Below are 70127 nucleotides of genomic sequence, written 5' to 3'. Positions count from 1 at the left end.
TTACTATTATTACTCTATGTGGCAGAAGGAATAAGCAGTCTCAATTTCCGCGAGAAACGGACGATTCTGAATCGAATTTCACCCTGCGGAGACACAGACGATTCTGAATCGAATTTCACCCTTGCAAAGTAAACCTAACTCACACGCTTGAAACATCTAACGATAGCTCCGAAGAAACTGTTTCCCTCATATTCCAAGTTAAGGATCAGGGCCACCACAAGCGACTGCAGGACCGTACGCACACCAATTATGCAGGACATACTTCTGTAGCGCGACTACATGATCGTACTCCTGTCTGCTACGCAGAATATACTCCCACACGTCGGTGCATGTGTACAATAGAAACCAATTAATCGAGTGGTGGAGACATATCCATTTGCCAGGCCAATCAGGTACTATGCTTACCGCTTTACCATATTTCGCGGCGTGTGGCTAGTACTTTCAAACGCTTAGCCACCACTACCACACATTGCGATCTTAACAACTTTTATCAACACAGACGGGGTAACCTTCCGAGTCAAGATATTGCACATGACCCCGTCCATCATCCTTATAGTGATTGCAGAATAGTAAGCATTCAATTCCTATATCGCGCGAGTGACAGGAAATCACCCGACTTCTACCGGTCCTATTAGCAGAGCACCTATGCGATAAGGATTCAGGTACAATACATAGGTTTCTAGGATTCATGCATTTAAGGTTTCATTTCAACTCCTAGACCTAATGCAACATATAATATATAAGTGTAAGATTGCATAATGTAGTAATTTGAAATACTGGGTTATGTACCGGGGCTTGCCTTCTTGAGCGGGGGTCAGTGGTGTCAGAGACTTCCGGACTTTGGTTCGGGGCTTCAGTTATAGTCTCGACGACGTTTGCCGGGTCTTCAGAAAGCCCTGGCTCAGCTTCCGGGACTAGCTCGTAGTCTCTGTCGTCGAGTGTCGTTGACTCTACATGATATGCAACAATTTGATTAGATGGTTCTCGAGTTAAGAGTTTTATTTCACAATAAAGTTGCAATCCAACAGGTTAATACACTCAAACTCATAAAGCAAGAGGGTTAAACATAAACCTATTATTGGCTCTCTAATCCAATTACCTTAATTAGTTGAATCAATTGAATTAGACTAACAAGTTTGATTTTTGGTTTGAAATTCATAAAGTCTACGGCCATGAATTTTTGTGGATAAGCTTGTTCCTAGTGGATAAGCTTCTTATGAATTTTTCATAATTTTCTGAAAATAGACATTAGGGTATTGGAATTTAGTTCAAATGTTAGGTTTAAATTCAAATCTTAGGTAAATCTTCTTATAATTCTTGAAAAATTAATTAGGAACTAACTATCAACATATCAACATATGGTAAAAAGATCTAAGAATGAAAAGCTTAGGAACATGTTTGAATAAAATTTAAATCCTCTCAAGTTTGATTTGTATAAAATTAAATTAGCTGAACTAGGGTGCAGTACTGGTGCTGAAATTTTTACACAAGCTTGTATTCACTTTAAATAGACTACACAACAAAATTCACAGGTAACAAAGTTAGCATGCAAAAGTTACACACAAAATACTCTTTTGCTTGACTTTAAAATAACTCAAAAAGTATTTAGTTTTAAACTAAACTCTAGTAACAAAGTAGTCGAGTTCAACTTCTAGAGTACAACAAAATTGGTTTGATAATTTTTGGATTTTTCTACGAATTCCTATAGATTATACAAGTTAGCTCACTTGGATTTAGAGAGGGGTGCTGCTTTCTCACAGATAGGCCCCTAGAAACATTTGAATTTTCGCAATTGAGTCCCTGGCCGGACTACACAGGAGCTCCGACCGATGCCGATCAAATTCCAATGAGAGAGTTCACCGGCGGCGAGGGGCAAGTGAGGCGAAATGCTCAGGGACTCACGGCGGTCTCGGGCGTGGCCGGGGTTGGGGCAGAGAGGGACCGAGGCAGCGTAACGATGGCGAAGCTGAGCGGGCGGCGAAGCTCCGAGGGGGGTCGACGGCGTTCCGGTGGCTAGGGTGCCGGAGGGCGGTGGGAGCTGCCACGTGATGACGTGGTGCTGACAGCGTGCTTGGCCCGGGCTAAGAGACGGTGGATCGACGCGACGACGGCGAGGCCGAGCGGCGATGGAAGCTCGAGCCCACCGGCGTAGTGGTCCGGTCGTTTCGGTGCACGAGAGCGAGATTGGGCAGGCTACGGAGCACCAGTGGGTGATGGGGATGCTATTTGTGCATTGGATCAGGGATGGGAGGCGGCGTGGGCGGCTGTCGACGGCGGCCAGAGGGTGCGGCGGTGGTCTGGTGAGGCGCGGTGGTCGGGAAAGAGAAATGCACGGGAAACGAAGTGTTTGAGTGAGTAAAGAAGGGCGTGGAGCAGCTACTGAACAAGCTTTAAGGCCGGGAGAGACACAGCGCACGCGAGCAGGAGCTGGCGATGCCAGCGGCACGCGTGGTGGCTCGAGCGGCGGCGGCGCGACGTGGAGAGGCGAGGGAAGAGCCAGCGGGGGCCGGGGAAGCGGCGGCGCAGACACTGGGTCGACACGTGGTGCGAGGAAAGGCGGCGCGGAGGCGCGGGTGCGCGGCACATGCCCGGCGAGGGCGGCGGGGGCGGCGCAAAGAAGAAACAGAGGAGCTGAGGGCTGGAGGTAGACGAAGAGGGTCTATTTGCAATTTTTCAAAAGTGCAGGGACTTCACTGTAAAGCCTAGATAACTTTCAAACCATAGCTCAAATGAAAATGTACCCAAAAGCAAAAGTATAGGGTTTAGCAAGATCTACAACTTTTCTTTAAGGTTTAGTTGCAAAAGAGCTAAGTATTGGTAATTAACATAAAACTTGGCAAAGTTTTAAACTTTAATTAAATCCTATTTAAAAACTACACTACACTTACATCCTATGGGTAGTTTCACCTATATTTACGGTTTAAAAGCAAGTGGACAGGCTGTGATGATGGCGGTCCTCTCCGTCTTGAAACAGGCCTGGCAAAGGTCTCGGTACGTAGCAGCAAGCACTGCCGATCCCCAGCTCCACCCAGGTACCTGGCCCGGCTTCGCATCAGCAATCGCGTGCGCGTACTGGATGAGAACCTTATCCATATAATTGCCGCTAGAGTTGCAGAAAAGAGTCCAGCCGAAAAACCACAACAGATATGCCTCCAGGCAGCGCGACACCTCGTACTGCCCAGCCAGAGGGTGGAGATTCTGAGCCTGAAATATATTTCTTCAATGCTTAGAGGTAGTCACATATAATTCAATTAAATTAATTAAAAATAATTGTACGTACCCTATATTGTATTACCCAACCCTTGGCGGGGCCGGGCGTGTCAGGTACGTCCACAAAATGTGGCGGGTTCACTGGAGCAAACCGCTTCTTGGCGCCACCGTCTTTATCGTCGCCGGCCTGAAGTATACGTGCGAGTGGCAGCAAACCAGCCTCACGTAACCTGTATATTTTGCATTCTGGTTACAATTGTCGTACAAGCTATACATTCATTCCATACAAAAATACAAAGTATCACCTGTCAAGCCAGCGGTCGTCCAGGTGCAACAACTCCTTTGCTAACGAGAGCGCAACTCGTGAAGTTGCTGCCCCTCCACCGCTGCCAGGTACGACCTGTGCCGTTCGTCGGTGTTCGCGTCAAGGAGCTCCGGTGTCTGCGCCATATCTGCATCAAAAATATAAGTACCCTAAGACATATTCCTACAAACAATTAAAAATACTAAAAACTATTTAAAATATAACTACCCTAAGAAATATTTCTAACAACTATTAAAAATACTAAAAACTCCTCAAAATATAACTACCCTAAGAAATATTTCTAACAACTATTGAAAATACTAAAAACTTCTCAAAATATAACTACCCTAAGAAATATTCCTAAAAACTATTGAAAATACTAAAAACTACTCAAAATATAACTACCCTAAGAAATATTTCTAAAAACTATTGAAAATACTAAAAACTCCTCAAAATATAACTACCCTAAGAAATATTCCTAAAAACTATTAAAAATACTAAAAACTATTCAAAATATAACTACCCTAAGAAATATTTCTAAAAACTATTAAAAATACTAAAAACTCCTCAAAATATAACTACCCTAAGAAATATTCCTAAAAACTATTGAAAATACTAAAAACTATTCAAAATATAACTACCCTAAGAAATATATCTAAAAACTATTCTAAATATAACTACGCTAAGAAATATATCTAAAAACTATTAAATATACTAAAAACTATTTAAAATAGAACTACCCTAACAAATATTTCTAAAAGCTATTGAAAATACTGAAAACTATTCAAAATATAACTACCCTAACAAATATTCCTAAAAACAATTGATAACTATACGACTAGAATGAGAATATACCTCCAAACGACGTGTGAATAGGGCTTCGCCGCTTCCTCTCCTCCCTTTCTTTTTTTCTTAATTTTTGCTGAATAATATGAGAATGTGGGGGTGGTTGGGGGCTTAAATAGTGGGGGGGGGACGTCCCGCCCGTTGGGAGGACGGGATGCCCCTCCGGGTAACCTTCCGGACGTCCTGCCCGTTGGGAGGACGGGATGCCCCTCCGGGTAACCTTCCGCCCGTTGGATGGGCGGGATGCCGCGACAGGGGGTTCTTCGCGAATAAGAAAAGTTTCTTATTCGCGAAGAGGCCCTCGGGAGGGGCCTGGGAAATATTTTTGGACCTCCCGCCAGTTGAATGGGCGGGAGGTCTCCGGCCCCACGCCTCCCGCCCGTTGATCGGGCGGGAGGCACCCATTTTTCAATTTTTTTCAAAACGGCACCCATTTTCCGAATTTAATTTTTTTAAAACCCCTTTTTTAAAAAAAGTCCATCAGTGTCCACATGGTGGTCCTTGGGCACAGTTGCTGATGCTTCACACTACCCGTACGCAAGATTGAGCACCCTAAGCTGGCCTAGCTCATCGCCAATTGGGCAGGACAGCATGACAGCAAGAGAATAGAGAAAAGCAAGTGCAACGCCAGATCACTGGACGTACGAGTGCCACGCGACAATCTGGTCAGAAAATCGGCCAGAATCCAGGGAGAAAACCAGCATACGATTATACTAACATTTGGCGCCATGATTAGAGTACTTGTGAGGACAAAGTCTGGTCCCCTCGCCGGGCTGATCCGTCCGGTCCTCCGACCAATCTGAACCTGTTCTTGGGAGATAAAATTTTGTTCGGCCGGGATGCGCTTGAGTCACCCGATCTTCCCGCTGACCGGAGCTGCTCCGCTTCACGTGCGAACAAAGCCGTGAGCGCACGCAGACGAAATGGCTCGACAACTATGCGAGCAAGTGAGTAGGAACACGCGCGCAGCTGCGGCGAGGAGATGGACGCTGGAGCTGGTGGTTGTGATGCATGGCGAGTGGCCACCGGCCAGGGAGGCAGGGAGAAGGTCGTCGGCCTCTGAAGAAATCGTCGCCACTTTGGTGAAGAACGGATCATTGTTCCATCGAATCTGCTCGATCATCTTATTTTAGAGCTAGCTAGCTGCCCTCGGAGCTAACAAGGACGGATTTAAAAACTAATCACGAGTAGTCCTTTTGGTTTGGAATTCTAGATTCTAGATCAGTACGAATTGTATTGTAAGTGTGGTAGGATGGTCCAATGGCTGCCCTACTCTACGCCCAAGAAAGTCCCTGCTCTTGACCTGTTTTGGCCGGCAGGGGTGTAGGACTCATGTGGTGTGATATAATGTTCTTTATATATAGGCTTGATAATATAACAAGACCTGGGTGATGCTAGACCAGGTTGTGGGCTGACCTCCAATCAGAATTCAGAAGAAGATGTTCCCTTTTCACATCAACGTCGTAATTTTTCACTGATGGCGACGCGAGATGCGAAACCGTCTAGAAGAACATCGCAAGCCAGAAAGCCCAGTGGGCCAGAAACGCTAACAGAGAAGAAGAGGAGGAGGAGGAGCACCTGCCACCTGGTACAAAAAAAGGCCCAATAAAAGCCCACTAGCCCGTATCAATGACGTGGGAGAGGACTTTTCTCACCAGCACAACTGCACATTGCCCGTCGCGATCCGCGAAGCCTACAACCGCCGCGCCGGCGCCGCGGAACGGCAGAGCCCTAAACCCCACGGGCCCCACCCGCCCTTCCTCGCCGACATGGCCGACGCCACCGGCCAGCCCCCGTACGGCGAAGAGCACCGGTCTGAAGGCGGCTCCCGGCGCGTCTACACGCCGTGCCAGGCGGAGGGCCTCAACCTCTCCTCGCTCGGCGAGCTCTACGACCTGCCGACCTCGCCGGAGCTCCTCTTCGACAAGGAGCGCCGCGAGGGCCACACCTGGGGCGAGAACCTCACCTTCTACGCCGGCTGCGGCTACCTCGCCGGCCGCGCGTCGGGCGCGGCCGTGGGGCTCCGCCGCGGCGCGGCGCAGTCCGAGGGCGGCGAGACCGCCAAGCTCCGCGCCAGCCGCGCGCTCACCCAGTGCGGCGCCGTGGGCCGCACGTACGGGAACCGGCTCGGCATCATCGGGCTGCTCTTCGCGGGGGTCGAGAGCGGAGCGGCCGGGCTGCGCGGCGCGGACGACTGGAAGAACACCATCGCCGGGGGGCTGGGGGCTGGCCTGCTCTACCGCGCGGGGGCCGGGCCGCGGTCCGCGGTCTTCGGTTGCGTCATCGGGGGACTGATGGCCGGCGCAGCCGTCGTGTGGATTCAAGCTCTCGAGAGATACGTGCCTGATCTGAAGTTATAAACCGGCCGAAAGCCTGACGTGCTAGTAACTTTCGACCTACCGGCAGTACCGGGTTGAGTTCGGCAGTAGAAATTAGGCTAGTTAAGGTATTATTATGCACATGGAATTAGTACAATTTTCCAAGCTTTGCTGATGACTACATTCCTAGGGTGCCATCTCTGTCCTGAATTCGATAATGGTGGGTATGTTGATCCATGGATATCAAGATCGTACTAGGAATGGTCTTGAAGATTCAAGTTGAATGCTTTATGCTCTTTATATATCTATAATCGAGTTATGGCTTCCCTTGAAATGCTTTGTGGATGATGAATACTTGAATTGTTGTTGGTATGGTTCGGTATTTAATAAATAATAATACTGTGAGATTTGGATCAGTGCCTGTTAATGCTGCATAACTGTAAACTGTGTTTATGCACCTTTCCTGAAACTGCAAGAAAATATGCATTATTGGCCTTATATTATTCTTTTGTAAATCAATTGCCACGACATTTTTCTTGAAGCGGTATTGCTGTAGCAAATCTAGTTTTATTCTTGTTAAGTTGTTATGGAGATAGTTGCATCGTGCTATTCTTGTTTGCGGCAACGCCTACTGCAAAATTTGCAGACCTTTAGTGGGCAATTTTAGATTTTTAGTCAAATGTGAGATAGGTGTATGTGTTACTGTACTTTGTTTTATCAGGTGATTTGCCAATACTAGTAATTAGGCTACTTAAGTTATTGCATATGGAATTTTTACATATTTCCAAGCTTCATCGCTGATGATTATATTATTAAGTGCAAAGGTGCTGAATTTGCTGCTGGTGAGAATGTTGGTTTACGGATATCAATTTGGTATTGAAATTAATAGTTCTTGCTTTGAGATTAAAACTGAATACTGTGATGCTCTACATATTGCAAATTATGGACTAACAGTTCTTGCATTTGTATTGTATAGTATATTAAAGTACGGTGCGGTGGTTATTGTGAAATGTTCAGATTATTGTGGCTTTTAATATAGCTTTAGCCTGTGTTTGAATATCCTGGAACTGCAAGAACATATGCATTATAGGAATTGGACCCCCCCTGTTATTCCTTGTTAAGTAAATCAATTGCCAGGATACTTTTTCTTCCTCGGCAACTCTAGTTTTATTTGTGATTCAGAGATATCAATACGTGTTCAAGGTAACGCATGGCTGGAATTTCGAAGAACTTTAGGCATATTTAGTGTAACTGTTACAGGTCTTTGTCATTCCTAGCATCTTCCAAATGCTTGGTTCTTTTTTTTCCCTCAGATTTTTGAACCATATGACAGCTTCTGTTCCTCATGTTAGTCGTGCGTATGTATGTGCAGTTAAAATGACATATGCCTGAATCTCAGAAAGAAGTTTAACTGTTGAATTGGATGATACGTGTTCTGTGAAGCTTTGATTTGTTCCCTTGCCGCTTGCTGACGTAGGGAACATTTGATACTTCTAGATGTTAATGTAGTTGCTTGATTTGATTATTCTTCAAGAAGAGGGGTATATTGCACCCTCTTTCACCCATTATGCAAAACCCGTTTCCATTGGAAGGTATTTGATTATTTCTGTGATTTGGTGTTCTGGTATGATGTTTTCTGGCTAGGTACTACCTGGATTCTGATGCTTTTGTCCATGCTGAGATAGTATGAAACAACGCCGAATGTAACTGTTGCCCACCCCCCCCCCCCCCTGGATTTTCCTGTAGCAAGTTAAAAATCTTTCAATCATTCTCAATCTCAAAACAAATTCTAACTTTCAAATCTGGATGGACGGAAAGCATTTCTGTAGTGATGAACGCCATGAAGTGTAATGCTAAATTGTGAAAAGATACTGGTAAGCATACTGTGCCCTTTTGTTTATCTGGTGCTAATGTTTACTACTGTAGCTACTTTTCCTACTTTCTGTCAATGCTTAAATCGTTGGCATTTCGCCTAATTAACGGAATATTTATTTAGATTTTATTCAGCTGCTACTGCATGCTAGCTTTTGCTTTGTGATACTGCTGCTGAAAACGTGCAGCTGTGCACACCATCTGATGTTGCTTTCGATTGTGCAAAATTGATCTGATCTGAAGCAAAGATGTAGTGGAACTGTGGAAGACGTGAATGGGCACGCTGCACGGCTCTTTGTGCGCTGCGCTTGTGCTAGGCTCAAGTTCAATGCAGGAGACAGACGGAGTGCAGGGGCCAAGCTGCAGTAGTTTTGTTTCTGCAACAGTTTTGCTCATCAAGCTGCAGCTAGCAGTTCTGGGCCTCTTGCTTCAGAGCGGGCAGCACAAAGTCGTTGCCCTCGCGGGTCTTGCTGACTTGCTGTGCCTGTGCAGACGGCTGATGGCGTGGGAGTGGGATGGACGGGTCCGCCAACCCATCTCAGAACGCCTTTGCTGCCTGCCGCTGAGGATGGTCTCTCGCCTTCGCCTACAGCGACCATGCAAGTGCTGTCAGCTCGCACCAGGCTTCAGAGTTAGATGCAGCCGGTTACAGCTGAGCAAAACCACTGCTCTTTGGTCAAGAAACTGGAGAACCTAAACTGCAGGCTCGAGAAAGCTCCATGGGACAAAAGACAAACAGCAAATGCGTGCCACAGTGTTGAACTAAACTGACTGCAGGGCTCTGAATTTCCAGTCTGCTATGCTGAGATCGAGCTGCTGGAAGTTTGGTCAGTGGAGTTGGCATCTGCTGTTTGCACAACGCTTAGACTGGCCTGAGGTTCCACGGTGCTGAAGCAACGGGCTTACTGCAACTGTGCAAGGGCAATGCAGTTTTTCCACTCTGAGCTTTTTTAGCAGAGGACGTACACGTACCTAATCAAGATAGGATTAATGTAATGGAGCGAGGTCCGATTGCCCATCCACTATGACCACGGGCCAGGTCAGAGCTGAAAGCCCAGAACCGCTCCAGTTCTTGGAGCTTAGCTACCACTCGTCACCTTTTCAGTGCCCTTCAATGTCAAAGCTCAGAAAGCTTGTGGGGTTTGATCATGGCCTCGCCGGTCACTGTGCCCCCGCAACTTTCTCCCGCCACTGTGTAATGGCCAGTTCACGAAGCATGGCAATGATGTTGAACCGCTGATGCTGGAGGGGCCACAGCAGCAGCCTGTGCTCGATGGCCTCTGCTCCTCCCCCGCCGTGAACCGTCTGCGTGCCATGCGACCTGCCGAGCTCATCATGGTAATATTTGTACTACTTGGGCAGCAAAATTGACAATTTTCGCACATTCTTGTTGGAGGTTTTCTTGCTTTCACAAAATTCTGTCCTTGTATTGCAAAGCTTTATGAGATTCCTATGCAGTACTTCTTTTTGATTTCATGTTTTTTTTTGTTGGCAATAGGTCAATTTTGTCTACCCTTTTGACCAGGAAACCAGTGGTCCACATGACAGAGGCTTGGCCCCTTTTGGAGCACCTTTCCCTCCACTCATACTGCACACGCGCGGCTGCTCAGACTCACGCAGTGGGCGCGCGCTGAGGTACATTGCCTTGACCGCTTCGCCCGCAATCATGCTGCTGGAGCTAGGTGCTCTGGTTGTTGGCTGTTCTCCTGGCTCTGAACTTGCAAAAAACTTTCAGAGGCCCCCCCAAAAAAAACAGATGTTCTCCCGATTCCTGAAGCATCCTATGTGTTCACCATTGGTCTCGTCCCTATTGCCTCAGCATGTGCTTATCCTAGGAGTGATAATGGCATTTCAGATGGAGACCTGCTTGCACGGGAGCATGCTGCATGCTCTGTCTGTACCTCACCGAGGAGGCTTGCTCTTGCATCCAAATGGCATCGCCTAGGCCATATATTCTTTGGATGCAGTAGCGATTTTTGGGAAAAGAGAATCTCCTCAGTTCAGGATATTCTTTGCCGCTGCAGGAGCTGTCGATGTCAGCAGTAGCAAGCATATAGGAGCAACATTATGAACAGCAGTACTCTACCAGTACTCCTACATTGCTTTTCTGACTTCTACTACATGGAATGGAATAAAAAGGGTACACTCTTTCTAGTTTGTAAACATTGTTGGCTCGAACATGATCTCACAAAAAGCTTGATGTTGCCAATTTCTTGATCCCTACCCCTAGAAAGCCATCTTTGACATGATCAAACAAAAGGAGGTAAAGGAAAAGATGGCTGGGGCAAGAATCTCGCTTTTTCCTGTTCTCTGGTGCTCAAGCCTGAAGCTGAAAGCAACAGTATGACAATTGTACTCTGAATCTGAAAGGAGCCCGGTGACTTTGCCACTTACACATACTAGCTAGAAGTAACATGCTATGATTCTAAGGTCATCGTCCTACTACCAACTTGGCCTTAGCTACAACTTTCTAACACGGCCATGCTGCCAGGAACATCTTAAAGAAACGCCGGCGAGCACAAACGGGGCACCCGGCCGATCGATGTACAAAATCCGGAGCTGGAGCAGTTTTCTATCCACGCATTGACAGGGAAAGCTCCAAGCTTAAACCCGGGAAGACAAAGTAGTCTGAATGGCCGGAGCAGTCACCGGAGCTCCTCCTCGCCGGCGAGGCCGTGAGGATGCAGCTGCTCTCGCTCGGCGAGGAGGCGGCCATGGCGCGGGCGGAGTTTGGGTCCAGACCGAGGGACAGTGACAGAGAGCATTGCTCAGGTGGCTCGCCCTTTGCTGCAATGCTGAAGCTGCTGAAGAGGGAGCATCCGTTTCCATCCTCTATGGAGCCCTGCTGCTGATTCAGCGCAAGACCAAGATGGTTTGCTTCTGGTCTGCTTATCTGCTAAAGCCCAACGAATTTATATATAGTTAGAAAGAGTGATTTGCTACACTGATGGAAAGTATGGGACAAAAGAAACAAGTACTTCTGCAGTAACTGTATAACTTTTACACTATTTGGAGTTTTCGTATTCGCTCTGCACTTAACAGCACTAGCAACGGGGTACAACAGCTACGCTATTCATGTCTATAGAAGCAAAAGGACGTGCAGTTTTCAGAAATTTTCAGTCAGAGCATGCCTTCAGAGAAGCTATAATGAGTAAATTCTGTCTGCACTAGCATCATCATGAGAACTACAGGGTGCAATGCAAGGCTTGGATCTGAACGCTGCAGAAGCCACTGCAACATGCCGCTACCGCAACGTGAGGAGTAAATGCCTGAACCAATGCTAGCTATCATTTCTAGTTAACAGATAGATTTCAAGAGCTGATTTTGGCAGTGTTCTTGCCATGCCGGTGCTTGTATGTCCTGAAGATACGGGTATTCACGGGCCTATTGGCTTATGTACTCTGTACACGTAGCCAGATACCGCAGTTGATACATGTACCGACAATCCTATAAATGTTGTGTATCTTCTACGAAAACATGCGCCAGAGATACAGCAATCCTGTTCCTGCAGGAGGATCTGGGATGTGGTTGCATCTGCACTGGTCGATCAAGGATAAGGTCTGAACTCTGAACCCCAGCCCCCTCACACGACTAATATGAATACGTACGTGTTAGACATGTGGGCAGATTACTTAGTACTATCTGATTGGCAGGTTGACCAATACTCAAGGATAAGAAGTGGGGCTCACAGGAAAGCAACTTTTGTGCAAAAATTCTGCCACAAAATAAATAAACAAAAATGCAAAATGGGATGTAATGTGCAGATAAGGATGGTAGTGTGAAAGCGAGCAGTTAAGACAAGGAAAGATTCATCTTCTTTTGATAAACCTTTTGACGATATCTTTTCTACCATCTTTTACTTTTTTAGCTGATGTACCTTAAAGCGGTCAGATTCTTGCACCAAACATCCCACGGCTTGGAGGTTGGAAGCCGCAGCAGCAGGAGCAGCAGCATCCCTCCTCTGCCATCTCAGGCCCTCCTCCTTTATTCTCCTGCGCATCGCCATGGCTTGCATGTAATCATCGACGCAGTGCAGGCTCCCAGCAGCTGCAGTCCTCGCCTCACTGATTCCATGGCTTCCCTGCAAGCTCTCGTATACGGCTGCCGTCCCCATCCTGGACCTGTTCATCCATCCAAAGACGACCCCCATGTAAAAAGAGCAAACGGACAGACGCCATGGGAAAAGGCGCTTTAGTTCCTTGCGTCAAGATTAGGCCTTGGAAAAGCTTGTCTTTAACTTGAAAACACGTTGCAAAGATGGAGGGGGAAAGGCGTTGCAGGGCAAACCTTTTCAGAGGTGGGCACAGGAACTCCTTGGGGCCTTGCTCATCACCGGCACATGAGTGCCTCCTTTGCAGCTGGGATGCTTGCATCCCTGATGGAGTGATGGTGCCATGAAAGAAAGGTGTTTGGCTTTCCATTAGCAAAATCTATAGAAAGTGCGCGATTATTATTACTATTATTAATTTTATATTTAGCTTTCCAAATAGAGGGTTTACTTTGCATGATGAAGGTACTCATGAGAAAGGAATCTGGGGTTGCTAGGAGTAGTTGGCAAGTGCAGTGAGCATGTGGGACAGTGAGCTTAGAGAAGAGTCACACAAACCACAAGGCAATGTGATAGGAGTACTTGTTAAAAACTATATATTTAAATAATTTGGAATGTTCAGTTTACTGTTGTAGACGTGTGCTTTGCTCCTGAATATTGAATAAACAATGCAGGTAAGCTACACCCACAGCGTTGACATGTAAACCAATTAAAAATACGACCAAGAGAAAAAAACAAAGGAAAAAGAAATGACTTGGGAGCTGGGAGGGATGGAGAAGCAGTGGGTTTGTTTCATCTCTCACCTCTTCTTGCTGCGCCAAGCCTCGCAGCTCTGTACATCTGTTCATCAGAAGGGCGAATGGAGGAATCAAAAGCTTTGCATTTGCATACGGCATGGCCTGCAGGCGTGAAAGGATGGAGAAGAGAAGTTAGCTCACCTGGAGATGGCTCTTGACATGAGATATGGTAAGCCCCTTGGCGCCCATGAACTGGAGAATGAGCTTCGGCGTAGCCTCTGCAATTCACAGTTTCACACCACTGAGAATTAGCTAGGCAGTTCAAACTTCAAAGCACTACTGAGAATAGCAGAAAGGCAGAAGAACACAACCAACATTAGAACATAAAAGACAAGAAGCACTTCATGGCACCGAGAAAATTCATCTGAATCTCTCGGGGACACTATTACTACATAAGCATGCATCAAACAACTGAGGGCTAAAGAGGAGCGAGGAGGAAGAAGCACAGCAAGTAGTCCTAGAATCAAATAAGACGGCGTAAGATAATCTACAGCTAGCATCATCAATGGAGAAGAAAAGAATGATACTAGCGAGAAAAAAACATGTAGCAAACTAGCTCGAGAAGAAGAAAGAGAGAGGCTATCGAACACGAGAATGTAAAGCGAGTTGACACCATGAACACAACATGGGAGGGAAGCAAGGAGGGGAAGCGGAAGGGAAGAGGGGATGGAACTCACTGTCTTCGCCGCCGAGGCACTCTATGGCTCGCACGAAGCTGCGGTGGAGGTCGGCGGTCCACCTCATCCTGGGCTCCTTGGACCGGATGTACTGCCTCACGGCGCCATTCTTGACGCCGCCGCCGCCGCCCATCTCTTCGATCGCCAGCAAGATGGTGGAGCGCACTAGGGCCGAGAAAGGGAGCAGCGCGCGCGGCAGGCAGGTGCTAGAGAAAGAACCAAACTTCCGCTTTTGCTCCCTCCTCCTCCCGCCCGGCACCTCTCTGACCAACGTCGTAAGCCCGGCCAGAGCTGCCGCACCGGCAAGCAGCAGGCGGTCGCTCCCTCTCAGCAGAAGACGCGTTGCGAGCGAGCGAGCACGAGGTGTGTGGCGCTCCTCGCGGCGGGCTGAACCGTGTCTCTTCTTCCTCTCTCGCTCTCTCCTCCGCCCTCAAAAGACGAGAGGGGCGTAGGTTTATAAGCTGGACGGGCGGTTGCCGTCTTGGGTGCAGTTTGCCGGTTCGTTCGCTCCCCTCCTGTATGGGCATGGGCGCATGGCTTCCTGTCTGCTACGCTGATGGGTAGGTACATGGAGAGAGAGGCTGTCTAAATCATCATCTCGTTGGGCCTGTCGCGGGTTAACGCAGCACGGACGCCGGTCGAACGACGATGGTGTGAATGTGTGACCCTACTACGCTCGCGAGATACGGCCATCAGGATTTTAATGGGTCTGCACAAGAGATTGTGTGTGTGTGTAGAGAGAGAGAGAGAGAGGTGGGGGAGTCTCGTTCATGTATACCATGGCCATGGTCACATGGAGGTGGATGCTGTTTTAATTTGGGAAGAATCCTGGGAAAGCAAAGGCTTCTTTACGATTGAGAAGACGGCAGATTCCTTCCTCCCAGTAATGGCCTGCCTGCGACGCGTATCGTATCTCGCAGCGCGTCAGCAGTTATGGTGCCTCGGGGTCAATCCTAGCTAGCAGTAGCAGCCATGCATCCCCTCCCTCTGTCTTGTCGCTCTTTGGAGAGTAGAGACAAGTCAAACACCAATCTCCCTCTGCTCTCTCCAACGTAATCTACCAGTCCAGTAGAGATGTCTCAGTATCCGATTTCTCTGCATTATCCATCCACACCACAATGCTGAAACTCTAACAGCTATAATCGGAGTCCGCTATCCACATTCCAAACAGGAAGGCCAAAGCAGCAGCAGCACTGGAAGTGGGAGTGGAAGTGGATTTCAAAAGGAAAGCAACAGTGCGGTGGCAAGTGAACAAATGGAAGGGGACAAAAAGGATGCACTGGTCCAGCCATCTCAGAGGTCCAACCTAGCCGAGCCACAGCACAACGCCCACAGTGAACTGAACAAACCCATCCAGGCCAGGCCACCATTTGAACACCTGAGAACAAAGCCCCGTCCCTCCGGGCTCCGGCCAAACATGCCACCCACGTCCTTTTGCGCTGCCCTGCCCAGCCCACGTCGCTGCGCCCAGCAGCGAAATACCCCTACCCTACCCCCAGCCCCAGCCACGGCCAGGTCCCCGGCTCTCCCTCTCCAGCCAGGCCATGCCATTGCCATGCCATGCCAACCCAGCCTTTGACTCCATCACCGGCGACAGCGACATGGACAGACGCTCAGTCGGCTCAGATGATGGACGGGGAGGGGATGCTTGCTAAAACTACTGTCTACTCGCAACAGCGCAGGCGCGTACGCGCAAGAAGACGGCCACGGAATCTCTGGGCGCCGGATCTCTCTTGCCGAATCGTGTCACTCACGCTGCTAATCTAGAACTAGCCATAGCCCTACTAGGCTGCTGCTGATGCTGAGGCTAGTGCTAGGCTCCCTCTGCGCGACCGCTCGACTAGTCCATCCGCATCCACTGCTGCGGCTGCTGGCTTCTGCTAGGCGAGGCAAGGTACGCCGGTCGCCTTGGTGGCAGCTCCCCTCCCATCACTCGCCTCCTTTTTCCTGGTTTGGCCACGCACAGGCGCGCAGCCTACCAGCCCCGTCGCCGCAGTACACCCGCCACGGCAGCCTACGCGGCGTCCATGCATGCATGCACATGCCATCGCCGGTCGCCAGGCCACGCGATTGATGCGGATGCGCTTAGCGCTCTGCGCGCACCACGCAGGGTCAGAGCGTACTCTCCGATCACATGGATTCGATCGAGCAGCAGAGTCCAGTTGCCAGTTTTCAAAAAAAAAACAGTCCAGTTGCAAAAAGGAAAAGAAAAAAATACCACTGTTCTTTTGGACGTCTGGTCTGGTGGCTACCGATACGCGGGGTGGTACGCGTACGCTCGTAGAATATACGACAACAACTACTCCTTCAACAGCTTGCGCGTGGACTGTGGTATACATTGTACGTACGGAATACCTGCTTTACCCGTCAGTACGTACGTGTTTTCGTTCCGTATCTGTATTTATATGCACGCGGCCAGCGGCTATATAGGCGGATCCTCTTCAAACAGTAAATGAAGTATACGGTTGCAGCGCAGAGCGGCTGGATTCGGAGTTCTGCGAGAATCCCCTTCGAAAGTAAGGGCATGCATGGGACTGCTCTTTGGGACTGCTCTGCTCCCTCTGCTCCACCAACTCCACTATGGAGTACCTCCACTGCAAAGTTTTCAGAGCAGCTCCAAGTGTTTGGCTCGCAAACCAACTCTAGCTCCAGAAAATTAAGATTTTGATGTAAAATGACTCTAGTACCCTTTACTTTACTTGATTACAGTGTTGTGATTAACCAAGTAGTATTACAATAGTCCGATGCACATGAATAATAATTAAAATTCAAATATCATTACAATAGTCCGACGTACATTAATAATAATTAAAATTCAAATACCATTACAATAGTTCGATGTTCATGAATAATAATTAAAATCCAAGTACCATTACATAAATATTTCAAATGATAAAATCACTTCTATTACATGACTAGGTCCAATTCATACAAATAGCCGTCGCTAACTCATCATGAAAATTATCCATAGTAGGTGCATTAGGCATTGAAGTTGATCCATCGGATGGCGCCACATACTTGTTGTATCTTCCCGGAATTGTAGGCTCATAATCATCATCACGCTCCACACGGTCAAAATCCAAATCACCACTATTGTGCTCACGAATAAAATTATTAACCACCATAGTTCCTACAGTTATCTTTTTTTGCTTCCTTATAGGATAAATCGCCATTTTGTAAAGAATGTGACACTTCATTTTCCATACTCCAAATGACCCCTCAATAGAATTACGTACACGTGCGTGAATGCGATTAAACTTTTCCTTAAGAGTATTTGGCTCTATACCTCTATGCCATTCCGGCAAATAACATCTCTCACCCTTGTATGGTGCCAAGTATCCAATGCGATTAGGATAACCCGCATCAACAACATAATATTTAACTAGAAACAATGATATAATTAGATAGATACTATAGTAACCACTTTTATAGTAACCACTTCATACCTTTGGGAGGGTGCGGGAAGAAGTCGTGGTCACATGCATTACATCATACAAAACACTTGTATCATGCTTCGATCCCACTTGACCAACAGATACATAAGTGAATCTCAAGTCAAAGTCACAAATAGCAAGAACATTTGCTGTTGGAATCCCTGATTTTCCAATATATCTCACTTGCTCATTTGGATGGAGAGCTACTCTAATATGTGTGCCATCAAGAGCACCAATGCAATCCTTAAAGTGAGGGTATGCTCGTTTATCATCCCGGATTCTCTTATGAACCGTTGGAAAGTTGGCATCTTTTGGAACAATGAAATTTTCAGCCATAAGCATCAAGGCTTCAAGAACCTCATCAAACTTTCTATGAATTGTTTCACCCGAATCATTGAAACAGTTTTGAGTTTTTCTATTAGACTCATTTCCCGCACAAATGAATAGAAATATTGCAAGAGCCTCATAAGTGTTCATGTGCATGAATGGTTGGAGCCCGTACCTTGAAACTAACAAATTATGAAGGTCCATAAATATTTCTGTGCTCATACGAAGTTCATTTTGATATTCACCCGGTGTCCTCAATGTTTCTAGCAACCATCTCATACCACCGGTATTTGCTATCCTTGGAGGATTCTTGTCAAGGTATAATGAAAAGTATTGTTCAGCAATTTTAACACCACCCAATACAATTTCCCAAAACTCCTGACTATCATCATCAGAACTATCACTATCACTCTCACAAATCTGCAAGTAGACAACATGAATTCAAACTAAAATACATCAAACTAACATAAATAATGTCATGAAAACAAACAAGAAAAGAGTACAATCATCAATGTTCAAGGATACATCAAACACTTAGACACTCCCATACTTATCATTGTACCGCCTGGTAAGCCAATCGAACCTAATTTTAGTAGTTGGAAGGGTCAAAAATATTTCTCTTTGATCCTTTTTGACAAACAATCGTGTAGCAATGTCATGCTCATTGCTACCATAATCAGCCCCACACTCCAACACATGTTGCATCACTTCCTTAATTGAAACTTCAGCCTCCTTCCTTGATGTGAAAGACGCGGCTCACTCAGCTATTGTTGAAATTTTTTCTTAAATAATAAGAGCTGTACTGGACTTTGACTTCCTCCTCTTCCTCTTGATATGCCCAATCATGAATGATATCTTCATGATCTTCCTCGTTAGGCACATCATTAATCCCATCAACAGTGAAAGGCTCCACATTCTTTTCTGGCACAATAGGGTTGCTGCTCATAGGATTCCAATGATCTGTTTCATCACTAGAGATATCGCCAAACATCTCTCTTAGTTGTTCCTCACACTGAAGTAGCTTCTTCTTGAATTTTCCACACCCAGGAATGTCCTGTACAACACCATTACTTTCGATTACGACATAGATAAGATGTGAAGAACACAAAGATGCCTCTCAAAATCATAAGAACTAACATTTTTGGTCTTTCTCCACCATTCATTGTCCATGACAATGACCCCTTTACCACTATCCCAACCTGTCCCTGTTTGCAATCTCATCAACTTCTGCTAAATAGTCCAGTCTATCTTTAACTTATCCCACTTGTTCTTTATTTGTGTCTTCGTCAACTCAATACCGATCACTTGAAAGAACCTATCCGATACCTCATTGTAACCTAGAGTGTTTAGATGGGTATTTGGTCTATTTCCCTTTCTTACTTGTTCAGCCATCAAATCACACACTATGCGGAGATACCCATCTGTCCACTCCATGGAATCTCCCTAACCATACCAAAAAATTCAAGCATACCATACTTTAACAATCAACATGAATCAACAATCATTTCATGTAGTTCACATCCGAGCAACAGCAACACAAAGCATCACATACCATCGTATAACACATTTGAGCAACATAAAACATCGCATAACGCATACCTTAGGAGCTGGTGCACGTCGAGCTCCCTGGACAGCAGCCAACGGAGCAGAACTCCCGCCGTCACCATTGCCATGGCTCTGGCCGCGCCCTGCAGTGGACTGCCACGGGCTGCCGCGGCCTGCTGCGCTAGCTGGAAGGCCATGGCCACGCCCCTGCGCGCCGCCTGGGAAGCCACGGCCGAGCCCTGCCGCGCTGGCCGGCTGGCCGCGGCCGACCGTCGCCGCGCTAGCTGGGAAGCTCTGGCCAAGCCCCACCGCGCCGGTCGTCTGCCCGCGGCCACGCCCCACCCCGCCGGCCGTGTGCCCGAGCCCCGCCGCGCAGGCTTCGAAGCTCAGGCCAAGCCCCGTCGCGCATGTCGGCTTGCCGCGTTTGGGATCCGCCCATGCCCCGCCGCCCACAGCAGTCCTCCCCTGCGACGAGTTGGCACCGCGGCTGGCAGATCCGCCCCCGCGCCCGACGCAGGAGAGCCCCACGCGCGGGACGGCCGGCCTCGCCGCCACATCCACTGCTTCTCCCAAATCCGCTTCTTCCTGCTCGATTTCCTCCGCAATAACAGGCGTATCGGCTAGAGGGTCGACGGATCTCTCCATTTCTTGGGTTTCGAGGTCGTCGGAGAGCTCCAGATGGTCATCCATGGCCGGCGGCTAGGGTTCCACACCGTGGATGGAGAAGAGAGGCAGGACGCACGGTGGGAGAAGAGAGGGCTCGTTCGCTCGTGAGGGTCATGGAAGAGAAGGACACAACAAAACAAATCGAACCGTTTTTGTGTAACCAGTGGTATTGGTGGGTAATTTTCACCCAACTCCATGAGGATTTTGGTCTGAGAAATCTGTGGAGTACCTGTTTTGTTGCTCCACCAAATTGGTGGAGTTTTGCCCCAACTCCATATTTTTTTAGGAGTAGAGGTGCTGGAGTTGGGAGTGTTTGGCAAGTATGAAATGGAGCGGAGTTGAAAAATAGGGAGTGAAACAGTCCCAAACACGCCCTAAATGAAGTTGCAACTTGCGACTATAATATGCCATCCAATTCTATTATTCTTTATTCAATACCTATTATTAAGTGATTAAAGTCACCATGTTTGCCTAGATAATCTAAAAAATTAGAGGGATATTTTTTGTTTTCCACAATTGTATAGTTAGGTAATTTGGATGAAGATTAGAAGGCTATTTTAGATTATCTTTCATAATGAGAACGGTGAGCTCAGATAATTTAGATATGAGGTCTTAGGGGATTATCCTGATTATTTTCATAACAACAGAAGTGGTTTACTTGGATATAGATTTAAGTGGCTACCTACTTTAAACTATTCTCTTAATGGTAGGGATTGATACTTCATAGGAACAGAGAGTAAATCAAATGACGATCTCTGAATCTACCGAATTGATCACTAGCTAGATATTTCTGATTTTTAAGTATAATTCTAAAAAAGAGTTTTTTTATAAGTTAACCTGGAAGCACTCTAAAGAAGCCTCCAGTTAGTGTTAATGAGATCCGGTGCGACACGATGAGAGTGCGTGTGGCCACTGCTGCAGTGCTGTATGGTCCATGTTCTGCAGACACATATACGTACTGGAACTGTAGAAGTATCATCGCGTGCCGGTACACGTACGGCCCCGTGGTGACCAATCAATGATGTACGCGTATGCCGGCTCCACCACTTTAACTGCCTACACCTCTATTTTCTCTCTTTCTCTATATCGTTCGCACTGGCTAATCTAGCAATAATCTGGATGTGCCATGTGTGTTTATGCATGCATGATGGATATGCCAGTGATGGACTGTCGAGTGATCTAGCTCAGATCACGTAAGCCGGCCGGCATCCATATCCGCAGCGCCGCGGGCTAGCTAGCTACTACTTGCCACCTGCCAGTGCCAGTGCTAAACAAGGCTAGGAGCCTAGGTCGGACCAAGCTCCATTCTTGGGAGCAGTAAGCTGCCAACAACTCAAATCGGCTCGCGTAGACGATTAGACCTGGCTTCAGTGATGCATGGGGACGTCGGTCACTCACACGTCAAATCAATCCGTCCACCGGAGTAAAACCTCATTCAGGCCTCAGGGTAAGTAAAAAAAATGGAAGGAGAATAATCGGTGTCCCCGTTTCACCCTGCAGGAGAGGCAGGACTCGCAACGGAACAAACGGGGTTTAAATGTTTTCCAGACCTGGACCGTTGCTTTGCCGTGTGTTTGTGTTCAGGGACACGGGAGCTTTCGTCTCCTCTCGACGCAAAAGTCTACTTGGATGCAAACAAAAGGCGCTGAAGTTTTGCGCGCTGTCCCTTGCGCTATCAGAATGTGGAGGGGATTGAACTTCGCAGGTAAAGTCACGGGAAAATGTACAGGGGCGCATATGTTGTTTTTGTCGTAACTGGTGGCGATGGAAAGGGCACAAACAGAGGGGAACAAGCTAGTGGTACTAAGGAGTACTGTAGCTGTCGGCAGCTTGCCAGTTTTTCTTCTTCTTTTGAACACAAGAGTCCTCTTGAAAGAATTGCAGAGAGATTCACAAGCTCTGAGCAGAAAGATCTTGTGCCTCTGGAAAATTCCTAGCATTAGCTTCCATGCATGCATGAATATTGATACGGACTACGGTGGTGGCTAGCACTAGCAGACAGGCCTAGAATTTCAATGAGACGGGTGTGCAGCAGTATGAAGTAGTATGAACAACTGGAAGAGGCGAGTCGAGCAGCTGAGGTACTGACCGAAGCCTACGGAGCCTAGGCACTTTTACTCTTGCCTGCCTGCGCTCCCTGTGCTTCCATCCTTCTTCCCTTTGCTTTGCTTTGCCTACTTGTAGAAGCAAAGTTGCCATAAAAGTTGCGTAGAAACCAATGTTTTGGGCGCGGCTCTGCGGCAGGCGGCAGCTCATGGTCATGGATATGTGCGAAAGGACGACCAAGGAGAACCATGGCGCTACCGCGCAAGGCTGCTGGGACTGCCACCGCCTGACCACCCGCCGGGTAATGAGAAATTCCCCCCTTCTCCTTCTTCTTATTTTTGTTTTTTGTCAGCGAGATAGTACATCAGCATGATGGCTGATGTGGGTATATATTAGCGAGTTTGCTAAATTAGTAAATTTTATTTCTTTGCTGAATAAGAATCTTACCATGCCTAATGTTTTTCTTTTTAATCTCACATTCATAATGTTGGTTGGATATGGTGTTAATATCTTGGTATAATATTTTCTTTTATTTTGAGTTCAGCCTCAGAGCTTGACCACATAATTGAACATAAAATTATTTTCAGGTAAAAAAACATATGAAGCAATACAAGATAGCAACACATCGAGCTGCCTTGTAGTAAATGGATAGGTAGTTTAGAAGCAATTATTAAGGATATTTTTACATAATGCCAAAGATAGGTAATGTAAAGCATGTACTGTGGGTACTTGGGTTATCATTCCGTAATGTGAGATATGGGTAACCTAGATGCATAGCTTAGAGGTGTCGGGTGTTATCTTTTCCTAGTGGCAAGGTAATGTAATAAAATCACTGTTGCTAACTAAGATTATACCTCCTCTTGTCTTCAAATAATAATTAGCAGTGACACATGGTTAACAAAATACTGTTTTTTATTACCATGAATGAATAGTATTAAACACATTAAAATATATCAAATGCGTAAAGCTTTGAAAAATATCGTTGAAGACAAATCTATCCATATGATTTTCAAAAGTTAATTTGAAATACTGAAAGAAATATTGATGGTTGAAACCAAAATGTGGTGACCAAATGTATATCAAAATGTCAGTATTTGAGAATTGGAAGTAGTGGAGTCCACCAAATCTCAACTTGGGAGCAAACCGGGTCGACCCATTGGGTAGTTGGCTCGATCCACGAGAGCAAGGCCAATGGGCCACATGGGCCGGCCTCAAATCAGAGAAGGGTCCATAGAAGCCGGAGACTACTAACCCAATGGGTAAGATGGGTCGACCCAAAATAGCCAGCCAGTTCCATGTGCACATGACGCAAGAGACAGGCGTGGAGGCGAGCGAGCGAGCTAGCTGCGGCGACAACTCCGCGCGCCGCGGTCCCCTGCAGCGGCTCTCCCGTCAGGTTAGCTTCTTCCGTCTCTGTTTTTTCCCCTCCGATGGTTGTCCTAGGTTTTGTCCTACGATTTCTATATGTGATTTAGCTAGCTACAAATACTACAACGACACTGGTGGAAGAAGAGAAGGTGCGGCAGAATCTGCTCCCTGCTTCCTTCCTTGGTCAAGCCAAACAAATGGACTAGTATATGAGCTGTTCTTTTACTGATTTCGTGGATATGTGAAGGCTAAGGTCCAACAGAGCCTATACTGGATATAGGAGTTCTAATTGTTGCAGTCCTTTGTGATCCGATTGCTCGTTATACAGTGTCAGTGAGCCTGTGCTACTTCCTATGATCATTATAGCCATTCTGTGATCGTAGTGAATTAGCTAGTATGCACTACTGAAAGATGTTGTTTACAAGTAGTATGCAGAGTTGCAGACCTGCATAATTTAACACAATGTTTATTGGCTGGTGAGGTGATGTTAATTGACTTTTGTCTTGGCTTTCAGTAGCTTTTTTTTTAGCAAACCTGCAGGTGGACCTGCATTCGGGTTCTATTACCTGTCTTAATCCTATTATTTGTCTAAGATATTGTGATGCTGATTAATGCATATTTCTATACTCACTAAGCTAATAAATTGTATCCTAACTATTAATATTTTTAACAGTTTGGAAATATGGAAGAGGAAGAAGGGGCTCATGAAGTGTACCAAGGGGGTAGCTTATTGTTCATGCTTGACGAACCAAGGATGAGGGTTCCACCAACAGTGTTGTCTCCTTCAATTGTAAATATTTGCAGAGCTTTTAGCAGCGGTGAGCATTTTTTACTTTAATTGCCTACTATTGGTCCTTGATTCACCTATGTCAAGATTTTAGTTGTGCATTGTTTGCTGATTTATCTGCCAGTAGTATTGTCTGACAATACAGTATCTTATATTGTATTGTATATCTGCAAAAATTGTTGCTTCCCTAGTAGCATTGCTCTGAAAAAATTATTATGAGTACTCAATTATCATTATTGCTTCAGATCACTGCATGTTGTAGCTGCTATTATGATCATTGTTGCTATCACCTTAACTCTTTATGCCCTTTTCTCATTAGGACCTTCCCATGACACTGAAATGTTTGATGATGACAATGACGATGAAGAAGACGCCAACTATGAACTAGAAGAAGAGGAAGAGGAAGACAACGAAGAGGAAGAGGAAGACGACGATGATGAGGTAGAAGAAGTAGAAGAACTTCAGATGGTTGATGTTGACATAGACTCATTTTCTGAACCAGGACGAAAGTTTCTGTCCAAGGTATGGAAGAAATATGAGCCTATCTGTGTTGATGGAGTAGTGGTCGCAGCTGAGTGTAAACATTGTGCAAGGAATATATATGCTGAGCTAAGCATGGAACAAGTTCATTGCGCAAGCACTTCAAGAGATGCAATGAAAGGAAGAAGGCTCTTACAGTTACTGGCCAGTTAAATGCCTCTATCATGACCCCTGATAGAATTGCATTAGGGCTTTGGACATTTAATCAGGCAGTGTCACGCAAAAAGCTCATGAGGATGATTGTGTTGCACGAGTTGCCTTTCTCACTTGTGGAATATGATGGCTTCAGAAGGTTTGTCTCCAATCTAAACCCAAGATTTAAGATGATTTGCAGAAAAACAGTGCATGACTGTTTGAAAGCATTTATGGAAGAGAAGCAATGTCTGCAAGGATTGTTTAAAAACTCGACATCCAAGATTTCTTTGACTATGGACCTGTGGACTTCTAACCGAATGGTGGGGTACATCTGCATTACAGCTCATTTTGTTGATGAGGAGTGGCAGCCACAAAAGAGAATAGTGAAATTCACAGCTATAGAGTCCCTCCACACGGGCATTGTAATGTTGAATACCATGGTGAAGTTCATAAGAGAGTGGAAGATAGAAGACAAATTATTTGCTCTGACTCTTAACAATGCATCCAACAATGGTGCAATGATGAAGTTACTAAAGACCCATTTGCTAAATAAGAAGATGCTATTTTGTGGTGGTAGGCTGTTCCAGCAACGCTGCACTACTCATGTCATCAACTTGATATGCCAACCAGGACTGGATTATCTTAGCCCAATGATAAGCAAGATTCATGAGACTATGAAGTACATTCGGAGCTCTCCAGCAAGAAAGGAAAATTTTGAAGAAATCGTTTCACAGCTAGGCATATCTTGTGGGAAGAATTCCTATCTTGATGTTTGCACGCGTTGGAACTCCACATGCATCATGCTTGCTACAGCAAAAGAGTTTCGCCTAGTGTTCAATTCATTGGCCATTCAAGATCCGAACTACACCTTCCAGCCGTCATTTGAGGAATGGAAAAATGCCGATATCATTTGCGGGTTGCTGAAGGTATTCTATGAAACCACTAATGTGATATCAGGCACAAAGTACCCTACTGCTAACTTGTACCTTCATGAGTTGCTGAAAGTGAAGTTAACATTGGAGAATCAGCATTTTGAGGAAGAATTTGAGATGCACTCTATGGTCAAATACATGAAGAAAAAGTTTGACAAGTATTGCAAGGCATCATGGTTGGATCTCCGTATTCCTGACATTTTAGACCCCCAATTCAAGTTGAAATACCTTGAGTTTTGATTTGACCTAAAATTTAGGTACGATGCTATAGGAATGATTAATAAAGTAAAAAAATCTTCTACATGCTCTATTCAAAGAGTACCTCAAATTGAATGATAACAGTTCAGATCCCATGTCACAAGGAGGTGATGTTGAAATGGGTGTGAACGACCATGATCCTTTGGCAAGTTGGGACCAACATGTTACCCTTAGTGCTCAATCTACAACTGAGGCTTCCATAGTGCTTGAAACATATTTATCAAAGGTACCAATTCGTCGAAATGAACATTTCAATATCCTTGCATGGTGGCAGATGAGCTCAGCTGAATACCCTACATTGAGTCGTATGGCAAGAGATATATTGGCTATTCCAGCTTCTACTATTGCATCAGAATCTGTATTCAATATTGGGCCAAGAGTACTATTAGATTTTCGAAGTCGAATGACCCCAGAAACCGTTGAAGCTCTAGTGTGCCTGCAAGACTGGATCAAGGCAAACGGTAAAATCATGACTCATGTTAATTGCATTTCTCACTAATGCTTCACTTTCACAAAGTCATAAAATCTGCTCTTGTTTTGTACAGCTCATACTCAACGCCGCATGGATTCGGTTCATGATATTATCTTAGTTTTGGAAGGTACATTTTTCCCACTACTTTTTGCATCTTATTTCTGTTAAGAATGTATGTCTAACCTCAAGTAGACATGTAGTAGTACGGAAATTCTTGTAGCATATGTTATTCCTGTTAACAGTGCCAATAGATGCCTTGCCAATATAATAAAAAGCTGCAAAAGTGTTCCGTTGAATGCTATGGACCATATCACATCTACTGGATGGTAGTGGAGTATTTTGTTGACATCAAAATACCAGCTAGGAGTAGAACTTAGAGATATACTTCTTTTTGAGGGAAAGAGATATACTACTACTTGATAGAGATATTCTACTTATTATGATCGGACTATTTTTCTTCTTTTGTGGTGTATACCTATTGTCCCTTGTTCTTTTTTTACCGTTGCATCTGAATATATACATATGCATTGAAATTCACCGATTCAATTTCCCTGAACACAGGTGATGAGGCTGCGGAGGGAAAGTAAGGTTCATGATGGCGAAAAGATGAGTTATGTGTAATGGCAGAGATGAGTTATGTGTAATAGCAGAGATGAATCGACAACTGATGGTGAAAACTGTCCAATTGTTGATGAAAAATTGTAATGGCGGAGATAAATTTCTGTTTATTAATTGCTGATGAACATGGAAGTTAAACTCTTTATGTTCATTATGTGTAATCATGCTTGTCTGAGTGCTTACATCTTGCATCTCGTGTATCAAGTGATTGCATAAGCATAATATAAATGTTGGCCAGGGCCGACCCATGCTGCCCATTGGGCCATCAAGGCCGCAGCTAAGGTCTACATTGGGTCGATTTGTAGCCCCTGAAATTGGGCCTAAGGATATAGGGCCAGGTTCAAGGTCAGATCCGGACCGGCACATTCCTATCTTGAACCAAATCTATGTGTTGGCTGATCGATCTTTTTGGGGGAAAAAATTCTTGGATTAATATGGAAGCTTAAAGTCAACGTCCCACAACAAGACCAGAAAAAAATGTGTCATAAGAGAAATTCCATTTTCAAGTGATTGGGAAAAGGATCTTTTCACATATATCCCACTTTCCCACATAAGCAAAAGGAAAAGGGTCGGGCTGCAAATTTATTGGGATATCTCACTCAGATTTCGTCCTAATTCGATTAAAAAAGCTACTCAATTTTATTATTTCTTCAACTCGACTACTCGAGACGCCAACAACGAATCTCCCAATTCAATCTGTAGGTCCAGGTCGTGCAGACACGATAAAATCATCCCAGGACACCTCCCCCGCATCCACATGCACGCGCATCGAGTACCACTCCAGGCGTCCCGCCAACGATCGACCGAGCAAGTACAGCGCACCACACGCTGTGGAAAGTGGATGGCAGTGGGTACTGTTCATTGGCTACAAAGCAGACGTCTCCTCCGTCCCTGGCCTGGCCAGCCGCTGCCGGCCGGAGCCGGACAGCCCGGAGCGCTGCCGCCGCGGCCCGCGGCGAGGCTAGTGCCCCTGACAGGCGTATCTCCGAGCCTTCCGTGTACGCGAGAGGCCGGATCCGCCACGCGCTCTCGGGGGCAGTCCGGGCGTGTATCACGACGTGCCGAGCCGAAGCCCGAGCAGCAGCCTAGCTGCCGCCGCCGCGCGCGCTGCCTACGCTACGTACCTAGCTAGCTGCTGCGCTCACAGCACAGGAGCGGTCTTGGACCTCCATCTCCTCATCTCACCTCCTGCTCCCTCGCAGCTGCAGACGCAGCGTAAGTGGACGCAGCCTCGTAATATCACGTCTTTTCGGGGAGAGATACGGGAGCATATAGTACACTACACGCCTAGGCCTAGCGAGGCAGAGCTGCTGCGATCTCTTCCTATTAAACTCTGTCTTTAACGAAAGAGTCTAAATCGTTCTCTTGAGAAAATTCCGTTCTCTACATGCTCCAGCAGCGTGAAATAGAGAACGCTACAGGTTTCCTCTATATATAGAGATTCTCTCTCCTCTTCTCTATTTTTTCTTTACGTTTTAAATACTGGATTAAATAAAAATAAAATATGTCCATAGCATTTGAGGTATGATAAATACGTACGTACAAAAATTTGGAACAAAATACGTTTGTAATATAGGGTTTAATGTATAGAGAACGAGATTTAGAGAATGTTATTGGAGAGAAATGAGATATAGAGAAGAGAATCTTGTAGAGAAGTCTATAAATAATAGATATAAAGAACATATAGAGAATGATGGTTGGATATAGAGAACGATGGTTGGAGACAGCACCTGTGCAACAGGGGCGTCGTGACACGCCGCGGACGCAGGGCTTGCTTGCCTTGCTAGCTAGCGTTACAGTGGATAGGCACTACGTCGTAGCGTTGTAGCCTGGCCTGCGCGGCGCGGCGGGCAGCGGGCGGCGACGCTGTACCACGACACTGCGAGCATGGATATCCTTGTTGCCGTGGCCTGCGGGCCGTCCTGGCCTTCCGCGGCGGCATCGGTGGCGCATGCAACACACACGGGGCGGGGGTACGAGCCTGGTGCCGGCGTGTCTGGACTCTGGAGGAGGGAATTTTGCAGCGTCTGGAGCTTTCCTTCGTTCCATGCGTGGCAGAGGGAGGAGCTCGTGCACAGGCAGCACAGCTGCGCGCGAGGACACGCCGAACCCCCCCTCTTGGCAGCATGATAAGTACATATTCGCAAGCTGGCATGCACGTATCACCGCTGGATAATGTATGTGTCGTCCTGGCCGGTACTACTTTCTCCCATGACTGATGACAGTATGTACTGTTAAGTTATCGCCACTTATTTGAAATGATAGATATTTTGATTAGCGATACATATATTATATATTGTTACATTAACTCTAATAGAATATACTTTAATACTCCCTCCGTTCCAGAATATACCTACGTTAGATTTTTTAAGTCAAACTTTTTAACTTTAACCAAAAATATTCCTAAAAATAAATTATTTCAAACAGAGAAAGCTACATATTATAATAGTTGGTTTCACAATAAATCTACTAACATAATTTTTATATTATTAGCATCTATGATTACTTTGCTATTTGTAGTCAAAATTAATTAAAGATGTTTGACTTTGAAAAAATCTAAACGTAGCTATATTCTAGGACGGAGGGAGTAGAAATAAAATTACGATGAATCTAGTAACATCAATATCGTTAATTTTTCCAAATTATATATTTTTTAAATTATTGTATTAAATCAAAAAAACTTGGACGAACCATTTTCCATGATGGGATATCGCGAGTTTTGTTACGGTACCAATACTTCATTGTATGGAAAAGAACAATATATAATCTCTATCGCAGAGAACCAAGCACTAGCTTTGGATGGTTAGTGGAGTTGGTTATTACACTCCCCCACTCACTGAGGATTAAACAACGTTCTAAGTAGTTCGTTAATCAATGTGGCTATTTCTTTTAGCATCGATGATTTGTTTGAAGATAACAATATTCTTATAGTGGCTTTTATTAATCTTAAGATATATATGGGGCTGTTCGGAAGAAACTGCTATAGTGGCTAAGAGTGCTAAGAAGCGGTAGCTGCAGCACAGTAATAACGAGCACTACCTATGTCCGTGCGTTCAGTTTTCCGTAGACATGCATCCATTAGTGTTCCACTTCCACCTTTGTAACACCAGCATCATTGATCTCGGCGAGTAGATCGGGCCTCTCTTATGATGATGAAAATGCAGTCAATTCTTTTGCAAGGGCATCCACGCGCGATCTATCCATCCGCCGCAACGGCCTCACCTCGATCGCTAGGACGACGAGAACTCGGATTTGCGCCAGGATCACGGGCAGCGCTGCTGCCACTGCCACTGTTACGTTGCCTCCGGGCCTTAGTGTAGTCCCACAACGTTTCGGGTGAGATACATGCATACAGGCCGGCGGGCGCGTACGTACACACGTATAGCTAGACAGGCTCACCGGCAGCAGGTGCTGCGGCTACTGTAGCTCGCTCTCTTTACTCCTTACGCCGCAGCACAGGCGCTGGGATACCAGCTGGCGCAGAGCTTACTTGTCTCGTTACGGAGCAGTACGTACGCCGCTGGCGCGGTGGCATAGGGCCGGGCCACAGTGGATAGGCATGTCGTCGCCCAGCGCAGCGGTGCGCGCAGGCGGCTGCTCCAGGCTCGAGCGCGGAGCCCGGCGACGCGGTACTACGGGCAGGGGCCAGGGGCAGCTAGCGACACCCTTTCCTCTCGCCAACACCGTCCCGGGCTGGTGCGCCGGCGTCGCCTAGCCTGACGACAATGCCGTGCCCGTCAGCAGGGAGGGAGAATTTGGCAGCTAGCGTCTAGCGATGGCTTCCGTTTGTAGCAAGAGGAAGGAGCCTGTAGTTGTGGTGGATGCACTATGCACGTACTGCTCCGCAAACGGGCCGTATCGCATCGCGCTCTGCCTTCATGCTGCGCCGCATTCAACGCAAGAGAGTGCACTAGCTTCTTCGAGCTCGATCACGCTCATAGTCTCCTATATATAATTGGCTACGTGCAGCCTGCAGTGCTTATGTTAGCACGCATTCCTAGGGGAAACACACACACACACACACTGATACATACAGCCCGATTGATCAATCCTGCATCATCCGTAGATCGACCGGCCGGCCTGATCCACGCCAGCCACTGCGCCTTAGTAATTACTGCCAGCACGTGCTCCTTTCCTGGCCTAATTCGGGAAAGAAATGCCCTGCATGCCGTTCGTGTCGCGTACGAGATTTCAGCACAGGCGCACAGCAACCTCATCAGGCAGTGTATCCACCAGTGCACTGTACTGCCCACGTCACCCGGGCGGCCGGGCCGTGTACGCGCACTTCTGTATTGCAAACGTGGACGCATCATTGCTGACAGTGCATTGGACACGACCCGGCCTGTTCATGGATATCAATTCGATCACGATGCCCACCGCTGTGCGTGTCATACGACCGTGCCCCTGGATTAAGCGAAGGGTGTGTCGTCCATGGCCAGGCGGCCAGGGGCGTACGTGCCGTCGAGTAGCGACCCGGTAATAACACACTTGGACGCCAACTTTGAGGCCTCAGGCGTGCCATCCCGGTGCAGGAAATTAAAGGGTACGTACGCAGTAGTAGGTGGATTAAAATGAGATGCAACGGCATTCAGGAGAGATGGTCCGTGCGAGCAACAACAGTAAAGCAATACGAGATGCGGATTCCTGCGAGGGATGATGTGTTTCTCCAGCAATTGCTAGCTCTTACTTGCCTCGTCATCGTCACCTCGTCAATAGATCGAGTATAAAAGTCGGCTTCTGCAACAGTATAAGTTTAACACACTGTTCAAAACTAATGCGTCTAAAACAAAAGGAGATCATGATTATAGAAGATAAAAGAATTAGACCACAAAAATCATCGAGCATGACTTGAGAATTATAATATAAGCAACAGAGGTCCACCAACAGTGTGTCATTTAGGTTCACGAACTCTAAAAGTGTATTTTTATATCCATTAATTTGTAATTTGTGTCATGTAGATCCATAAACTTTGAAAACATAGGTCCATAAAATCCGAAAGTGCATTTTTAATCCATAAACTTGTAATTTGTATCACTTAGATCCATAAATTCTGAAATTGCATTTTTAAGTTTATGAACTTTATCCATGAGCAGTCGTGTGGCCACAGACGTGCCCACAAAGTTCGCCCCGATATCGTTGTCTATGAATATCTTTCAACCCCTCACCGAAAACCACTCTGGGCTGATCCAAATCTAACGTCATTGTGAGATTTTTCGTCACAACACCTGGCGCCACCGTGTTCGGCCATCCACGCCACGGAGGACATAATATCCCCTACCATAATGCACATATTGTTGAGTCCCTCTATGACCTCCAGCACCTTTTTCAAGCCATCACCCTCGCCTCACCACCCAATATTATGGGGTCATATCTAGATCTAAACTGCAGAACTCACCAATGGTAGTCCGAAGCCCTTTTAAATCCTAATACATGTCAATAACTTTCAAAATAAGTCTTTCATCCCTCCTCTCTTCTCTCTCCTCTCTCTATGCTCTTGATTCAAAATCAAGGCTCAAATTTCACTCTTCTTGAGAAACTCCAGCAACATGTGGGCACCGAGTAGATTCATGTTGGTGCGATATCATTGCATGAAGGCTATATGGAGCGGTATGGACCTAGATGACACAAATTACAAGTTTATGGATTTAGGAATGGACTTTCAGAGTCTGTGGACCTAAGTGACACAAATTACAAGTTCATGAACCCAGAAATGCAATTTCAAAGTTGATGGACTTAAGCAGCACCCTCTTACAAGCTGATGGACATCCAGTGCATTTTACTCTATAATATATTTACGAAGAGTTACCCTTTCTCTCTCCTTTTATCCATATATACATATAACGCGTATATTAATGCCATGTACTACTGCCGTAGATATGCTAGCCCATTTGACATCACATATATAGTACTTCATCAATCATCATAACAAGTGGAGTATCTATATAAGTGCTAGCTGACATGGGTTTATTAAAGACGCTATCTAAAAGTATCTCTTTTGACCACACAAGTCCACTTGTTATGATAAAATACTGTGATCCAAACATGCTAGTATATCTTGTCACGCTAATACATTTTTCGTGATAAAGTGCTCTTCTATCATACCAAGTGAGCCGGTGGTTGGCTGGAAGGATTAATATAGTCTTGATTCTTGAACAATTTACTAATAAATTATAGGAAAAGTTTAGTTTACACCTTCGAACTATCACAAAAGACTGATTTTCAATCTTTAACTACGAAACCAGATAACGAAGACCATCCAACCATTTGGGTGGTTTCAAATGTGGTATTTCATTTTTATCAAAATTAAAAATATTTAAGTATAAACTAAAAAATTCATAAGTACTACATCTTAAAAATAGAAAAATACGAAATGTGTGCCAATATTTTTCTAAAAATATAATCTATGTATTGGAACTCTACTTGTCAGTTATTCGGATCCAATTTGTTCATGTTCCTAATATTTATTTGCTTATAGTTATGCCTATTAGTTTTAAATAAAAAAGATACAAATAGAGCAATTACATTTTTATAAAAAAATTATTACTAGTTTCATATTATTCTGATTTAAAATAAATTAGTTTTGATTTTTATATCTAACTAGAGTTTTTATTTTTTAAAAAAATATAAAACCACCTTTCAAACCACCAAAAGAGCCAATTGGATGTTTTTTGTCGTCCGGTTTTGTAGTTGGATGTTGAAAATTAAATTTTTATGATAGTTCGAATTTCCTTAAATTATATGGTTAAATAAACTGATAAACATCAAACTGACAAATTGATTCCACTAAGCTCGCCATGATGGAGACGTGGCAGTGGCAATGATCGCCTTGTCCCTTTGTGCGTGCGTGCATGCATGTGCAGCACCGTCGTTCGCGCTAGAAGGATAGATGCGCCAAGGGCATGCATGAGGCATTTAATGAAAACTAGGCAAGCTCGGGTCGACCACGGCACAGTGCCATTGGTGACCTTTTGCGGCCAGGCAGAATGAATAGTTGCCACACTATTTTGCCTGAAAATACGCCATCACTGTGTCCCCTACCGTTTCCCGCCAACTTCCACGCGCACACGTCCCCTCTCCCTAGAGCGATTTCTACTGAGCACGTGTTCTTACTCTTTCTGATCTCTGAGAGCAACTCCAGCTAACCCACTAAATAATCATCTATCTCAAGTAAATTTAGAAGGTTAAGAAAAAAGATATATTTCAGCCCCTCTATTAGACCCTTTATTTTAAAAAGACTTTCAAATTCCCTTCTCCACCCTCCATTTCTAGGGATCTCTAGAAAACCTCTATTATAAGTTGGAATTGAGAATTATTGCTGGAGTTAGAGTAAATTGGAAGAACCTTAAAAAATAGAGCCAACTCTTATTTAGTATTTGGAGGGTCTAATTTAGGGGTTACTGCTCGAGTTGCTCCGACGAGGCTAAGGCTATCTTATGCACAAGTCCTACCATTGCTTCCGTCGCGATACTAGCTAGCTCATCATTTTTATTCACGGTTACACGTACTGGTAGTAAATGAGGTGGTGTTTTTGGGAGAAAAAGGAAGTGGTGAAAAAACAAAAAAAAAGGCCAAGTTACTTCTAGTTCTAGTAACAGTAGCAAAAGGAAAATGTTTCGTACTTTCTTTTTAGGACGAGCAGTGGACACTGTCAAATGTGTTTGCATGGGAACAGTTTGGGCAATCATTACTTGCTGTGGCCAACATGGCACGCCGCCGAGCACGCATTTGAACTGATGCATCTGGTGATCTGGACGATGCTACATTGCTCGCCAACATTATATTGGCAGGACTCTGCCCTGCACCTCTTACAAATAGCAAGTGGTGGCTAGTAGTACTACTACCCCATATCCAACTATCTTATCAGCTAGTAGGTCCTCATCATTTTCTGCAGGCCAACCATTTTGCCTTGCAGGCGGAACACATTTCTTGTGCACGTTGAATAGGTTTGCTTTCTGGACCTTCTGGTCATTGCTGCGAAGGGAGGGAGATCAGGAGAAGCATATCCACACATCAAAAGAGCACGCCGCGTGTTGGAGAGCAAGGCGCTGGGTATATATGATATGATAGATCGAGGTCAAGTAGCCATTATTGTAAACTTGGGTATACTCATTTTATACTGTGGGTTAGCCAACGGCTACAAGGATGTAATTAATGAACGGCTAAATACATTCTCCGTTAATGCATCGGCTAACATAATGTGGTCCTTCCAATTAAAGAAAATGTGAAATAACGTTTGCATGATCAGAGAACATGCATCTCAAAGAAAGAAAGAAAGAAAGAAAGAAAGAAAGAAAGAGCATCGAGAGAGACGGTAGCATTACATCTTTCGTGGACAAGACAAGCGTGTATAAAAAAATAATTTCCAATGGATGGACCATTTGAATCTATTGGTGTGGTGACCCTCTTTCCGAATCCTAGCAAAGTTATTTTTGGAACTGTTCACGTAAAGGTACAGTGGAATCCTTTCAGCAGGTGTATAAATGCGCTCTGGTCTCACATACGGCGGCAGACCGGACAAACAGGACAAGGGCAGGGAAGTAATATAATACTCTGGCCATGTCAAGCGTTTTTTTTTTTTGATAAGAAGAGGCCATGTCAACCGTTAGAAACTTAGAATTAGGGTTAACATCAGACTTCACACCAGTTAAGAACAACTCAAATAAAGAAAGAGCGTTTGGGCAGTAGAAGACGCCAGCATTGCAAATAAAGAAAAAGCGTTAGCCAAATGTCTGGATATCTTGTCTCGTGCATCCTAGTTTATCATCCCTGCATCGATCCCAGGTGCTAATAACCGAACAAGGAAAGAAGGTACTCCTGGATTGGGTAGATAAAAGCCCACAGGAATTGGGTGGTACAAGGGGATCCAAAGGGAATAGATCTTCTTCTGGACATCATCCCTGGCCTCTAAACGAACAAAGCATACACGTGTCGACCCTCTTTCCATACCCTAGCCAAGGTACTCCTGGACTGTTCATGCCAGAGCCAGACGTGTAAGTGCGGTCTGGTCTCGCACACGGCGGCAGCCTGCAGGAACAGGACGAGGCGCAAGCAATTGTTCGGGCCATGCGTGCACGACGGAGCACGGACGGCGACGGAGCAGGGCACAGCTAGCGCACCAATGGCATCTCGACCGGTCCACCCCACCAGAGACCAGACGACGCGCCACCATCATTGCGTACGCCGTGGCCCAGCAGCAGCGTGCGGGCGGCCGCGTCCACCATTCCGTTCGCGGTGGGCCAGCGCCGAAGGCTGGCCCGCCCACCACGCCGTGTGGGCCGCTCGAGTGCCCGTACGTGCGGGTGCCGCGGCCCGCCGGTGTGGTGGGCCAGGTGGGGGGTATCACACACAGGGGGACGGCCGCGGCGCGCGCGAAAGCTCCTTCCCTTTTGTTCTGCCGGCGCACGGAGCATGGAATGGATGGGCGCATCATTTGCCAAGCACGACCACCACCACCCGGGAGAGAGAGAGAGAGAGTGGCCGTCACATCTCCCAGCAAATGCGAGGTGCGCTCGCACGGGCCACTGATCGGTGATCGCTTCACCATCATGGTGTCCCGTGTCTTTCTTCCACCCCCCCGCCCCCAACCTCGGCATTGCCCTCGATCTCACTCCAACACCCGTTCGCCTGCGTTCAGGCCGCCCATGCATGCGATCGGCCGCCGTGGAGGCCGGGCGTCGAAATTCCAGCACCACCTGCAGCCTCGGCACCGTGCCATCATTCCTCGGCTGAACCTTGCCCTGCCTGCTGCGCTATCCTATCCATGTAGGTCTCTCGTCTCTGCAATCTGCACACGCTGCCACCCCGCGCGTCAAATGAAAGCATCGAACTCTCCGTCGCTGGAATTACGGGGATAGCGACCTGATTGCTCATCTGGAAAAAAAAATCTGGAATCAATAATAAAAATTTTCGTGCGTGCAGTGATCGATGAGCACTGGCACGCTTTAAAGAGCTAGAGCTGATCAGAGGGACAGGAAGAATCGTGTCACGTCGGAAAAACCTCGGCAAAACTACTGGCTGGCGACTTTTTGGTGACTGTCAAATGATTTGTACGGCGGCAAGCGGTGGTCACCGACACCGATGTGAACCAAAGTTTCATTAAAAGACTAGACAGTCAAATTATTTGCTCCAGACAGCGTAGGTACGTGCTGGCTGTCTGGCTGGCTTCCTGACCCGGCGGCACACGAGTTGCAAGTAGCCTGGATCGGTCCACAGGATGAAAGCGATCGACCGTCCTATTCTCGTGTCAACCATCTGATGGCTGATGCTGACGTGCAACGTGCCCCGGCCGTTCAGAGGATCCGTAGGCTGCTCGATGTATATCACGAACTGCTGGGAGTACGGATCAGTAGAACCGGGTATGGAAAACATGTTAAGCTTTAAGACCGGGCCGAATAGGTCTTCTCCAGCCCAACTATGGTCCTGCATCCTTGGAAGAAAAAGCCGACCTGCACCAGCCCACGAGTAATGTAGCCCATGTCTTCGGTCCCGAAAAGGGAAACACTACGGCCCACCAATCTGAAGCCGGAACCAAACCGAAGCTCTCCCCACTTCACCAGTCACCACGCACCCCCAAAGCCCTGGCGCACGCGGCGTGCGAGAGAGACCCATGGCGGCGGCGGTGGCGACGCAGCAGCCGCACAAGTTCCAGTGGGCCGAGCTCGAGGACGACCTCGGCCTCCTCCTCCCGCCGCGGGTCGTCCTCGGGCCCGACGCGGGCGGCCTCCGGACGGTGATCGAGTACCGCCTCGACGACGACGGCAACAAGGTCAAGGTCACCACCACTTCCCGCACCCGCAGCCTCGCCCGCGCCCGCCTCTCCAGGAGCGCCGTCGAGCGCCGCTCGTGGACCAAGTTCGGCGACGCCGTCAAGGGGGACGACGGCGGCTCGCGCTTCACCATGGTCTCCACCGAAGAGGTCCTCCTCGAGCGCCCACGAGCCCCAGGTAGCGGGCGAGGCTCTTCTGTTCTACCCCATGCGTTTCCTTCACCCTAGATCTGCTCCGCGTTGATCGAGTTATCTCTGAAGCCATGATTAACTGTAATGTGCGTCGACCATGTATGATTTCCCATCACGGTGCTAATCGTTTTGCTGTTAGTTATGGACGTGTGGTGTGTACACGAATTAATACTTTCGTATCAGCTACCATGGAAGGGGCATGCTTTCATTCTCATTCCAATTGCTTCTGATGATAGTGTTACCACACACACACCCAAAATTAGCATTCTGCATTTTCCTGTGACTCTTCATTCTCCCTGACTGATGTTTTATGTCTAGATAATGATTCTAGCTGCTGATGAATGCTAGTTTTAATATATTAAAGGAACATTACCAGCTCTAAGCCCTTTCTTAAATTTGCAGACAGGTTGTTCGGTTTCATCTCAAATACCGAATTCCATGCTGTTGTTGCTATGTTGCAGCTGTAGCACCAACTGCAGGTGATCTCATTCCACAATAGGATTATATCCTCTTGAAACCTGAATGCAAACACACTACAACAATCTAGCATGAGTTTTTGCTTAATACCCATTTTTCTTGGTCTGGTTACTATTCTGTTTCCATACATTCACAAATTCTGGCATCGCTACTTTTGATCAAATCAAACCGTACCCGCCAAATGATCTGTCAGCTCTGTAGTGTACATCTTGTAGATATAGAAACCTATCATTTCGCCATTATTAACGTTCTTCTGAAACTATGACATTAATCTTTTTAAAGCGGCTGACACTTTGTCTTTCTTGTTTATAATGCACATTCTTTTTCTGGTTCTGAAGCTTCAAAACTTGCTGGTTCTACTGTAATCTTGTTATCCTTTTTGCCTTTGTTTGCTAACCATTCATTCAATTGTAGGGAAACAAACTGAGGAACCAACTACTTCTGGTGATCCACTGTCTATGGCAAGTACTGGAGGTGGTGCCCTTCTCATGCTTTGCAGAATCTGTGGGAAAAAGGGTGACCACTGGACCTCAAGGTGCCCCTACAAGGACCTTTCTCCACAGGCAGAAGTTTTGTTGACAGGCCTTCTACTCTTGACGGCCGTGCAGCACCACCTGGTGAGCGAGCATATATTCCTCCAAACAAGAAAGAAGGTGCTGATACAAGTATAGCAAGTATGAGGAGAAGGAATGATGAGAACTCCATCCGTGTGAACAATCTGTCGGAGGACACCCATGAGGCTGACCTCCTCGAGCTGTTCCGTACGTTTGGCCCTGTTACCCGTGCCTTTGTCACGAGGGATAAGTGGACTCGATCAAGCAGGGGGTTTGGTTTTGTCAACTTTGTTCACAGAGAGGATGGTGAGAAGGCTATCAGCAAGCTCAATGGGTATGGTTATGATAACCTTATCCTCCGAGTCGAGTGGTCAGACCGGCCGAAGTAATTCTTGCTACTACCTCTCCTAGCATGGCATATATTCACCCTAGTGCATATCATATGGTCGTTTGAGCTAGTACTCAGTGTTATGCGCATATCCTGTGTCCTAAACCTGTTCTAGTTATTTTGTTTGGACGAGGTAATTGTACTCGCGATCTGCCAGTCTTTCAAATGCGAATATTGGAGGATGGGATGTTTTCTGTATGTTGCAATATATTTGGAGCTTTTTCCTCATTTGGTCACCAGTTTCTTATATACACTGATTGCCAGTTCAGTACGTAACTCAGTGGCAGCTTTTATGCATCCAGAATGGCAATTTGGACCTACATGTTTGATCTGTTTGTGTATGGATCAGCAAGCATATTCTGAACCAGACATGGCTCTCCCTGTTTAACTTGCTGTTGTAGTGTTGTACTGGTGCATATCCATGCTCTGATTGAATCATTATAATCTGGCATTACGTATAGCTCCGAGACGAGTTTGACTTTGTATGAAACTAAAGTGACCTAGTATAATTTAGTTAATTTAGAACAAAGGCAGTACGTTAAACTGCGATCATGCAACTTGCATATGGATATTACAATTGGCTACATTTGAGAGATGATATCCATCATGTAAACAGACATTTTGTGTACCCATGCATTATAGAAACGGGAAAAATATTGCAATGATATGTGCGGAAGCATGCTTTGCTCTGATCTTCACTAAAAATATTTTAGAGCTTGATGTAAAAGAGCGTTGTTTCAGAAAAAAAGGCGGATGGTTGAATTTCAGATAAGTCGGGCCGGTCCCTTCCAATCAGAATACAGAACTGTATCTCTACTGGACCGTCAACCGTGGGTCGAAAACTGGTTCAGATTTATTTTTTTTTAAAAAAAATGGTTCAGACTTCAGAGTTCCTCATACAGTAGCGGATAAGGCAAATTTTCACGGGTTTTCTGTTTCGTCTTTCTCGTTCTTAGGACAAGGCTAAGACGTCCTGTTGTTCCATCTTGTCTCAAATTTTGTTACGGGGATTCCTCTACAAAAACTTTATCATGGGGACAATGAAAGACAAACAACCCGGGACGTTCTTATTTTGCTGCAATAACAATGTTTTGCACAGATGCGAGCCTCCACCAAATAATATATTTGCTCGTTTTCCAGCGACGTATATTCCCTTGGATCATTCCTATCAGACAAATTAACTAAATGCCGGGGGGCAAAAGGTGACAATGACCTAAAAAAACTGTATGCTCCTGCGGTTGCAAAGCATGTAATGCAACAGTCTTTTTCTTAAAGAGATGCCAAATTTGCAGTCCTTTTTTTGAAAAGGAAATTTGCAGTCTTTTCATAAAAGGCTCAACCACCATACATACACAACGCCCCTTTCATTGGGATGTCAGGCAATATCGAGGGATCGATGGCGACAAAGCGGATGAGCTTCGAGGCCATAGAAAACCATACAGGTCCCTTTCCAAACAGGTCATCGGCTTCGGCCGCAACTCGCGTGGATACTAAATTGCGCGGCTGGGTTTTTAGGTGAGCGATTACCTGCTGCATGTCACTATCGCGCGTCGGATTACTCAAATGCCGACTAGATCGCAACTTACCCAACGAATTGAATGATCCGACACATAATTTTTTTCTATAATCCTTTTGCTAGTGCTACCTTGTTTAATTTCTTCGGGACACGGTTCTGCTGCCATTGCTGCTAAACGATGCATGCCGGGTCATTCCAAGGCGCCATAGTTGGCAACTCGGATCGCCTTATCCAGCAAAGGTTTCCCCTTTGACCAACCGCGCCTTTTTTGTAATGGCGAATATGGTCGATGCTCGGTGGTAGTGGCAACCCATTTCTGGAAGGGGCCCCTCAGTCCAACGGGAGCCCCGATGCTGAAGCTACCGTTGACAGTAAGTTTTAAAATTTACGGTTAATATGACTTTTAAGAGTTATTTTATAACAGGAGCTCCCCTCCCCTAGTGTATTTTTTTTCTTTTTCTTTGTCTAGTTCCAGCCGGTGACTAAGTTTGTTTCCTAAATTTTTCTTCCAAACTGGGTATTAAGTTTTGCTTCTAAATTTTTGATTCTGACTTTTTGTTTTTCAAAATTTTTAAAAATCTTTATCTCCCAAGTTTGACCTTAAGTTTTTCTTCTAAATTTTTTCTCCCAAATTTGTTCATAAATTTTGTTTTTCTTTTTTTCTCCTGAAATTTTGTTCAAGTTTTTTTTAAGTTTCACTGAAAGTTTGTTTCAAAAATTTTCCCAATTTTTTTGTGATTTTTTATTTCTGACCTTTATATGTTTTTCTACAATTTTGTCTTTATGATTTGATCAGACTTTGTGTACATAAATATTTGTATGTAATTTTGTGTATATAATTGTTTTTATCAAAATAGAAAGAGAGAAAAAGATACGTGCGGATGATAGTTTAACTATCTGGTCGGAAATCGACGTACGGAACGCTCCGTACGGTCGCCCGAAAATTTGCGTGGCCCAACGGCCATCAAGCTCGCGCGCACGCCGGCCGGCTAATGGCTGATGGCTAATCCGCACCATTACCCGAAAGGAGCAGTGCTCGCAGGTGGACCGATCGCCAGAATGGAAACCAGGCCACGTACCGCCTGCGCCCCGGCGCAATCCGCCCCCGCCCCCCAACACCCCCCCCACCCCCCCCCCCCCCCCCCCCCCCCCCCCCCCCCCCGCGCCAAGCCAACGGCAATAATTGGGCGTATCTTGGCGCACACATCACCGATATCTCTTGCTTACGACGAGGCCTGTGAGGCAGCCGAGCCCCACCCACCTCCTCCTCCCTTCCCCCTCCCTAGCCACCGCTAGCGTCGCCCGGCCCTGCCGCCACCAATAAGACCCCGGCACCGCCCCCCGGCGCGCTCGTGATCCGCCCCGCCCCGGCAGCAATCGCATAGACGACCTTTTTTTCTCCCCCTCGGCGACGGCGTACGAAGTGTCCGCCGCGATCCGGCTGCCGCCCGCCCCCGGCTACGCGGCGTGTGGAATGATCTGTGACCTTGACATGGCGATGCGGGTGGAGAACGGGCGCCCCTATCAAGGTACGCCCGTGCGCCCTGCCCTCCCTCCCTTCCTCGTCTCGCTTCGGCGCCGCTTTTCCTCTGCCTGCTTCCGGTTTTTGCCTTTTCCTCGCTCCGGCAGCCCTGCCCAGTCCCGTCAGATCATACAGTTTTTGCTTGCATGATTGTGCGCCGCGGCCCGCGGGCTCACTGGCTCACCTTTTGACCGCGGGCCGGGGCACGTCGGTCGCTTCCTGCCTGTTCGCGCGGCGGGCTGGCGAGAACGCTGTTCGCGCGCGCCCATGCCGCCCGACTGGACTCGCGCGCGCGTTCACTGGCTGCCTACAGCGATTTCGCTCGGGCTCAACAGTTCATCGGATCGTTCTGGTCGAGTAGTCCTTTGCGTAGGTTAGATTGTGTCGTCGTTAACTAAGCCTGCGGTTAGTGAGGGCGGAGAGATGGGCGAGCTGCGGCGAGTGCAGTGACCTACGCAGCTACCTGCCGAGCACATCCCGGTAGCTAGGACAGGGAGAAAGGGGACATGGCAGCAGCCTAAACAACTGTGGAGTCAGTCAAACAGAGGCGTAATGTCGCGAGCTAGCTTAGCCTAGCTCAGAGGACCGAACACCATTGCTAGAACAGCTACCTGACAAATCCTTTAACAGCGCTCGTTTACTCGCGTCCGTGGCCTGCCTGGATGCGCATGCATGTGTACCAGAGCTGGCCACAGGAGTCTTCACGCATGATCCCAACTTCGTGCGAGCTGCATGCTCGCCTGGGAGACGAAGCAAGTAGAAAACTTACAGTTTACTGATTTACTATTTTTTTAGAGGATGCACTGATTTACTCTACCACACGCGCGCACGTAAAAGAGTTAATCTTAGCACTTCACGCCATGATTTACTCTACTACTTCTCCACTGAAACCGACTCTTACGGACCTTGCTTTGCAGCCGGTTTCTACAGCGGTTTCTTTTTTCGAAACGACTGTGGCGGCCTAGCGGGTTTGTGGTTCGATTTTTCTTTTTGGAGGTTTGCAAGAGACAAGGCACAACAGCTACATCCAAGAACGCACACACACGCCCTTATCACAACAGTAGCGGACCTGAGCGACGCGTCCAAGCTGCCGACGATAGAAAAAAGGGACAGCCATTTGGCACTTGCCGCGCACGGAGCAGCGGGCGCGCCCATTGTGCTCACCCAAGGGGCGGGCGGACGGGCGGGCGGGCGTTGGATCCTTCGCTCGCCCCGGGCCGCCATGCGTCGACGGGCCCATCAATGGCGGCAAGCGCAGCAAGAGGCCGCATGGCCTGGGCCCGCCCGCGGAGTTCCTGGTGCGTTGCGTAGCGTAGCATCCAACAAAAAACCACGCGCGCAGGAGAGTGAGGAGGGGGCGCCGCGGCGGGCCCACGGCATTATGAGCGAGGGTGCTGTACAGCAGTACGCACACAGCACCAAGTCCACCACCCGAAGATGAGGATAGGTGCGTGCGCCCGTACTACGCCGTCGTGCAGGTGGGCCCTCCCGCGCGCGTGGTGGGACACGTTTCGGCCTCCGAGCGGCCTGACAGGGCATAGAGGCGGGGCCGCGCGCCGTGCCGGCTGCACACGTCGGAGGCGACCGCCCCGGCGCTGCGCCCACCTGCAGGCTCACGGGCCGTTTGACGCGGTCCGGTCCGGTCCGAAGCAGAAGGGGCGGGCCCGCCTGTCAGTATCCGTGGAGCGGCCGGCCATGGGCCTGTGGGCTGTGGCCCGTGGGCGTACAAGCGAAAAGTCACGTCGCGAGACTGCGTTGGGGGTCCCGCTTGTTGTACCATTGTGTCAGCAAAGGACCTCTTGCCTCATCTCTTGATGAGCAACAGTGCAGTTTCTTTTGTTCTGCAAAACGGTGAGAAAGAGAATTCACCGTCGTTCTCATCTGTACACTTGAGTAGATAGGTTACAAAACTACCACAGACTAGGACAGGAACATTCTTATTCAGTTAACTAGGAAAAAAATAAGCTATTGGCGATGCACAGTAATATCAGCTGGATGGTCGAGACCAGCTACGCAGCTATTTGGCCTATTGGGCCATTTCCTTTTCTTCTATCTATAGAACAGGGTCAGAATGTATAGCGGAACATTCACAACAAAGCTATGCTAACTAGGTTCTTAGCATCCTGTCGTTTATGATCAGGAAGCTCCTGATGGTTCGTGGTTAGGCTTTCTTCGCTTTCATTGCGAGCCAGAATGGTCCCTTCCATCTAGAAGAGATCGCATGGTACCAAGCTAGGGAGTAGCTCATCAGTTGTCCTTGTCCCATAGTCCTTCTCATTTCAATTTCCATAGTCCTTGTTAATTTGTTTCCCTAGCACTCCGTAACATCGATCAGTTTAGTCGAACGAGAGTACCAACCAACATGGAATAATCAAGAAGAGCAATATAGGGTTACTGGAAAAGATCAATAGAGCCAAAGAAAAACTCATAATTTAGCCTTTTCTCGAAAAAATGTATTTTAAAAGCTGCAAAAGAATTATCAGAAAAGGCTTGGTCTCGAAAAGCCATGTGTGGCAGTACCAGGTGGTTCTTTTGTGTAAGCTTTCTTATTTTTCAATTTTCTTTCCTGGCCATGAATCCTTCCTTTTCGTGATAGGCGAGCTGGCGTTGTTTAGAAACAGTTTCGAGAGGTCCAAGTCATCTTCTGTCTCACTAACAGTATTTTTCTTTTAAGCCTCAGCAAAAGCAAGCTGCTAGGCAAGGGTAGCGAGCGGTGCTGGTCGTTAGACATATCGTCAACACGAATGCGTTGCTCGCAACAACGACTGTCGTGACAAGGAAATGCAGACCGTTAAAAAGTCAGGACCGGGTGGCACTGTGCATCGGTGGTGCCCCCAGCAAATCCTTTCGCTGTAGCCCCCCCTGATGTGGACTCTGTAGCACGGTGACGATGAGCTGTCTCGACCCCTCCACCGAAACCAAGACACCGAGGCCGGCCGTGGGCGTACGGCCGACGTGATACCCGCCGTATCATACGCTCCTACAGTACCTGGATAGCGACAAAAAGTGGCGCCACCACGAGCACGATACGATCCCCTGCGACGCAAATCTGCAAGAGGATTTTTCTCAGTAAAAAAAAAACTGCAAGAGGCTGCAGCTCTCAGTTTTGCGTCTGCGATGCGAGCGCAAACCGAGAAGCGACGCTCCTGTAGTTTTGCTTTTTTTTTGAGATTATTTGTGGTTTTACTTTTTTTTTAGATTATCCTGGGGTTTTGCTGGAGTACTGGAACGAATGGATAGGGTAGGTCGTAGTAGTACTGCGAGGCTTCGGAGAAGGCCGGCCTCGGTCTCGTTCTGGTCGTGAGGCCCGAGGCAGCCCACTGGGCACTGGCCGGCCTAGCCTGCTCTGGTCGCGAGCGAGCGAGAGGCGCGAAAGCGAAAGGGCCCCCACCCCCACCCCCACCTCCCTCCTCCGCACCCGTACCGCGGGCTCCACTCCGTCCCCGTCATCGGGCCGCGGGCCCATCAGAGCAACGGCTGGCCGCGCGCCCGGTACGGCCCTCGCAGCGCGGGCCCCGCCTACCACGCCGCTGAGTGACCTATCCACCCAGCGCGCAGCTCGCGCCACGCCCGTCTCGCTGCGCGCTGGGCCCGCGCTGCAGGTGGGCTCGTGGTGTCATCGCGCGTGGGGGGAGAGCTAGGCGGCGAGTGACGTGAACAGTCTGGTGCGACCCCACGCACTGGCGCGTGCGCCCCGTATGCGGAACCGAGCTGGGCCATCGACCCGCTAGGGTGGCCGTAGGTCTGTGCCGTGCCCCCGCCCGTCGTGCTGGGGCGGTAGCAAATGCTACTGTGGCTGGCTGGCTGGTGCACCGTTTGTTTGACCCATTCTTTTCCCTTTTACGGGCCTGAATGGCTTAGCCGAAACGGGACTGCAGCGACAGCGACCCGCCAGCGGCGAACCACACGCACAGTCGCGGGTTGGCACCTCGCGGTCATTGATGGCTCGCCGTAACTCCTCACCCGTGATCTCATCGCCGAGCCGAGCCCTTGTGCGTTTCCCTTTCGCACCGTACGCTGGTACGCATACGACGGCGCCTGTGGATGGACCGGTGGTACTCGCTCGGTCGGTCGGTATGATCGCGTAGCGCGCACGGGGGCACGAAAGCGAGGCGACCCAATCACCAATCGAAACGTCCTCGGGCCCTGGGGAACAACAGGGCGAGGGGGGCACGATTATCCACTCCTGACACCCGGGCCCATGTCGTTTCCGCCTAAACCTTTGATTAGGCCCACTAATCCTACCGGGAGCGTCGCGCCCGAGGCGGTCCCGGCCAATCGCGCGGCCCTGGAGGACGCCCCGTCCCCACGTCGTCAGTGTCACCCGCCCCACGTTCCTGCACTAATCCAAATCCGAACGGGTCGCCGGGTCCACGGCGCCGCGACCCGCCCCGCCCCGCGCCGCGACCTGACCCTGACCCTGACCCTGACACGGGCACCCAGCCACCCCCAGCCCTGCGCCCCCGCCTGCGCTCGCTTCGGCGCTTTCCCCAGTGAGCCGCACTGCCGCTGCCGCTAATTAACCACAAGCGGCCGTCGCCTTCCCCCTCCCCTCCTCAAAAAAGGCGGAGAGGTGGTGGTGGTGGTGGGCACGAGCACCACCCAGCGAGCAGCAGCGCCGCGGCAGTAGAGGAGGGAGCGCCATCAGTGGGGTTGGGAGCCCAGCACTCCCGCTCCGTTCCCGTCCCGCGCCGCCGTCCGCCGAGCCCGCGCAGGTAGCGCTCCCCTCCCGTGCTCTGCTAGATCTGCTGCTTCTCGCCCGCTGATTCCGCGGGGGCGTGTTTAAGCGTAGCGTGCGGTTGTTCCGGGGGTCGGTTACTGCGTTGCGGCGGTGTTGGTGCTTGAATAGGCGAGCTCGAGAGGGTGCTGGCGGATTTGGTGGGGTCTGTTGGTCGATTTGGCCGGTCCTGGCTCGGTGGTGAGCTGATCCGATAGGGGCTTGACTATTTGCGCGTGTTTTTACGATCATCTTCGGTTGGTTAGGCTAAGCGCATAATGTGGAGATAGGAGGCTTAGTTGCGCTTCGAGATAAGGACCTCTGTTCTTTCAGGTGTGCTTAATATTTGGGCGAAATGCTTGCCTGATGCTCTCAAAGTCTCAACATATTGATTTTCTCTTACTCCATTCTGCTGCTTATCTGCTTGTGTGGTTGTTTACCTCAACGTTCAAGTAAGGCGTCCATTTTATTTGTGTGTTTTAACTGCTGAACCTTGTGTCTGAGTGTGTTAATTGGGGTTTAGGGGGACTAGGTTTTGTTGTTGTCTTTCTGACAACATACAGGGATTAGTTTTAGCATAACTTGTTCAGTTAAATTTCAGCCTCCACCAACAATGCTGATGTGTTCCAGACATCAGTTTGTGCCTAACGTTCGATGTTCACTCAGTGGGAGCTCTTGGCATTGAGTACAACTGCGAGCACAGAGTATATAATGTTCTACACTAAGGATGTGTTCCACCATTCGATAAAAGCTGTTGTTCTGTTGATCGTGATCAAAATGGTTATTGGTAGGGTAAAAAATGTTTGATGTGATCTCGAGGAATTCTATTGAATAGCTATAGCTAGAAAATAACCTTCCTGAAAGCAAGTTTAAAATGCCACATAATGCAAGCCTTTAATAGGTGTGTAGTTTTAGTATCTAACAGCTTCATTGTCAGTGCTGCAGTGTTCTCGTCCATACATTTTGTCTCATACTATGGTGTTGTTTGCGCGTCCCTGAAGACTGAATCACATACATTTTCTGTTTTGATGAAAGTACAGTTCTTGTTATGTATATAGGTGGTGGTGGCCGGGGGGGGGGGGGGGCGATGTCTGATTTTATTTATTTCATGCCTGTATATGTGTTTTAGGCTGTTATTTTTTAATAAATAAAATAATTTTAGGTACCTAGGAGACACCTACATCACTCTGCTTTGGATGATATACCCTTTCTTACATTTTCCTAACCTACTTTCCCACTTTGTTTTAGACAGAAGCTCGCAGCCAACCACAGAAACAGTGCAATAATCAAAACTAAGAATTGTAAAGCAAATAAAAATGCAATCAGTTACATAAGTCTTGTTTCCTAGTACTTGTGAAATTGCAGTTCCTTTCTTCTACATTTACTTTTTTATTTCTCTCTTTCACTGTGTTCTGGTAGATTAGTCCATTTCACATGGGTGCAAGTTTCTATGATGTTGTAATCCTCAAGTTTTCTATTTGTTATGTTAGCAATTCCTGGATGCAGCTTGATAGCAGCTGATCTTCTATTTGTGTTACATTGTTTACATTTTCTTTATTCTGTGTGAACTCTTGCAATTCTCCTCAGTATACAACCTTCTGTTGCTATTTTATTTTTCACAGATATACAGTCAAACAGTTTTCTTCATGTCAAGTCTTGATAAATTAGTTTGTCATCATCTCAGTCTTGATGTATTTGTGTCATGCCAGTGCCGATCATGGTGAGGAAGAAGAGAACTGGCCCTGGTGGCTCTGGAGAAACTTCTGGAGAGTCTTCAGGGGCTTCTGGACAAGGTTCCTCACAGCGACCTGAGCGAACTCAACAACATGGGGGAGGACGCGGCTGGGTGCCTCAACAGGGTGGCCGTGGTGGCGGTCAACACCAAGGCCGTGGTGGACACTATCAGGGCCGTGGAGGGCCAGGGCCACATCACCCGGGTGGTGGGCCACCTGAGTATCACCCGCGTGACTACCAGGGACGTGGCGGTGAATACCAAGGACGTGGCGGTGACTACCAGGGACGTGGTGGTCCCCGTCCCAGAGGTGGAATGCCACAGCCATACTATGGTGGGCATAGGGGAGGTATTGTTGGACGAAATGTTCCTCCAGGTCCATCCAGAACAGTTCCCGAGCTGCACCAAGCCCCATATGTCCAGTATCAAGCCCCGATGGTTTCACCATCCCCATCGGGACCTGGCTCATCCTCACAGCCTATGGCAGAGGGGAGCTCTGGACATGTCCAGCAACAATTTCAGCAACTTGCAATTCGTGGTCAGACTTCCACAAGCCAAGAAATTCAAGTGGCACCGGCCTCAAGCAAATCGGTTCGATTCCCGTTACGCCCTGGCAAGGGCACTTATGGGGACAGGTGCATTGTGAAGGCAAATCATTTCTTTGCTGAGCTTCCTGACAAAGACCTTCACCAATACGATGTAAGCTCCACTACTCCTAAGAAGTAATTTCATGCCAATTTTTGTTTTGTGATTTCTGTCCTTTTTTGGGGGGTAAGTGTAATTTATGTTCATCAATCTATTGTCTTCAGGTATCCATAACACCTGAGGTTACTTCACGTGGTGTCAATCGTGCTGTCATGGGAGAGCTTGTAACGCTGTATAGACAATCCCAGTTGGGTGGGCGTCTACCAGCCTACGATGGAAGAAAGAGCCTTTATACAGCTGGACCATTGCCATTTACTTCTAGGACATTTGAAATTACCTTGCAAGATGAGGAAGATAGTCTTAGTGGTGGCCAAGGCGGGCAAAGGTATGGTATTGCTGCTGTCTATATTTAGGACATCCAAATCAGTTTTTTTTGCTGACTTCTGCCATCCCTTCTGATTCAGGCGCGAGAGAGTATTTAGGGTGGTGATCAAATTTGCTGCCCGTGCTGATCTCCACCATTTGGCTATGTTCCTAGCTGGAAGGCAAGCAGATGCTCCTCAAGAAGCTCTTCAAGTGCTTGACATTGTACTACGTGAACTGCCTACTGCGAGGTGATATTTGAGCTAGTTGTATTTTTATTGTTATTTTTCTGTGGCAAAGTCTTCATTGTAATTACACTTTTCTTGTGTAGGTATTCTCCTGTTGGTAGATCATTTTATTCTCCCAACTTAGGGAGACGCCAGCAACTTGGTGAGGGTTTGGAAAGTTGGCGCGGTTTTTACCAAAGCATAAGGCCGACACAGATGGGCCTTTCCCTGAATATTGGTTAGATACTATCACCTCTACCTTTTTATTTCGTTGCTTTTCTTTCAGTTTTCACATGATCCATGTCGGTATTATGCTACTTTACATGGACTTGGTGTAGTTCATGGGATCAGTTTCGGTCTTGTCTTAGCCTTTGATTTGTGCCCATGCAGATATGTCATCTACCGCGTTTATCGAGCCTCTCCCTGTGATTGATTTTGTTGCTCAGCTTCTTAACAGAGATATCTCAGTTAGACCATTGTCTGATTCTGATCGCGTGAAGGTTTGAATTATTACCTTACCTTACCTTTTCGATAGTAACTTTGCTTTATGCTTAGTTGGTGCTAAGTTACTGTCATTTTTTAACTTCCGTAGATCAAAAAAGCCTTGAGAGGTGTGAAGGTTGAGGTCACACACCGAGGCAATATGCGCAGAAAATATCGTATTTCTGGCCTCACTTCACAAGCAACAAGAGAGCTATCGTACGTGTGTCTTCCCTTGCTGGTATGAGTTAATTGCTTAAAGGATAATGCTCTGACATAGTTTTATTGCTTTCTCTGTGATAGATTCCCTGTTGATGATCGTGGTACTGTGAAGACTGTGGTGCAATACTTCATGGAGACTTATGGTTTTAGTATTCAACACACCACTTTACCTTGCTTGCAAGTGGGCAATCAGCAAAGACCAAATTATCTGCCTATGGAAGTTAGTGTCTTCAACTATCTCTATTGAAATTGATTTGCTATATTGTGCTTATGCTTCGAATGTGTTTTCAATGCTACATCCAGCTTCAGCATATTTTTGTAAGTTGCTTATGTTTTTGAAATATGAAATATCAGGTCTGTAAGATAGTTGAAGGACAGCGTTACTCAAAGCGACTCAATGAGAAACAAATCACTGCTCTACTGAAAGTGACCTGTCAGCGCCCTCAAGAGCGTGAGCTGGACATCTTACAGGTGACTGTTGATCATGTATTTGTGCATATTATGTAATCAGTGTTTTGATCCACATCTCATGAATTCAGGTGTCTAACCATGCTGCAATAATAGCCTGTGTAGCAATATTTGGCTTTTGAGCTTTGGGAGCCCTGCTTACTGACTTTCTTTTGCATTCTTTATAGTTTAGGGGCACTATAAAATTATTGCCACTTGCCATTTTTTTGCTACACATGTGCATCTGAATGATCTCTGCCTTTCTGGGTGGTCTGTTTGATAATTAAAATGTTTCTGTGAGTCATATTTTTCTGGTGAATAGTGTTAGTTTTATCAGAATTGTTGCTCTTTAATGATTAAATGTAGTACTTCGCTGAGGTTTAATTGTTCTAGTATTCACCAAGGTCAATCAGCTGAATTGATGATTCTGACTTACTTACTTATTTTACCTTTCCTCGTTTTTATCAGACTGTGCATCACAATGCATACTATGAAGACCCGTATGCACAGGAATTTGGTATAAGAATTGATGAACGCCTTGCAGCAGTTGAAGCTCGTGTTCTGCCACCACCAAGGGTAAGTTAATTTCTGAGGTCTAACAGCATCACTACATTTTGTTTTCCATATTTATGCATATGTTGTGCATGGCTACTGATGTAGAATTTGTACTTTTGTGTAATTAGCTTAAATACCATGATAGTGGCCGAGAGAAGGATGTTTTGCCAAGAGTTGGCCAATGGAACATGATGAACAAGGTATGCTTGGTCAAATATGTCCCAAGAAATCTAGATAAAATAACTTTTCCTGTATTTCTTCAAGTGCAATTAAATTTCCCCTCATGGTAACATTAGGTGAGGACCATAACAAAAATTAAACAAGTTCTATATTTTGGCAATTTGCCAAAATGAAAAATAAGCAGAAAGTAAACCAGCAACTGGGAGAGTAGATGTCACCCATGGTTGTATAACCTGCTTTTAAAGTTTATCATTTCTGCAATGAGTAATACAGCAAATAAGCCTGTTGATGAAACTACAGACTCATAACTACAACTAGAAATATGGCGCGCCTTTGGCGCGCGGTTATGACCCGTTATTTAGCATGTGTAATGTAGCATTAGATTTGGAGGATACAACTGTTAGCTTATTTCAGTGCATTGGTGAGTATGAAGCTGCTTTTATTGAGTTTGATTATCCTCTACCTTGAGTAATAATCCTGCTGAGGAGGTACTTAGTGTCATAAGTACGTGTCTGTTGGCATGTGCATATCCTGCAATTCTCTTTCATGAAGTGCTTTATATGTACATCCGTCTCCTAGATGCCGCCTTCATAGCTGGTGTCGAGCCATTGTTATCCGAGTTCCTGCACTTCTCTTCTCTCTGATTAAAATTGGTGGCGGGATGAAGGAAAGGAAATACTAGGGATAATGCTCAGTCGAAGGTGTGATCTTATGAACTTGGGTCATCAAATTGAAGTACTTGCGTCCTTGCTCAACAATTCCGCTGTGGCTACAGGAAGGGAGAACACCAACAAATGTGATGTGGTCTGGAGGGATGCCATGCTCTAGCATTTTCTCAAACATGTCAACTGCCTGTACTCCATGTCCATTTTGCTGCAGTGCAGTGATCATGGCCGTCCATGACATTACACAGAAGTGATCTTCTGCGACCTCAAATGCTCGGAGTGCATCGCCCAAGCGAGCTAGCAATGTATGCTTGCAGCGCATGTCTTGATTACAGAGGCATGTATGCTTGCTCCAAGAGCCCATGACAGCATACATGCTGATGCCTGCAATGCAGTAGCATAGGACACATCATCGGGCAAGGCACCATCCCTGACCATGGACTGGAACAAGATACAAGCTTCCTTGAAGTGGCTATCATGAATGCAGGCACAAATGACAACATCCCAAGTGATGACATCTCTGCAATCCATAGCATCGAACAGGACCAAAGCTTCCCACGAGCACCCACACCTGGTGTACATGTCAAGAAGGCCGTTGCTAAAACAGATTGCGCCCAGGTCCAGCCCTACCTTGGCAGCGGACCTATGCACCTGGTGACCAAATTTCACCGTGCCCGCCCAGGAGCAAGCGCTCAGCACACTTGACACGCTCACCTGATCCAGAAGCGCCTCCCGCCCCTGCCCTGCCAGCTCTCTGAACACTGACAGCGCTTCGAGGCACATCTTGTTCCTGGCGTAATCAACGAGGAGCGCGGTCCAAGACGCAGCGCCCGGGAAAGGCATTCCGTTGAACACCTTCATGGACGCCACCATGTGCCCGGCCTTGGCGTACGCATCGACCAACCAGATGTAGACGAACACGTCGCGAGGAGGCACGGCCTTGGTGGCGCGCGCGTGGACATAGTGGCCCGAGAAGAGCGAGAACACGAGGCCCGAGCGTGGCCGCGCGAGGGCGGAGACGAGGACCGCGTAGGTGCGGAGGTTGGCGGCGGCGAGGTGGGCGCGGAGCGTGTTGGCGAGGCGGCCTGCAGCGCCGTAGAGGGAGACGAGCTGCGTGAGGAGCACCGGGTGCAGGTGCGGGTGCGCACCAGCGGAGACGACGAGGCGGGCGTGGAGCTGCGCGACGTGAACGGGGTTGGGGTGGTGCGCGCGGCATGGCGCCGAGAGGAGAGCATGGTGCAGCCTTGCGGCATCTGGAAGCTTCACCAAGATCCGAGAGGATGAGGACACAAATGATCTTTTTTTTTCCTAGGCACATAGTGAATGAATCTTTACCGTTAACTTTTCATCTAACGGATAAAATATTTTTCGCTGTCGTGGCCCAATGATTGAGCTCGGAATGCACGAGCTCTAGAGTGAAGAGATCAGTTTATTGTTTCACTGCTTGTATTTGATTTCATTTTTTTTATCATCTCGTTACCTCAAAATTCCAGCATTTATCTAGTGTCTCATGGAAGCATATTGGGAGGGAGGGATTTTGCATTATTTATACAGAAAGCTCTATCAAGCACTCCGTCTGATTTTGCTCTTCTTTTATGCAACACGTCACCTGCAACATTAATCCTTTAGGTTATGATGTGCCATTGACGATACTTTAATGTAGATAACATCTGTTTTCTACCTTTTGCCTGCCTCTATCTGCATGTTCCCTGTTTGTTGTTTGATTTGATAATCTCGTCTTGTGTTGTTCTTTTCCTGGGTAGAAAATGGTTAATGGCGGCAGAGTCAGCAACTGGGCGTGTATTAACTTTTCTCGGAATGTGCAAGATAGTGCTGCTAGGGGCTTCTGTCATGAGCTGGCTATCATGTGCCAAATATCTGGAATGGTACGTCTTTGTCCTTCGAATATCACTTGTGCCCAATATTCCTTTGGTATTTTGTGTTATTTACTCTTCATATTTTCCATTCTCCCTCTAGGACTTTGCTCTTGAGCCTGTGCTGCCTCCGCTGACTGCAAGGCCAGAACATGTTGAGAGAGCATTAAAGGCACGTTATCAAGATGCGATGAACATACTGAGACCACAAGGCAGGGAACTTGACCTGCTTATTGTAATACTGCCTGACAATAATGGTTCTCTTTACGGTAATGTTCTTTTCCAACAGACACTTAAACACTGTCCACTTAATACATTTTGTCATCAGCATTCTTTTCATTCCTCAGGGGATCTCAAGAGGATCTGTGAGACTGATCTAGGATTGGTCTCCCAGTGTTGTCTGACTAAGCATGTTTTTAAGATGAGCAAGCAGTATCTTGCAAATGTTGCACTCAAAATAAATGTTAAGGTAAAATCTCTCCATGCCATTCCATCCTTAAGTAATACCTGAATCATTAGTGTTCTCATGGTTTGCCTACTTTTCAGGTTGGGGGAAGGAATACTGTACTTGTAGATGCTTTGACAAGGAGAATCCCCCTTGTCAGTGACAGACCAACTATCATATTTGGTGCTGATGTTACCCATCCTCATCCTGGAGAAGATTCCAGTCCTTCCATTGCGGCTGTAAGTGCAGCACTTGTTACCGTGATGATAGACCAGAAGTTCTGCTGTGATAGATTCCCTGTTGATGATAGTGGTACTGTTCCCTTTCCAGGTTGTTGCTTCGCAAGACTGGCCTGAGGTCACCAAGTATGCTGGACTAGTGAGTGCTCAAGCCCATCGCCAGGAGCTGATTCAGGATCTTTTCAAAGTATGGCAAGATCCACAAAGAGGGACCGTAACTGGTGGCATGATCAAGTATGATCTTTACTGATATAATGAAATTTATTCACGCTTCTCTAGTTTTGGATTCTGCTATATGCGTAAATTCTTTTGATTGTGCAGGGAACTTCTCATTTCTTTTAAGAGAGCAACTGGACAGAAACCTCAGAGAATCATATTCTACAGGTTCTTACCCTTGCATGATCATCTCTTTTCTTATCACGATTTTTAGTATGTTAACACAGTTTTAATTTCAGGGATGGTGTCAGCGAGGGACAGTTCTATCAAGTATTGCTGTATGAACTTGATGCCATCAGAAAGGTATATGTAATTCGATAGCATTCATCTGATGCTGCTATTCCTATTTTTCTCACCGTTGCCAAACATGGATATAGGCCTGTGCATCCTTGGAGCCCAATTACCAGCCTCCAGTTACTTTTGTGGTAGTTCAGAAGCGGCATCACACTAGGTTGTTTGCTAATAACCACAATGATCAGCGTACGGTTGATAGAAGTGGGAACATACTGCCTGGTTAGTTTGCGTTGCACCTCCATTTTTTTTGGGCTTGGCATGTCTAATTTGGAGCTGACCAGAAACTCTTTTATCTGACTTTAGGCACTGTGGTCGATTCAAAGATTTGCCATCCTACTGAGTTTGATTTCTACCTGTGTAGCCATGCTGGAATTCAGGTTGATTCTTCATTCTCGTTTTCAATCCATCACTTGATGGATGGGCAAGTGATTACTGATTTGAAGTTTTCATCTATTCAGGGAACAAGCCGCCCAGCTCATTATCATGTCCTGTGGGATGAGAACAAGTTTACAGCTGATGAGCTGCAGACTCTGACAAACAACCTGTGCTACACGTAATATCTACTGCTCCATTGGCCCATTACTTTCTGCATACTCTTGAACTGCTGCCTATGAAACGTTGTTTCAACTTTTGCAGGTACGCTAGGTGCACCCGCTCCGTGTCGATTGGTAAGCCCAACTTGAAACATGAGTCTCTAGATCACCCATTGTGGTGTTACTCTTGCCAAATAACTCGCTGACCGTTGCTTGATTTCTTGCAGTGCCTCCGGCATACTATGCTCATTTGGCAGCCTTCCGAGCTCGCTTCTACATGGAGCCAGATACTTCTGACAGTGGGTCAATGGCAAGTGGTGCCCGTGGCCCTCCACCAGGTGCACGCAGCAGCAGGGCTGCAGGGAGTGTTGCCGTTAGGCCCCTGCCCGCCCTCAAGGAAAACGTGAAGCGCGTCATGTTTTACTGCTGAGATGCTCTGCAGCCTCCCCCAAGGAGTACCCTGGAGTATTCCATGTACCCGCGCTATTTCGGTGTTACTGTTTGGCACCATCGTTATGGATTCAGACTAGCGAAGTGATCTGTTGATTTGAAGTACTTGTACTGTATCGTTGATGCTGTGAACGCCGCTATGGGAGCTTTGTTTTACTGTTTGAAATGAACTATTTGTTGCAAGTTGTAGCCAGCCACACTTAAGACTGGTATGTATAATGTATTGACGAACCATTGTTCTGCGAGGCTTGCTTGTGAACTATTTGATGCAAGTTGTAGCCAGTCACTCTTTAATACTGGTATGGCAGCTTGTTTCTTAAGTACTTGTATCATGCCGTAGTCAGACGTGAATCGTGATGCAGCCTCCCTGCGCGGTGACCACCGGACCTGCGTTCTGGAGTGGAAAAGGGTCCCATCCCCTACGTTTCAAGAAAAATCTACATTATCTGTTGAGCATGGTCTTTCATGGTGATTTGGAGAATTAGATTACATTATTTGACAAAGATACTCTTCAACGTGCGGCTGCTCTTGGCACGGAGACGCTTCTCCATGCCACGCGGCACCAAAACCTATGATGCTGGTGATTGGTGAACCTGACCTGTTGCCACCCCGTTACCACTGCAAAGTTCGGGTCGGCATTCAGCAATCTCCTGCCTGGCGTGCTTGACCTCTGCACGTCCACCAGAAAAGGGGCGATTTGCGTCCGTGGCCACTTGACCTCCTGCTTTTTCACGTGCCGAATGTACCGAGCGGTCATGCCCGACAGTCTCGGCTGATTGTACCCTGCTGTCACATCGGTGCTCCTAGGACGGGGCACAGCGAAATCGGAAGAAAAAAGGTGCCGGGCGCTGCGTTGGTGCTACCTGAACAACCGACTGGATCGGCTCCGGAGTCTCGCAGTTGCACAGTGGACCTGACTTTCGTCGTGCTACCACACCACCATCAGAACCCGGGACCGTAAGCCAGTAGCCACCAACCAGTGACGTACGCCTGTCGCGGCCGGCGAGAGTACCGACGCATTCGTTCGAGCACGCAAGGCAGCAGATTTCTTTCTTCTGGTACCGTAACTTTTTTTTCTGTGTCTATCTACCGTTTGCACGAGTCCAGAAAAGCAGCCACATTTCCAGGCGAAACGCCCGCACGCAACGCTGCGTTACGGGCGAATCGGCGGGTGAATGGAGTGGAGTTGAAGTAGATAAGGCGTCCGAAATCGTACATGGACTGCGCCGACCGAGCAAACGTGGGCCGCGGTCCACGGGCCCTGGAGGTTGTTGGGCCACCGCACCCGCCACGCCACCAGCAGCGAGCCTGTGGCCGTGCGCCGCTCTGTGTATCCAGTGATCAGGCAACTCTCTTCTTCGCGTGCTCGGCGGCGTTGTGGCGATCGATCTATGCGCGTGTTTGGATCGGGTGAATTTAGTCCTCTCACATCGATATTTGACAGCAATTAAAGAGTATTAAATATAAAATAATTATAAAATTAATAGTATAAATGGAGATTAATTCACGAGACGAATCTACTAAGCTTAATTAATCTATCATTACCATATGTTACTGTAGCACAATATTATCAAATCATACACTAATTAGGTTTAATGGGTTGGTCTCGTAAATTAGTCTGCATTAATATAATTAATTTTATAATTAGTTTATGTTTAATACTTCTAATACTAAGAGTGCGCAAACACTGCCTATCTGGTGCGCGAACCGGCTGCGGAAGGCTGGCAGTGCTGAGCACAGCGAGTTGTGGTACCTCACCTCTATCCACGAGATTCAACAGGCACGCAACTACCAGCGCACGTACCGACCGCTCGCACAAGCGCAAAACCGTACGCCCGTGCCCCGTTCTGACTTGTGAACCTCACCAGTCACCACCGGACCCACCAGCCCGTCCCCCGAATCTACCACGGCGCGCACCCGGGGCCAGCCAGCGTACGCTCGCGTCGCGTGTGCCACCGGCACCACTGCCACGCCCGGCCGGCCCGTCTCGGCAGCTCCAGAGCCGCGCGCGCGTACACATGATCGCGACCGGAAAGCTGCCGCTACCCTCCAAACGCACGCATCAAGAGGCGCCCCGACCCGCGTGGGATCGGCATCAGGCGCATCGCGTTCGCCGATTCGCTCGCGCGCATAGGATTCTTCTTCGTCCCCGCTCCATCTCCTCTCGCAGCTGCAGCAGCAGCAGGCAGCGCCCCGGGCCTGGCCTGGGAACGAACGCGACGCCGCCCGCGCCCGTGACCGCGGGGGCGCGCGACATGATGCCTGCCTGCCTGCCCGCGCCCGCGGGCGAAGGTTCTTCACCGGACAGGCCAAGCGCGCCGCGACGGCGCTACGAACAAACCCCGGCATCCCGTCCCAACTAACCCGGCTTGGAGCCCTAAACAAATCGCCCCGAGATCCGCCGCGGCCAATCTTATATTACTATACTAGTACTACCGGTTCACCGTAAGCTCTCTGTCGGTGTGGTCGCGAGAAATTGTAAATTAAGTTACCGCGGCTCATCAGCTGTGCTGGTCTCGAGAGGAGGACGGAGAACTGGTCAGGGAGCAGCAGGAATTCCCAGGGTGTTTAACCTCTGCAGCCAAGCATCCTGCCAGCGGCTCCCCACGTTTGCGACTGTCGTGGGAGATTAGTAAATGCATGGATCCTGCCCTTCTTGGAGGCCGGCCAACAGCCAATAAAAATGCAGGGTTGCAGATAAAAACCGTCAGAGTTCACTAGGCCAGGCTCGTGCGGACATCGATCCGATCCTCCACATACGATTCCTAGGTCGCTTTTTCAAAAAAAAATCATGGGTTGAATTTTTTAATTACACAATATAAGTTAAGTCAGCCACTCAAAAGGCACGCACACTCACCACTATGACCGACAAAATCACCACAGATGTCTCGCTGTCCACGCATCACCTAGCACTGAAATATAATACCGTTAAATCCTAAAAAATTTGCTCCACGGAAAGTCGAACCCATAACCTAAGGTGCTACTGAGTATCCTGTAACCACTGGGCTATGGTCCCTTTCACGGTTGATTGGTACTGTCTTGTTCGAGTCTAAGGGTGTGTTCATTTTCTAGGATCTAAAGTTTAGAGGTGTCACATCAAAGAGAATCCTGTCATTTAGAAGTATTACATAAATTCTAATTACAAAACTAATTGCAGAACCCCAAGGCTAATTCGCGAGACGAATCTAATGAGGTATATTAGTCCATGATTAGCGGATGATTACTGTAGCATCACTGTGGCAAATTATGGATTAATTAGGCTCATTAAATTTGTCTCACGAATTAGCACCTATCTGTGCAAAAAAATTTATAAACAAATTTTATTTAATACTTCTAAATAACAAGATTCTCTTTGATGTGACGGGTTAAATTTTAGAGGGGAGGAAACGAACGCACCTGAATCGAGAGACATTCAGATGAGATTTGGCGCAGTGCATTTCTCTGTCGTCGTACCGCCCATGTGGGGGAATATATTGGGTGCCACTAAACTAGGAGACAGTGGCAGTGACCTCGGTTGATTCAACAGTGGTCTCAGATGTATCTTCCTAAGGTGAGTGAAGTCCTTCTCAAAAAAAAAATGGTGAGTGAAGTCCGGTTTGCAATGAGCCCTGTGGAAACGATCCGCCTGGCTAGCTCTATCTATCCAACCTCTCTCTGATGTTAACTAGTATGATTCATGATTGCATTCTTTCTTTCTTTCCTGACTGCTTTAGCCATCAGAAAACCCTGCATCAGCTAGCGTCAGCTTCCTCCAATAATTCCCTCCTTTTTCCCGCTTGGCTTTCCAGGGAGCCCTTGTACTTGCGACAACCCTTTTATCTCGAGGCCACCCTCATCATCGTCCGATCACGGACGGCACACGAGACAAAAGTAAAGGCTAGCTGATCGCGCGCGGGTGCACCCACTGACCCACACCACACCACCATGCCGGCCCTTTTTCCCCTTTCCTCCCAAGAAATCATTCAGAAGATCGATGGCCGCCGCTTTTGGCGATCGGGCTTTCACGGAAGCCGTCCCTGTCGGCCCCGGCTGTCGCCGCCCGCCGCCGTCGCCGTCGTCCTCAGCAGCAGTACGGAAAGACTTGCCGCAATAATTCCCGGCCGGCCGGCAACCACCGCGGGAGGCCGCAGGGCGTCCAAGAGGAAAGCCAGGTCTTCCACAAATGCCTGCGTCGTTGCCGCCATCAGGCGGCGAAGAATCGATCTAGCAGTTAGGCCCGAAGACATTCCGTTGCTGACTACCGAGTCCTGGCTGAGAGGTGTATGTACCAACTACCAATGACCAAACCTCACACCATGTAGCTCCTGTCCTTCTATTCCATCCAAGTCCTATATATATACACACACCTTCCTCTTGAACCCATCACTCATGCATGCAAATGTGCACGTACAGCACTGTTCTAGACCCAGCTCAAAACTCGCACGAAAAAAAAAGAAAAAAAATAGTTCCAGCTCAAAATTGTTTAGTGGATAAGAGTTACTGTAGAGTTTCGTTTTGACCATCATTTTCAGGTTTCTTAATTGAAATGCAAGTATTAGAATGGTCTCTTGGTAATTGGATGTGCAGAGCGAGACATTTTTGCTATTAATTAGCAATACCGAATTATTCAGACAATTGCGTGGATCCACACAATAATAACATATCAGAACATTGTTTTTGATGAAACATATCAGAACATTGTTCAGCCGGGAATACATGATTGGTATATTGGTGATGAGAAGAAAGATGCAATGATTTTCGCCGCCCGTACTGTGGTGTGCCTGAGCTACACCGGCGTGCATGCACGAGGCGATCGAAAGCCAAATCTTATCATCGTTTCGCTCTCTGTTCAACGAATGCAGAGAGACAGCACAGCACAACCAAGCAGCAGCAAGCACGAGCTTAGCGAGAGGCTAAGCCGCACAGTGCGCTGTGCGCATAAGCCAAGCGCTACTAGACGGTCACGGGCAGCAGGAGGGTATCTTTGGCATGCCCTAGCTAGAGATCAGCTCATTATACTGTGCAGTGCAGAATGTGATCGGGAACCATACGAATATGTAACTAAGGGGGTGTTTGTTTCCCACCTAAATTATATAATCTAGCTTATAATCTATAATATGAAACAAACATACTATAGATTATAGCTAGATTATTCCAATTTATTATAAGTTAGATTATCATAATCCAATAAGCTACTCTCCTCTAGCTTATAGATTATAATCTAGCTAGATTATATAATCTTGGGTGGAAACAAACAGGGTCCAAGTATATATCATATGTGTAGCAGATTTACTAGGAGTAGTCGAACTCGCCTCTACTTTGCCGTACTACTCTAACTATGGAAAATGTAAGAGAGTACTCATCAGTACTGTGAAGTAAAAATGAACCTAGCTATATTCCATTTCACTTTACCAAGTTAGTTAAAATACAGTTTCCTGTAGAGATTGTATGAGAGTGCTGTCGTGCAGATCGAATTCAAACTTGTAGTAGTACTCGATGACTAATATGAGGTGACCAGTGCCGATCTGAGTTCCACCTTGATTCCTAATGGGAGCAGAGAATCTTCACCCAAGCCTTTCATCCACTCGAGATATACTTTATTTCATTTGGATATACTAATTATAATTTGATTTGGAGTTCACTTAAAAGACAAATTGATTATTTTTGGTTATATAGTAAGACATGTATTATTTATATTTTTGCTGAGTCCAAAAGATTTTACTCTATTAAAAAATCATAATGCATCATGCCAAGTCTTCTGGAGAAACTATATGAAAATACTACTAGCTAAGTAGCTAGCGTTGGCTTTACGACCATCAAGCATAAACTCCATGAAATCAGATTACTGTGAAAAATTATTAAATTAGATACTGCATATGGATCCTAGCATGTATGCTGACTCAATACTTGACAATGCATATATCTGATCCAGGCAGAAAAACATAACAAGAAAGCATGCAGGATGAATTTGAGCTAGCATGATTAATGGCATTGTAAGGGGAATATTGTTTTGCTACAAGAGAGAAAAGGTAACCAAAAGCAACAGAAGCTTGGGAGTGGAGCAAATTTAAGCTCCACATCTCCCCCATTAAGCTAGCTACAAGCATCCTTATTGGTTCTATCACGAGAAGCTATACTTAATCCAACAAAGATTATCCAACTACACGGAAGGGAAAACCAACAAGAACAAGAACCAACCCCCACCACGAGCAAGGGGGTCATCACATGCGTCCAACTCGCACTAGCTTACTCCATTAGTCAGAGAAGACGCCTCTTTCTCTCTCTCACCCAAGGTCCCTTCAGATGACGAAATCTTCATCCCATGCATGAACTCACTCATGCGACTCAGGTTCTAACTTGCCACTACGCTATATAACGAACCTTGATTACTCCTCTCATTGGTTCCGCTTGATCAAAGTCTTTCATGGCTTACTATGCGAGCTCATCATGCCTTGTAAAATCTCGATGGGTCGGTCATGGCATCCTGCCCCCGTTGAAGGACGAGGCCGACTTCATCTCGGCCTCCAGTGAGCTCATGTCGCTGCTGCTTTGGTGGTCTGCTCTCGGCGTCGAAATCCCGCGCACGATGCCGCCTCCGCCCACGCCGAGGAAGTCCCGCGTCATATCGCCGCCGCCCTGCCCGAACTTCACCTCGTGCTCCATGTCGCACAGCTGCCTCGGATCAAACATCCCCGCTCCACCGCCGCCGCCGTTGCTGCCACCGAACATCCCCGCGGCGCTGACGCCGCCTCCAGCGAGCGAGTTCATCAGGTCGTTCAGGTTCGCCTCGCTCTGCTCCATGTGCGGCGTCGCCGGCCGCCCGTGAGGGGAAGAGCCGACGAAGCCACGGAACATGGAGGCCGCGCCGTTGGGGCTCGACGTGGCGCCCATCTGCGCGGCCTTCTGCAGCAGAGCGGTTGCCGACATCTGCGGCAGCATGGTGGCCTGATCACCACCGTAGAGCCCCGGCGTTGGGACATGGTCTCCGCCACCAACAAAGTTTCCGCCGAAAATCCCCGCCGCCGATGCCTCCGAACCCCCGCCGCCGCCGCCACCTCCGCCTGCCCCACCGCTGAACTGGTCATTGTTCATGAGCCCCTGGCTTGCATGCTCATGACTCGACCCCGAGCTGTTGCCATTGTTAGCAAAGAACCCCAGGTTGAAGAGGCCTGGCGCTGAGCCGCCGGGGCCCCCAGCGCCATTGCCTTGGAGGTCGGGGAGCTGCATGAGTCCATGGAACGCCTTGCCCTGCATGAACGAGTGGGGCCCATTGCCCGCGTCGTCGCCAAAGTCCTGCCCCGCCACGTTGAGGAAGAAGGCCGCCGAGGACGGCGGGGCCTGCGGGGCCGGGCGGAAGGCGGACGCGCCGGAGGTGGGCGACAGGAGGTGGTCGAGGCGCGCGGCGATGCTGCCGCCGCCGCCGGCCGCGGCACCGAGGCGCAGGAGCTCCGGGGACGGGTGGTGGTGGTGGTGGTGGTGGCCGTCCTGGAGCGTGGAGTTGAGGTGGGAGCCCACCTGCGACAGGCTGAGCGCCATGTTGCCCGCGTTGGTGGCGCCGTAGAGGTGGCCCGTGAGGCTGCTGAGGCTCGTCGGCGGCAGCCGCGCGCTCTCCTGCGCGAGCGCGTCGCAGAACGCCCGGTGGGTGATGAAGCTGTCCCTCCTGCACGCACGCATCCACGGATTAGATACACCATTCACGCATGCGCTTGCAGCTCGCATAGGTCAGAGGCACTGAGGCAGGCAGCAGACGACGGCATGCGCCCGAGGCTGGCAGTGAAAATGCACAGTAAAAGTTGATGCGACAAGTAAGCATGCAGGTTCCGTAGGAAAACGGCAGGGCAGGCAGGTCAAGCAAGGGCAGGGCGCAGGAGCATGCATGGCCCATGTCACGCTGGGGACGGCGCGGGCACCGAGGAACAGCGGCATCTCGGGTTAAGATACTGTTTCTGATGGACATGTGAACGCTGCAACTGGACGCATGCATGCTGATGCTGTGCCACTGAATGTTATGTTTGTTCATGAATCTGAACAGTAGCTCTCTCTTCCTTGTAGGCTCTGAATTTTTCCCTTTTGTGGATAAAAGAGTCTGCAGTAAGTATGCCATCAGGGTGAGTTTATTCCCTAATAATGCTGAAGATTACTATTACCTGTACCCTTATTACATGGTTGTCTGATAGCATTGGTCAAAGGTGTTTGGTAACCATGCATGGACGCATGCAGATACCAGCCAGCAGCTAGCCTCACCACAAGGAAAGCCAGCTCAAGATCCCAGAAACCCATGTCAATCAAGGATGGAAAAAAAGGGAGATATGATGGATAGCTTTGCCATGCTATGCAAGCATGGCCCTCATGTATAGGTTCCCACTAGTAGGAAGCTTCAAACGAGAAAGGCAGCGAGACATAGGCATCAGAACTGTCATGCACACCAACACACACACCAAGGAGATCAGAAAACTTTGTGGAGCTGGTAAGCTCACTTTCCAAGGGGCCAAGACAGACACACATGGTGGGAGAAAAAAAAAATCTTCCATGCCTATCACTAAGTAGATTACTAAAGTTAACCTAGGAGCGAGCAGGCCTGATCAAAATTACCCTCCTACAACAAAACGTGTGGAAGAACAAGAGGGTTTCTAGCAGCAAACAGTGGAAGAAAGAACTACTCTTCAACAACTCAAGCGGCGGCCATTAATGCAACTCCTGTTGATGCTCAGCCTCAGCTCCCATACATGCTTGGTTCCTATTGGAGAATTTTTTGCCATACCCATGAAAGGGAGGGGCGAGAGTGACCACACCACTTTGGGGACATGATTAACTCCTCCAATAAATGAACAGTGCCTCAAAGTTACACCTAGGTGATGCATGCATGCATGAACGAGGCAGGGCATACATGTTGTGAGGGCATGGCGACGTGTATGTCCATGGAAAGGTGTGGACCTGGCCTGGCTCACTGGCACGGCCAACGAACGGCTCTGCCACATCTAGGCAGCAGCCAACTCACATGAGAACAAGGCAGCCAAGTGATTCAGGGGAGGGAGGGAGGGGGGAGAGAGAGAGACCCTGCCAGGATGGACCAGTAAAAATGAGGGTCTACAGGGTCAGTAACAACATAGGCGCGTGCATATACATCCGTGTAAATGTGATGTGCAACACGGACGCACGAATCAGTCCAGGAAGAAAATAAAAACATCATACTGTGACGAGTGTTTGGCGAGACAGAAGGAGAGAGTTTGCCGGTTCCTGCTTCCCTTCCCTAATAGGGATGGAAGTCAGGAAAGGGAAGCATCATCACCACGGCCAAAAAGCTCAAAAAGAAGCCGTTTCACGTGCGAGCAGTCCCTTCCCCTCCCCAGCACGCCCGGATCTCTTCGTCTTTCTAACTCATCATCAGCCATGTCAGCCGAGCACCAAAAATGCTACACCTACAGGCAGGCGCCATGTCGCCGCGAGCCAGAACAAAACCCTAACCCTAAAGAAGGCCAAACCGTGGAACGTTCCCAATACTTTACTCGCTCGCCCGAATCCGAGAGCCATAAGCGGACAGCCACAACAGGCTCATGCAGCTAGTGCAAAACCCCATGTCGATGCCATGCCTGATGCCTACTACACTGTCTCGCCATGATGCAGCAATCATGCATGAACAGGCTAGCCAGCTCTAGATATATATATGTATATATAAACAAACATACAAATGCGGCTAGTAGCAGCAAGCTATAGGCAGGAGATCAACATGCACCGATCGACGATGTGTAGTATACCTGGAGAAGAGGGTGCCGCAGTCGCAGCGGTACTCGCGGGTGCCGCAGATCTTGGAGTGCGCCTTCCAGTCCGACTGCACGGCGTAGCGCTTGGAGCACTTGTCGCACTTCCACTTCTTCTCGCCGTGCTTGCGGCAGAAGTGCTTCTTGATGCCGGTGAGGTCGCCGAGGGCGCGGGACGGGTCGTGGTGGACGCACGTCGGCTCCGGGCACAGGTACACGCGCCGGCGCTGCGCCTGCAGCGGGTTCTTCTGCTTCAGCTTCCACGGCAGGTTGTGCCCGCGCCGGTGGAGCTGCAGGTTCTGCTCCCGCTGGAATCCCTTGTTGCACACCTCGCACACGAACCGGTTCGTCGCCATCAGCGTCTTGGGAGACAGCGCGATCACCTCAGCGTCAGGGTCTGCGATCAAGCCAATAAGTCGTTATAAGAGATCGATGTTTTGATCCAATATTCGAATTGATGCATGCATGCTGATCGCAGCTGAGAAGGATAAAGGATAAAAATCCACAGCTTCAAATTATTTGAACTCCATGAACTGTAAAAGAATGCAGCATGTGGATAATAATAAGGAAGTTCATCAATACTTGGAAGTTTATGTATTGATATATAGAAAAAGAGCACAACATGGTGTTTATGTATTGATCGAGTCTTATTAATTATTTCGATGGAATTATTGTTCTATGTGGGAGTTACTAATATTTTGCTTACAAGTTAGGCACCCATGATTAAGAAATGATGGTGGGAGCTAGTACTGATGATATAGTAATTTGGGGGGAAGATATTTGTTTTTCGCTTTCCCTTCCTCTCGGGTATTATGACTGATGAGCTGTGCAGTGGCACGGTAGAGACAAAAACTGGGACATGGAGAGGGAATATCTGCAAGAGATTTTGGGGAAGAACAAGTTTGCGGGAAGAGATATATATGGAGAGCAAAGGAGTCGGCATGGATTGTGCCATGGCTCCTATTTGCTTCTCATAATTGGGGGAAGAACCGAGCAACAGCTCATGCATGCACATCACATGGAATCTTGGGAGATAAACTGATTTTGTTTTTTTCTTGAGAAACATACTATGGAGCTGCTATGTTCGTTTTTTTAATTTCCTTATAAGAAAACAGCTGGTAGAAGAGTTTGAATTCCTCAACCGGTTAGTGTGGTTAAAACGTGAGATTTGAGAAGAGCACACAGAAAAAGATTGTTTTTTTTTATAAAAAAAAGAGCCTAGAAGAAGCACCATGAATGAAGTCTACTCCTACTTTCCATTCTCCACCTGAATTAATTCTCACTCTCAGGTGTGAGTACAGAGCTTTAAATGAAGTATTGATTGAAAGGTGCAAACTGAAGCCCAAACTCTTCAAGACTGCTCCTTGCTTTGCAGCCAAGGTAAGGTAGGGAGGGAGGGGATCCGTGTTGAACTAGCAGGTAGCTAGGCAGGAGAGCGAAACCAAGAACTCGAGAATTATTATTTTCATAAAATTCAGTTTCCAGCAAGAACAGGCTGTAGCTTGCACACATCTGTGTTGGAAAACCAGGCAACAATTCTCTGGACTACTGTTACGTATGTAGTTCAGAGAGCAGTAATTCCGAATCAAGAACTAACCAGAGAAAACACGAGCAATCAAGAAATTAACCACAGACAGAGAAATGGAAAGACAAACCGAGAGTAGTGCACATGTGAGAGAAGAAGATGCTCCTACTGCCAGCTTCCAAATCATAAAACTCCAATCGATCCAGACGAGATCTCGCAGCAGGCATGTATGCAGTATGCATGCACGGCCGGAATCTAGAAAAAGGGTGGTACTTGCGTGAATCACCTGGCAAAGTTCTCTTCTTCTTGGGCGGCGGCTGCGCCGCCGCCGTCGGCGCGCCTTGGCCGGACGCCGGAGCGTTCGAGGCAGCACCGGGCAGCGCCGCCGCCAGCTGCTGCTGCTGCGGCGATATCAGCGGCTTAATCTGGTCTTGCTGGTCCCCATCCCTAATCCCGAAGAACGCCGCCGCCGATGAATTCGATGCCATCGCCTCCCGATTTATGCCCGCCGCACCAACTCGAACACGCCAAGAGAGCTTCTCTTCCCCGGTCGCTTTGGCCTGTTGCTAGGATTGGCAGTGTTCCTCGCCCTTCCCCTTCGCTGAGAACAAGCAAGAGTTCCCAAAGTGAGACACCGAAATTAACAACGGCAACAAGCTAAGCGAGTATCGCCAAGAAACAAGACACACACAGCCACAGCCACAGCATGCGAGCAGGCGACCATGGGGGAGAAAGATGAGGAAGATTTCTGCTGTTCCACCGGAGACAAATCGAGGAGGAGCCCGACAGAACCAAGGAGAAAGAGCGAAAGGAGAGGCCCCAGGATTCCTGAGGGAGCGATGGCTATACCTCCCTCAGCTCATGCGTATGTATGCGCTTGGAATTGATCTGAAACGAGAAACAAATCGACAAGGCGCCGAGAAAAACTCCAAGGCATCGGCCGCTCAGGACTCTTCCGAGATTAACAAAAGAACAAAGTGGACAGGGAAATCCAAACAAACAGTTGCACTCAAAACAAGTAAAAAAGCAAAACAACAAAAGCTCGCAAACACCCACACCCACAAACTCATATATGACACAAACATACAGAGAAGCAGATACATACTTAACAAAAAAAAATCGAGGGAGTTTGTTTCTTCTCGATACCTCACTCTCCCTAGTACTGCTTGCTCCTCTCGCTTGCTCTTGCGACTGAGGGGATAGCAGTGGAGGAGAGAGGACGGAGGAGGAGGCTAAGAAGGTTGTTGTCTCATTTCTTTCTTCATTTCCTTGTCATACTTTTCCTTCTCTCTCTTCTCCCTCTCTCCTGCTGCTTTCCTCTCCCACACACTTATATGCTCCACTATAAATCAATTTCTGGAATTTCCCCTGTGCCCTTTCCAAGGCCTATGCGCACCAGGAAAATATACAGGAGCGGCCGAGAGGGGAGTATTTTTTATATACAACTCAGAGAGAGAGAGAGAGAGAGAGAGAGAGAGAGAGAGAGAGAGAGAGAGAGAGAGAGAGAGAGAGAGGTGGTACAGCGGATGGGAGCGGGGGCAAGCTCACACGCAGGCAAGCGGTGTCGTGAAGCGTCTGAGGATTGGGTCCACCGACTGCGTGGGCCTTGCATCTAACCATCGCTCGCACGCACACACGGGCAAGCTTTTCCCCCGGGGTTGTTTTAGCTTTTTAGATGTTTATGGGCAGCAAGCGTGCATTTACGTACGCGTTTCATGTGCTTGCCAATGCATCGACGGAGTACTTATCATTAACAGTACTACCTAATTTCTGTTAGATCCACGAGCTTTTTGTTGGTATTTGTTTGCACATATATGCTCTCGTGTCTCTGACTCAAAAATGATTACTACAAAGATATTATCGTACATTACGTTACATACGTGTGATTATTGATAAGAATTGTCTTGGCCATGGGAGCAGATGTAGTAAGAAAATAACCCATATTGCGTGAACACTAACTACAGTAC

The 70127-nt window shown here is 47.6% G+C and overlaps 4 protein-coding genes and 2 pseudogenes across 10 annotated transcripts; 4 read left to right on the top strand and 2 right to left on the bottom strand.

Moving 5' to 3' along the window:
* Nucleotides 1–6022: 6022 nt before the first annotated feature.
* On the top strand, nt 6023–7012 carry LOC112901150 (mitochondrial import inner membrane translocase subunit TIM23-2-like). Its single transcript, XM_025969997.1, has one exon. The coding sequence runs from the start codon at nt 6130–6132 to the stop codon at nt 6718–6720; it is 591 nt and encodes a 196-aa protein (XP_025825782.1). The 5' UTR covers nt 6023–6129; the 3' UTR covers nt 6721–7012.
* Nucleotides 7013–10760: 3748 nt separating this feature from the next.
* Nucleotides 10761–14474, bottom strand: LOC112901190 (putative Myb family transcription factor At1g14600). Of its 2 annotated transcripts, none has more exons than XM_025970043.1 (6): nt 14073–14474; nt 13537–13613; nt 13402–13438; nt 12838–12925; nt 12428–12671; nt 10761–11446 (listed from the first exon to the last, which is right to left on the bottom strand). In XM_025970043.1, exons 1-6 carry the CDS (start codon nt 14203–14205, stop codon nt 11123–11125), a joined length of 903 nt encoding a protein of 300 aa, XP_025825828.1. In that variant the 5' UTR covers nt 14206–14474; the 3' UTR covers nt 10761–11122. The 2 variants fall into 2 exon arrangements, with proteins under 2 accessions (XP_025825828.1, XP_025825829.1); XM_025970044.1 differs by having other exon boundaries at nt 10761–11443.
* Nucleotides 14475–23393: 8919 nt separating this feature from the next.
* On the top strand, nt 23394–26092 carry LOC112900811 (annotated as a pseudogene).
* An 11641-nt stretch (nt 26093–37733) lies between these two features.
* On the top strand, nt 37734–39873 carry LOC112898793 (annotated as a pseudogene).
* Nucleotides 39874–42365: 2492 nt separating this feature from the next.
* On the top strand, nt 42366–57143 carry LOC112900467 (protein argonaute 1B). 2 transcript variants are annotated; one of them, XM_025969330.1, is made up of 23 exons: nt 42366–42621; nt 49041–49762; nt 49873–50093; nt 50173–50322; nt 50403–50536; nt 50689–50798; nt 50891–50997; nt 51082–51220; nt 51355–51471; nt 51916–52023; nt 52131–52202; nt 54611–54733; nt 54825–54990; nt 55069–55190; nt 55268–55405; nt 55497–55639; nt 55727–55789; nt 55861–55924; nt 55999–56134; nt 56219–56292; nt 56374–56468; nt 56552–56583; nt 56676–57143. In XM_025969330.1, exons 1-23 carry the CDS (start codon nt 42567–42569, stop codon nt 56876–56878), a joined length of 3294 nt encoding a protein of 1097 aa, XP_025825115.1. In that variant the 5' UTR covers nt 42366–42566; the 3' UTR covers nt 56879–57143. The 2 variants fall into 2 exon arrangements, with proteins under 2 accessions (XP_025825115.1, XP_025825116.1); XM_025969331.1 differs by lacking the exon at nt 42366–42621 and adding an exon at nt 47163–47329.
* Nucleotides 57144–62835: 5692 nt separating this feature from the next.
* On the bottom strand, nt 62836–69560 carry LOC112899720 (protein indeterminate-domain 5, chloroplastic-like). 5 transcript variants are annotated; one of them, XM_025968295.1, is made up of 4 exons: nt 69266–69560; nt 68447–68761; nt 66633–67032; nt 62836–64537 (listed from the first exon to the last, which is right to left on the bottom strand). In XM_025968295.1, exons 2-4 carry the CDS (start codon nt 68646–68648, stop codon nt 63352–63354), a joined length of 1788 nt encoding a protein of 595 aa, XP_025824080.1. In that variant the 5' UTR covers nt 68649–68761; nt 69266–69560; the 3' UTR covers nt 62836–63351. The 5 variants fall into 5 exon arrangements, with proteins under 5 accessions (XP_025824080.1, XP_025824078.1, XP_025824082.1 ...); XM_025968293.1 differs by having other exon boundaries at nt 69307–69560; XM_025968297.1 differs by lacking the exon at nt 69266–69560 and adding an exon at nt 69010–69168.
* Nucleotides 69561–70127: the final 567 nt, after the last annotated feature.

Source organism: Panicum hallii, chromosome 7 (assembly GCF_002211085.1).
Source record: "Panicum hallii strain FIL2 chromosome 7, PHallii_v3.1, whole genome shotgun sequence".
Lineage (NCBI taxonomy): Eukaryota > Viridiplantae > Streptophyta > Magnoliopsida > Poales > Poaceae > Panicum > Panicum hallii.
This window is presented reverse-complemented; position numbering and strand designations above follow the sequence as displayed.

Excerpts from the sequence above, each read along its gene's own strand:
- LOC112900467 (XM_025969330.1), top strand. The coding sequence starts at position 42,567 with ATGATCTGTGACCTTGACATGGCGATGCGGGTGGAGAACGGGCGCCCC. Across the intron at positions 42,622-49,040 it reads GAACGGGCGCCCCTATCAAG|TGCCGATCATGGTGAGGAAG; the intron begins GTACGCCCGTGC and ends GTGTCATGCCAG. Across the intron at positions 50,799-50,890 it reads CTGATTCTGATCGCGTGAAG|ATCAAAAAAGCCTTGAGAGG; the intron begins GTTTGAATTATT and ends TAACTTCCGTAG.
- LOC112901150 (XM_025969997.1), top strand. The coding sequence starts at position 6,130 with ATGGCCGACGCCACCGGCCAGCCCCCGTACGGCGAAGAGCACCGGTCT.
- LOC112899720 (XM_025968295.1), bottom strand. The coding sequence starts at position 68,648 with ATGGCATCGAATTCATCGGCGGCGGCGTTCTTCGGGATTAGGGATGGG. Across the intron at positions 67,033-68,446 it reads GAAGAAGAGAACTTTGCCAG|ACCCTGACGCTGAGGTGATC; the intron begins GTGATTCACGCA and ends GCTTGATCGCAG. Across the intron at positions 64,538-66,632 it reads TGCGGCACCCTCTTCTCCAG|GAGGGACAGCTTCATCACCC; the intron begins GTATACTACACA and ends GCGTGCGTGCAG.
- LOC112901190 (XM_025970043.1), bottom strand. The coding sequence starts at position 14,205 with ATGGGCGGCGGCGGCGGCGTCAAGAATGGCGCCGTGAGGCAGTACATC. Across the intron at positions 12,672-12,837 it reads CTGTGCCCACCTCTGAAAAG|GTCCAGGATGGGGACGGCAG; the intron begins GTTTGCCCTGCA and ends ATGGATGAACAG. Across the intron at positions 11,447-12,427 it reads AAGAATCTGACCGCTTTAAG|CAGATAAGCAGACCAGAAGC; the intron begins GTACATCAGCTA and ends GTTGGGCTTTAG.